Source organism: Benincasa hispida, chromosome 4 (genome assembly GCF_027475165.1).
Source record: "Benincasa hispida cultivar pf3 chromosome 4, pf3_genome.v1.1, whole genome shotgun sequence".
In the NCBI taxonomy this organism is placed as follows: domain Eukaryota; kingdom Viridiplantae; phylum Streptophyta; class Magnoliopsida; order Cucurbitales; family Cucurbitaceae; genus Benincasa; species Benincasa hispida.
The window spans coordinates 67,376,169-67,448,257 of record NC_143481.1 but is presented as its reverse complement, the minus strand read 5'-3'; the positions used below and the strand labels follow the sequence as shown (position 1 = coordinate 67,448,257).

The 72,089-nt window shown below is 32.5% G+C and overlaps 5 protein-coding genes and 1 pseudogene across 5 annotated transcripts; 2 read left to right on the top strand and 4 right to left on the bottom strand.

The window, feature by feature from the left end:
• Nucleotides 1–1,799: 1,799 nt before the first annotated feature.
• Nucleotides 1,800–2,849, bottom strand: LOC150036907 (uncharacterized; annotated as a pseudogene).
• Nucleotides 2,850–12,751: 9,902 nt separating this feature from the next.
• On the top strand, nucleotides 12,752–13,672 carry ROXY2 (Thioredoxin superfamily protein). Its single transcript, XM_090313046.1, has one exon. The coding sequence runs from the start codon at nucleotides 12,853–12,855 to the stop codon at nucleotides 13,225–13,227; it is 375 nt and encodes a 124-aa protein (XP_090169172.1). The 5' UTR covers nucleotides 12,752–12,852; the 3' UTR covers nucleotides 13,228–13,672.
• Nucleotides 13,673–27,154: 13,482 nt separating this feature from the next.
• On the bottom strand, nucleotides 27,155–30,234 carry LOC120074993 (GRAS family protein RAM1-like). The gene is made up of 2 exons (XM_039028122.2): nucleotides 29,349–30,234; nucleotides 27,155–28,357 (listed from the first exon to the last, which is right to left on the bottom strand). The coding sequence occupies exons 1-2, from the start codon at nucleotides 30,231–30,233 to the stop codon at nucleotides 27,245–27,247; spliced, it is 1,998 nt and encodes a 665-aa protein (XP_038884050.2). The 5' UTR covers nucleotide 30,234; the 3' UTR covers nucleotides 27,155–27,244.
• Nucleotides 30,235–38,602: 8,368 nt separating this feature from the next.
• On the bottom strand, nucleotides 38,603–49,797 carry ARP2 (actin related protein 2). The gene is made up of 15 exons (XM_090312576.1): nucleotides 49,429–49,797; nucleotides 49,085–49,195; nucleotides 48,216–48,354; nucleotides 48,032–48,099; nucleotides 47,871–47,949; nucleotides 46,799–46,848; nucleotides 46,247–46,350; nucleotides 46,069–46,137; nucleotides 45,917–45,980; nucleotides 42,052–42,120; nucleotides 40,962–41,045; nucleotides 40,057–40,115; nucleotides 39,620–39,686; nucleotides 39,072–39,155; nucleotides 38,603–38,942 (listed from the first exon to the last, which is right to left on the bottom strand). Exons 1-15 carry the CDS (start codon nucleotides 49,468–49,470, stop codon nucleotides 38,862–38,864), a joined length of 1,170 nt encoding a protein of 389 aa, XP_090168702.1. The 5' UTR covers nucleotides 49,471–49,797; the 3' UTR covers nucleotides 38,603–38,861.
• A 2,364-nt stretch (nucleotides 49,798–52,161) lies between these two features.
• On the top strand, nucleotides 52,162–55,629 carry LOC120075540 (Tetratricopeptide repeat (TPR)-like superfamily protein). The gene is made up of 2 exons (XM_039029025.2): nucleotides 52,162–54,068; nucleotides 55,048–55,629. Exons 1-2 carry the CDS (start codon nucleotides 52,424–52,426, stop codon nucleotides 55,314–55,316), a joined length of 1,914 nt encoding a protein of 637 aa, XP_038884953.1. The 5' UTR covers nucleotides 52,162–52,423; the 3' UTR covers nucleotides 55,317–55,629.
• A 657-nt stretch (nucleotides 55,630–56,286) lies between these two features.
• LOC120075541 (ACT domain-containing protein ACR6-like) lies at nucleotides 56,287–59,226 on the bottom strand. Its single transcript, XM_039029026.2, has 7 exons — nucleotides 58,800–59,226; nucleotides 58,414–58,459; nucleotides 58,175–58,289; nucleotides 58,034–58,101; nucleotides 57,278–57,883; nucleotides 57,075–57,179; nucleotides 56,287–56,984 (listed from the first exon to the last, which is right to left on the bottom strand). Exons 1-7 carry the CDS (start codon nucleotides 58,844–58,846, stop codon nucleotides 56,643–56,645), a joined length of 1,329 nt encoding a protein of 442 aa, XP_038884954.2. The 5' UTR covers nucleotides 58,847–59,226; the 3' UTR covers nucleotides 56,287–56,642.
• Between the last annotated feature and the right edge of the window lie 12,863 nt (nucleotides 59,227–72,089).

Below are 72,089 nucleotides of genomic sequence, written 5' to 3'. Positions count from 1 at the left end.
CTAAATGATCACTTGACACCCGAGCTAATCTAAACGATTGTATAGACGATCGCCTAGCTTTTATTACACGATCGTCAAATCTTAAGACTGACATTACTATTTTCCTCAAAATGTTTTTCTTTCTTAATCTAGAATTTATATGCAGAATGTTTTTATTTCCTATCTGGGAAATCTCAGCATAAGTATTTTGATCAATATTTTTCTTATTTATTGTGGATCTTATTTTGACAAAAAAGAAAATATTTTATGGAATTTTTTTTCCTTATTTGTCTATAGTTTTTAAAAGGCGAATTCTGATCTTCTTTGGGGTTGCCGCATTTGTTCATTGTAAGGAATGTATTTGTTTTTTATGGTCGATTTGTTCGTCAATATGTTATTGATCCTTGCTCACTATTTTCCGTTATGCAACGTCATTGTGTGAATCATTTAAGAAAGTGAGGATTATTCTGTCTTAGGGAGAGCCTAAGACATAGTTGAAGAGAATGGATTCTTGGTCTTAGGAAGAGCCTAAGACTTCATTCATTGAGAAGGATTTCTTCAGACTTAGGGGGAGCCCAAGGTATTATTTATCGAGAAGGGAGTTCTAAAGACTTAGGGGGACCTAAGTTCTCATGTGAAGGGAGTTCACAAAGTTACAAAGAAGATAATCAAGCTGAAAGGAGTCTCACACACTGTTGGAAGTTGAAGTGTTCAACACTACTATTATCACACTTAGGAGAGAATAAGTACAATTGATAGGGAGTCTCACATCTAGAGGGAGCCTATATGACTTGTGAGTTAGGCTCAACGTGAGTCAATGTAGTAGTCGGTGCACTACAAGAATTTTGGGCTTTATGTCAGTTGACAACTGACATTAAAGATAGTGTTATTAAAGCCCTTTAATGTCAGTTGTCTTTAATGTCGATTTTAAACCGACATTGAAAAGAGTGTACAATGTCTGTTTAAAATCGACATTAAAGGGCTTTAATACCACTGTCTTTAATTTCGGTTGCAACCGATGTTAAATCCCTTTAATGTCGTTTGTCAACTGACGTTAAAGCCCTTTAATGTTGGTTTTAAACCGACATTGAAGCCCATAATTCATGTCCGTTTTTTTAATTATTGTCTGTTTTTCTAAAATTCCGTTGTCGAATCCATTTTTAATATCGGTCAAAGAGTTAAAAACGACATTATATGTCTCGTGTTGGGTCAGGAAATGTCCGTCATTGTTTTTTATTAAAAAATTATTCATTGTAATGCGTGCCTGTTATATTCTGCATGGCAAGCCAACAATATTTGTCTTCCACCTATGAATTCACTGAACTCAAACCTGAAATATAACAATAGACAGAACAATATACTCTACCACAAAACTATATACAAAGTTACCTACAATGAAACACAATTCTATAATAATTTATCCACAAACAAGAATTAATATTTCCAATCCATTCTATAAGTACTCATCAAATATGAAATAAACTCACTAACCAACATTTGTATATCGATAACATACTTTTATAGAACTTATAACCACCTCTATAATATTAATAATCATTTCTTTCATTCACAAATATCAATTAGTACTTCCATGAATACTTATACCAAATAACCCATAAACAAAAAAATTATATATAAATCTTCCAATAAATAGATCATGGTTAGATAACAATTCGTCTATCCACAAACCAACAATTAGTATTTCGGATTCATTCTAATCTTGCATATTTTACTCAAAACTCGTCAAGATTCTTTCTAAGCTAGCATTTACATTCTATTGAGACAAAAGAAGAAGAAGAAGAAGTACATCCTTACACAAATCAGCCAATAAAACTTGTCCATTTGGTTCGAATTACGTCAATCTCTCCTTGGGTATATGCATTTTTTGTATTGAACTACAAAAAGAAGAAAAAAAAAAGATAAACTCAACATAAGTTTACATTATTTATTAAATTAAAGCTACTATATAAAAAATAAATAATTTATGTACGGGGCTAGTAATGGGAGTAGTAGGATTATGCACTATTTCGTGTATATATTTGCACATAGTACCCGCATCCTACATAATCTAATTGATGGGGGCACTGCATATAAAGAAGTTGAAAACAATTATTCTTATGTTCGAATGAACATAAATTGTTAAAAAAAAATTAATGCAAATTTACCTTTACATTTTGGAGAAGACCGATGGTGTTGGAGATCGTGCTTGGCTTACCATGTTTTCAATCCACTAAATAGTTTGAAAACATTAGTTAAACATAAGTACTTCAATTAAGAGCTAAGAAAGTTCAATCACTTACATATTTTTAACTCCATGAAAATCCTCTTGAACCTTACTTCGAATAGAGTTCAAAACATAAACACAATTTTATTATAGATTGATTACAATCAATATCCAATGATAACTATAATAAGCAACAATTTTGAAATATTAGTATGCGTATAATGCAAATTAAAAATAACTAAAGAACTTATATTTACTTACCTTGTGCTATATGGAATAAGAACTAATTGGTCCAAATTAGTCAATTCTAGTTGGTTGACTAAATTTTTGGATTGAATATCTTGAGACTTCACATGTGGCAATATTTTTGATTGATCAATTATAAAAAACTTCTTCATAATATCACGACCACATTCATCCCAAAGATACCTAAACAAAGTAAAAGTTATTATTTAAACATGAAACAAAATATACATGAGTGAATCTAGATGAGTAATATTTATGCAATGTATGTCAAAATACACATGTAACCTATTTCAACCATATTACAATATTGGATTAGATCATCGCAGCCTAAATAAACAAATTTGTCTCTTCCAAATATATGCTCGTTCAAATTGATACGAATCATGTCTACATCGTTCATGTTGTGCATGACATGTCTGTTCAAGAGTTTGATGGTACCATTGGTGTCCATATATTTGGAGGAGTGGCCAAAGCTCTTAATTGTTGAATGGTCCTACCATAACCAAAGTTACAAAAATTCAAAGTATGATAGGGCATCTTTGGGATGTTTTAATAAGCCACCTGTTTCTTTTTTTTAGCATGCTACGTCAATAAACTTGATGTTTCTTTACTTTGAAACATTCTTTCACATCTTGGAATTGGGGAGAAATATCACATGAATTTTGCTGGGATATTCTTAGCCTTTTCCTTTAAATTTTTATGAAGCTTCCATCTTGACGTACCACAAATGGGACATATATTTTCATTAGAGAGTTCTTTTTTAAACAAGCAATAATTGTTGCTACATGCATAAATCTTCTCGTACTTCATTCCAAGAGTACCCAACATCTTTTTTACTTCATAAGTAGAAGAAATTGGAATTTCATTAGGACTAGGTAATATGTCATGAATTAATTCCAATAACTCAGTGAAACTCTTATCGCTCCATCCAAATTTAGCTTTCAAATTATATAACTTTACCAATGTAAATGTTTTGGTAAAAGTTTTTACAATTTAGGTACAATGGTTTTTTCGCATCATCTAATAATTCTTTAAATTATCAGATTTTTCATTAAAATAGTTGTATGTAGCCTCAAACATTCCAATTATGTCATCAACATCAACATCATCCTCATCAACTTTGTCTCTTTCACTAGTAGACACATTTTCATTGTTTCTCTTAATCGGTAATGATTCACCGTGAAAAATCCATGTCTGATAACTTTGATCTATACCATTAAAAAATAAGTGATCTCTTATTGTGTTCACATTTAGAATCTTTGAATTCACACACTTCAAACATGGACAACTCATGACATTCGTATATTTGAATATTGTAGACCATTTTTAATAAATATCTCAACCCCTAAACCCTACGCAGCTGACATTCTATTCATTTTCATCCATGATTGTAAAATATACAACTTAATCTACAGAAAAGACAAACAATAACAAGGGGAAATTATGTAATCGTAAGCTTGTAAATTTAGCCATAATCAATAATAAGACCTAAAACATTAACAAATTGGTTCTGATATATACTTGAACCACACCAACAAGACATCAACCAAGTACATGTTTTTGAACTAATTTCATTCAATCATTAACAAATTTCAAGAAGCTTAATCATTGGAACAAAACATAAAATTAATGAAATAACACTTGAACCACACCAATCAAGCTTAATCAACCAAGTAAGACCAAATTAGTTTATATATAATTGAAAGAAAAGGATTTTGATATACACTCAAACCACACCAAGCAAGACTACCAACCAATTATATATCCTTCAACTAGGGTTGGCAAAATTCCCCGCGGGGAATCCCCGATTTGACCGGAGATGGGGTCAAATCGGAAATTTTTTTGGGGCAGGGACGGGGATGGTATCCTCGCCCCGACCCCGACCCCGATTTTATATAGTTATATTTTTAATATTTTATAAATATATAAAATAACTTATTTATATGTACGTTTATAATGTATACTATAGACTTATAGTGTTGTAAGCCTAATATTGAATATATAAATTCTAAATCTAAGCCCAAAAGTCAAACCCCCATGGAATTAGTAGGGGAATCCCCACGGAAAAATGGGGAATGGGGCCCCACGGGGACCCATTTCCCCGACGGAGAATCCCCGCCCCCGCCCAAGCCTTCAAATGGCAGGGATGGGGGCGGAGATGGGGGGAATTTCCCACACGGGGCCAGGGACGGGGGACCCTCCCCCGCCCCGCCTCAGTCCTGTTGCCAACCCTACCTTCAACTAATTTAATTCCAACATTTCAAAATTTCAAGAAGCTTAATCATTGGAACAAAACATAAAATTAATAAAATAACACTTGAACCACACTAATCAAACTTAATCAACCAAGTAAGACCAAATTAGTTTATATATAATAGAAAGAAAAGAATTTTGATAGATACTTAAACTACACCAAGCAAGACTACCAACTAAATATATATTCTTCAACTAATTCAATTCCAACATTTCAAAATTTCAATAAGCTTAATCATTAAAATAAAAATAAAATGAATGAAATAACTTGAAATTACTAAATTGAAAATTCATATGAAAATAAAAATTTACCTTTTCAAGCAAACAACTTAAACAACCCAAAAACTTGAAGAGATCCAAACCAAAGCTCGAAGATTGGAACGTCGGCGAGTATCGGACCTTGCGAACAGAGTTGAGACGACAGATCTGACAGAATTACAACGTCGACGACCAGATCGAAAGACCCACGAGTAGATCAGGCAAATAGATAATTGGATCGGAAAAAACCCACAACTAAATCTATAGATCCACGCTGCGACCCACCTCTACAACCGGAACCAGCTGGACGAACGGCGAGCTGACCCACCGAAAGAACAACCACCGGAAGAACAACGCCCACGCGACAAAGAAAACCAACTGGAGAACACCCGGAGAACAACGCCCAACCACGACGAACAACCAGAAGAACAACGCCCAACCACGACGAACAACCACTAGAAGAACATGTGAAGAACAACGGAGAACACCCACGCAAAGAACACCCACGCGCTAACAAAAACCAACTAAAAAACAATCGAAGAACACCCACGACGATGACCCACCACCGGAAGAAGTCCACGACAACGGAGATCCAAGCAACACCAATGACGACGACATCGGAAGTGATGTACACTGACAAGCTAAGGAGAGAAGAGAGGGTTTGGTAAGAGAGAGTTTGGTAAGAGAGAAGTGAAAGGAGAGAGAAAATTTGATATGAAATGGAGAAGATATTTTTTAATAAAGTTAAAAAAAAATAAAAATAAATGAGAGGCCTTTAATGTCTGTTTTAAACTGACATTGTAGCCCATTTTTTTTTTAAAAAAAAAAAACCGACATTATATATCTGATTTCACTTTTTTCAACCGACATTAAAGTCCAAAATTCTTGTAGTGGTGTATTATAGACAAGTATTACGTTGTAATTGCTTAACTCTTTAATATTAGTGGATTATTTCCATATTTCAAGTGACGAGTCAATCTATTGCTTTTTCAATAACAAACATATATGCACTATTGGTCATGTTTAAATTTACAAATATGCATGCACAATAATAAATACATACTAAAAACCTAGGATTTTGAATGATTTTTTCAATAAAAAATCGATCAAAACAAATAATTTTTATTCTCTCTAAATAAAAATAAGATGCCTAGTTTTATAACAAAACTGAACCAAAGCAGTTTCATACTAAATTTAATACTCATATAAATACAATATTATAAGACTTCAAAGAAAGCAAATTAAGAAGTTCTCATTAAAGCATATGCTCTTGGGCTAGAATTAGGCATTCAACACAACCAATTATGCTAACTTCAAAAGGCGTAGAGTTAGATATATTCCTTGAATTAGTAGACGAGTCAAAATTTCATATTCTAATCAATTATGTATATATCATGCGGATAAGGATAAACTTAAGTATGAAAGTAGATTATTGGATTGAAAACAAATATGATTTCATGTTCTTATTGGGCCACATGGAAGTAAGAAATAAAGAAAGAAAATAATCATAAGAATCAAGCATTAGACATTCCCTTAAAAGAGTCAAAGACGACAAGAAAAGCGCATGGGAAGAGAAAAGCTACAAAAGAAATGGAAAAAAAAACACACACACATGGGTAAGTTTGCAATTTGCTTGTTTGAGATTTAACATTCATAAAAAGGAATCAATGGACTTCACACTTTTTATAAAATAGATGTGTAGATTGAAGTTATTGTGTCGTGAAAGAACTCTTGTTTTGAAAGCAAATTACGATGTGACCTGGGTACTAAATCGCCAATAATCGATTGCTCTCCAACATTAACACAACATCCTATCCCTACCATTCATTCATTGAAGTTGGATTGAAATCAGTAGATAGAAAAGAAGAAAGTAAGATAACGTTTTGTAACATTAATAAAATGATAATTTTTTGGTACAAAAAATAAAGTAATAAAAAGTTAATTCCTTTTACATGCATTCACCCAACCTTGCTTGGTCGATTGGACACAACAACATGTACATGCATGGGAAAAATTTCTACTTTCATCAAAACCACAATTTAGAAACTCACATGAAAGTCTTTGTATATAAACCCCTTTAGCAATGTAAAATCTTCTAACGTGGGACAACATACTACTTTTATCTCAAAATGTTTTTTGCTAATGGGCCAAAAGCCCAAGTCATTCCCAACTCGATGAGCTACTCCTCTCACTATCAATTGATTTTAAGATGAAATATATAGATAATATATAATTAAATTTATCTTCACCCCACTAACTTAAGCTTTTGGGTCAATTGGTGATTTAAAATGGTATCAGAGTACCAAATTCAAGCTTTTTTTGTAATTAAGATACTTCTTGTATCTCTCTTAACTAACAAAATTTCCTCTAGGCTCTCCTTTCTTCGCATTCATTGCAAAGGTTGATCTCTACTTATGCTCTCCATCTATACATATTTCTTTATCAATGCATTCACTTTTGAACCGGGACGTGATGATGGTGCTATAGATATGTCAATTTAGTTGAGATATTTGGTTGTTGCACCTACTCATTCCTAAATCTTTAGTACTTTGTTTAAAAAAATACTATATTAAAGACCCCACATTGAAAAAATCAAACGACTTGACACCCAAAGTCCCATGTTAATTATCTCATACAACTATGTCCCTAATTTACCTTACAACAAAAGAATAGAGATAAAATTTTGGAAAAGCATAGAGAAGAAGACAGAACCTTAAAAAGCAGTCAACGTTGGATAACGTCACCAAATATATATATTTAGAGAAGCAAAGGCTGCCAAAGGGGCCGTCCATTGTCCCACACATTCTCTCCTTTTCTAAATAATTAACACTAAACAAACCACTTAAAAAGGGTTGTTTTTAGTTAATTAACAAATCAAAAGGAGGGGAATGGCAAGATGTTTGCTTCTTTTCTTTTATGCTTTGAAAAGGGTGTGTGTTTGTTTTTGTGTTGCGTCAGAAGCTTCATGTTCTTAAATAAGTAGGAAAAAGGAAATTAGGCCAATGCCTTTAATTTGGGTTACCTAATCTTATTCTAATTAATTTTGGAGGAAACTCTCTTCACATCATCTATATTCAAATCGGTAGTCGTCAAGATAATTTTTCTTTAACAAAACACAAATGGTTGAGGAATCAATAGATACACTAGAATATCTCATCTATGTTGACTACATTCATAACACCATCACCATACCCTATCCCCAAAAGTTGGTAGTCATCAAGATAATTAAGTTGTAAATTCCTTACCTACAACCTAAGCTTGGTGTACTATTATACAACTATGACGTTGAAAATATATCTTTTTTAAAGATCGTATTAAATTAATACTAATGGATCATTAGAGTTAATCGTTAGAAGTTATTGGTGTTTGAGATAATTGATGCAATTGGTCACTAGAGATGGTTGTCGATGAGATTGAGGGGTATTATTATATTTATTATAAGGGAAAGCTTAACTTTAAATCCTCAAAAATTATTTTTCTTATAATTGATTTCAAGTGTTTCTTTCAAATCAACATATTTCATGAACTCATTTTTTCAAAAACTATTTGAATGGTTACAAACACTCAAACTTTTTTTCAAAATGACTTTTATTTTTCAAAATCAAACACTTGCTAAGTTAAACCAAACATAACTTAAATCTAAAAACTTTAAGATAGAGATGATGATGTATACTCAATCAATTAGATATATTTTTAACAAATACAAATGCTATGAAATTGTGACCCATTAAATCTCTTAAGAAACAAAACTAAAAAACACACACACAAGATGCAAAGGAAAACAAAGAGCTTTTTATTTGAAGGAAACAAAATTAATTAGTATGAAAAAGAAAAGGTTTTTTGATGATGAACAAATGAACAAAACAAAAAAACAAACAAACATTGAGGAATGTTAAGGGAAGCATATAATAAATTAATATATAGTAAGAGAGAACATGTTGTGTACATGTCTGAAACATAAGAGAAACATGCGTGCTCCCATTCCACTCACCAATATCACTACTACTTAAACATTAATAATCAAATATTTTTACTTTAAACACCTTTCCCTTTTTACCTCTTATTTTACCAACATGGAATATGGGTTCCATTTTTACTTTTATTTATGGGAGACTGTGGCACTTCTTACCATATAATTTACTTCTACTTTTTACTATACTAGTATTTTAATTATGTTTTTTACTATTTTAGTACAATCATAAATACGTGAGATTGAACCTCCAATCTCATACCAATATTATTGAGTTAAGTTTACTTTGGCAAGTTATATATTGACATGTGTATATCAAGTATGTAATTATGTTCAAACGAAACTGTTTTTCTTTTTTTTTTTTTTAAATTTTTTTCCTTCTAAAAAATTTCACATGTTTTCTTCGACGAGGGATTTGACGTCATATAAACATTATACACAACATGGTTAAAAAAATAACTTATTTAGTTGTGAGATTCACAGTGCAAAAAAGTCATGAAATAAAAGCTTTTTAGTTGGGAGGTTCATAGTATATTTTAAACACTCTTTAAACCGAATAAGGAGTGAAATTAACAACTCTAGTACTTTCTCCAACTCACCTAATTAATCACCACAAGTTTCTTGTCTTCATCACGAGAATTTCTTTCTTTGGAGAGACTAGTGCAAAAATACTCCAAAATTTCTATCCCATTGTCGTTAGAGTGTATATATATGCAAATTTTTTAATCTACCTCCAATGATTTTATTAAAAAAAAAAATAACAATCATAACTATCTCATTGAATAATCTCTCTCTCTTTTTTTTTTTTTTTTTCATTTTCACTGTTGGTGACTACATTCTGTCTACTTAAATAAATCCACTTTGACTCTTCCAATGCTTCCTACTCTGGATATGTTTATCTCTGCTTGTATGCATATTGGTCTTCATTGGTGTAGTACTTGACTACTCTACTCCTTAGGCAACATAAGATATATTATATTAATCTCGAGTCACCATCATGACTTCAACTTCATTTCTTCTAACTCCTTTAATTCTTCTTTTAACTCCAATTAACTATTTAGTTAAGTCATACATAATGACATTCTATAATAATATATTAAGATAAAAAGATCATGTCAGTTATCGTTGAGTTAAACTCAATTTGACATTAATTAATTTTAATTATATTATATTATATTATATATATATATATATATATATGATGTATCTCCAAACATGTGGAAATGAAAAGAAAGCAGATATTTAAGAATTTGGAAAAGGGAAGAAACATAGATTTGTGACATGCACGTTGTTTTGTTTGGTATATCCATATTATTTAATCAACAAAAGGGACTGTAAATGCAATGATAAAGATCAGTGGCAGCCGTTTCATTTCTCTCTCTCTTGCCGGCCAACCACCATCAAAATTTTAGTACTTCCAATTTTATAGATTTCTATACGTAATTTTATTTATTTATTTATTTATTCTCTCTCTCTCTTTTTTTTTTTTTTTTGTTTTTGGTAACTAAAAATTTATTTGACCAAATTTACTCCAATAAAAACATAATAAATCAATGGTAATATGAAAAATGGGTCCTATTTAATCATCTTTCTATGATATTTACTTGTGTTTTGCATTTATATTGATACATGGGTTCATTTCTAAATGTGTGATTAAATCCAAATACATATGAGAAATTACCTCGTATTACTGTTACAACTACTATCATTGTTATTGTTTCAGAGCAAAAATTACATCCTACTTTTACTGTTACCATTATAGAGCGTAATGGAGCGTGCTCAATCCAATTGCATATGGAAAATTACGTTGTATTGTAACCGTTACCGTTATTATTACCATTATTGTTACTGTTTCAAAGCAAAAATTATAAATTTTGAATTATTTACTATTATCGTTACTATTTGACTCTCAGAAGTAACAATAACGGCAACAACAACAATAAATATGATAAAATTCATAATTCTAAATACATGTGATCAAAAGCAATCTAATTACATCTATGATTCAGGTTCATTACAATTGATCTATTAATAAAATTTTGTTATACGATTATACTAATTTTCATTACGATTTGGTAAACATGGCCTTAAATTTTAGATCAGACATGTTTCATCGGGCTAGCTGCTTGAATTCCTATTTATTATTTAATAATAGTGACCTGAGATTCAAAGAATATAGACAATAATTTAATTAATTTTGTACCCCAAAACACGTGAAGCCGTCTGGTTATTTAAGAAATTAAAGCCTATTCCGATTGTACTTGGAGAGTTTTATATATACTTGTAGTTCTCGTTTTCAGATTTATACTTTCCTTATTTTATTCTACTTCTACACAAATTCCTTTATTTATATTCTCACGTTCAAGCTTATAAATTCTTTTTCATTATTAAGTCTCATATGAAATTAAAACTGATGGAAGCATTCAAGAATGTTTATATATTTGGGATCAAAGATTAAGATTAAAGTTAAGAACCTCCCCATTTAAAGATGAGAGATTTTACTTTTGTTAGATATTATAATTAAATTTACCTTCACCTAATTATCATAAGTTTTTTGGTCAATTGGTTATTTAAGATGGTATCAGAGTCGATTAGTTCGTGGTGTCCACACAAGTGAGAGGAAGGGTTAGATATTATAATTAAATTTACCTTTACCCATTAGCTTAAGATTTTAGGTCAGTCGATTATTTAAGAACATTTAATCCTTTTTTTTATTTCTAATTTTGTATCTAATAGAAAATTCATAGAAACAAAATTTAATATTTAGAGTTTTATTAGATTTAAAATATCAACTTATATTTATACAATTTAAACTATATTGGGGAAAGTATTAGACACAAAATAAAAAAAGGACAATCTAGTGGACTTGGGCCACTAGGGATGTTTTAGAATAGAAGGTCTAATCAGATGGCCAGTGATTTATTGGTCTCAGCCTCAACCTCGTCGAGATTGAGACGGACCAATTGGGTTTTGACCCAATTACATTTTCTCCTTATTTGTTAGGAACTCTCCGGGACTTGCTTCCTGTTGGTTTTGATCCATTTGTTAGATTAGATAACTCTCCTCATTCTTACTTTTATCTTGTATCTTTTAGACTGAGACCGAGATGGGCCAATGAATTGCATTTTCTCCCTATTTGTTAGGAATTCTCCAGGACTCGCTTCTTGTCGGTCTTGGGTCCATTTTTGAGATTAGGTAACTCTCCTAGTTTTACTTTCATCTTTATATTTTATTGGTAAAGAATCACCCATAACAATATAAAATATCTTTTTGGGAAAAAAAACTATCACATGACAACTTGTGATTGGATACACTTGGATGAGATGCACAAAAATGAATACAAAGATTCACCCAAATATTTTTCTTTGAAATCTATAGACGAAATAAATACAAAACTATCAAAATTTAGAAATTAAACCAAACCTTTAAACTTATTTCAATGAAAAACCATGAAAGGCTAAATTGTGATCACATGTAAGTATTTGGTTTCATTTGGTATTGTATGAAAATATGAAGAAGAAAAAGAAAAGGCTTCTGTTGTGTTCATTTTGTCGTACTTTCCAAATGCTTTCACTTTTTTTTCTTGATAATACTACAAAAATAAATAAATAAATAAAATGTAATTCCACAATCTTTTCTCTCTCTCATTCAGGTATCGCATGCGCTCGCTGACCACTATCTTTGTTCTACTTTTAGAGGGAGACCAAAGCTGTTGCCTTTTTGGCCCCTTAATTTAATTAAAATCCTCAGATGCTGTCCCTTCAAAATAAAAATTCAATAAATTACCCCACTTTCTCACAAATCCTTTCTAAACTCCCCTCTATAAATAATACACAAACACCCCCCATGTCTTCCATTCACCAACTAATCACTAAACCCCCCCTAAAATTTGTGTTTCTTGTGTGGGAACTTGGAAGAAATTATGCATTATCAAACCACGCCATCTTGGGGGTGTTACGTGTCCACCTCCGCTCTCGAGGATCCGATCGAGAGGATAGAGCGGTTGGCTGCCGAGAATGCCGTCGTCATCTTTAGTGTTAGTACGTGTTGCATGTGCCACGCTATAAAGCGATTGTTTTGTGGAATGGGAGTGAATCCAACAGTCTACGAACTTGATGAGGACCCGAGAGGAGGGGACATGGAGAAGGCTCTCATGAGGCTTTTGGGAAGCTCCTCTCCCGTTCCTGTTGTGTTTATCGGTGGTAAACTCGTCGGTGCCATGGATAGAGTCATGGCCTCTCATATCAATGGAACTCTTGTTCCTCTTCTTAAAGACGTTGGAGCTCTTTGGCTTTGACTTTAATCTCTCTTTAAAAATAAATTATTCGTTGAGGCTAGAGTAACGTGACTGACGATTCTATACTGTTGGAGATAGGAGAGAAATTAAAAAATTATAATTTGACCTACTCCATTGGTTTAGTTGAGACAGTTACACTAATCTATCCCAATTATGAATAATTTTTTTGCTTAATTATTCTGCAAAGCAAGGGAGGGAATACATGTATGACCTTTTCTTTTTCACTAATTTTTTTTACAGAGGAAGAGGAGTGTCGGTGTTTTTTTTTTGGGTTTGGTTGGTCAGTCCCCACTACTTAGGACATACTAATTAATCAACTAATTAATGTTCAGTTTCAGTACAACATTATCCCTTTTGTTTTGTTTAATTAGTGATTATTTGGTTTGATTTTTTTTATTATCAGAAAGATTTATGAAATGTAATAGCTGAACCTCCCTCCTCTGTAGTTGCTTTTGAGACCAAAGTGAATGAACGATATTTTATGGTATAATTTTTCCTTTTAATTTTGAGAAAAATAGTTGAATCTAAATAATGATTACACAAGTCAATCATGATGTCGCCGACAAGAAAAGAAAATAATATAACAACGAGAAGAAGATAAGAGAGAGCGAATACATAGAAATTGATAACCCAGTTCATGATATAATCAGACTTACAACTAGGGGTAAAGCACCCGAATAAAAAGAATTTCACTAATAAAGATAAACCATATACAAAGGAATACTTATCTAATAGTACTCACTATCTAAGCTCACAAAGAGCCTACTCCTGATGAAAAGTTTAGTCCCCTCTAAACTTGAGTCTCTCTCTCTTATTGCGTTTCATGTTTAGGCTCCCCTAAACTTTTATACTTCTTCTTTGGAGGCTTCATTATTCTTTTCATCATATGTTTGAAAATCCTTCCAACATATTTACTTACTCAACAAACACAATGAACATACAAACACTTCAGCAATAGATCACCAGATTACTAACAAGAAGAAGATTTTACAAAAAGGCTAGACAGATCTTCGACCAGAACTCATACACGTAGTCGTACATCCTTTTCTCTCTAAAAGCAAAAAATGTTCTGCATAAACACCACTAATCCAAGCATACAAATCAACTCACTAAATATATGAGCAATATAAGGCAAGAAATCGGCCAGGCAAAAAAATTTTGCTGCAACCAAAAGCAGAAAGCATTCACCAGAAAAATCTGCAACACAAAAAGGAAAGAATAGTGTATAGGCAGAAAAACATTCCTATCGTGAAAAAGCCCAAGATAAAAGTACCAAAAAGAAGGCCAAAAGAAAATAGCGAAAAATATCATTTTGGTCCCTGTTCGAGATTTGTTTAGTTGCTTTTATATTTTTCTAATGCAATGGTTTTTGTAAATGTCTCAAATAAAGTTTAACATCAATTTATAACATCATATTATATTTCTACAGAATATTTTCGTTATCTGAAAATATCCAACTGTAATATTTTGTCTGGTATTTTCCTTTATTTAAGTGTGGTCTTTCTATTTCAAATGGGGTTTATTTAAGTGTGGTCTTTCTATTCCAAATGGGGTTTGTTTCCTTTCTTGGGTTCGACTACTTAAAGAGAATTATGTTGTCCATTTAGGTTAGCCGCATATTTTATTAAGCAAGATGATTTATGTGCGATGGTCGATTTGTTCTACATTATGTTCTTGCTCCTTGATCATTATTCTCCTATGCAAGTTCTTTATGTAGGAATCATTGAAGATCCTTGAGTGGAAAACTGGATCGGACCCAAACCTAAAATTTATATAATAACAATTTTATACCAAAAACATATAGAAATTATGCATCTAATTAAAATACAGCATACTAGAAAAAGTGGGTTTAGAAACCCTTATCTTTGATGAACCTTTGTTCAAGAAAGAAAACCCTCGAACCAAACAGAACACCGTACGATGAAACTTCTATATTCTCTAGGTGAGAATTCAGGAGTTTGTGTGTGCTCTTGCTATTTTGGATGGGGAAAAAGAGAGTTGAGAGAAGATGAGAAGATTGGTAAAATCACATAACGTGTCTGTGTTAGTTGTTCTCAGTGAAAAAACTAGAGGAAGGAGATCAAAACCACAACCCCACTAACATGTATTAAAGAGAAAAGAGCGGGAGGGAGTTACAACTCCCTCTCAAGATTGATTTCTTAAAAAATAAATAAAATTTATTTATTTTTAATAAATCAATTAATATATATTTATATGATAATTACCTTATTATATAATATATATATATATATATATATTAAATTATATGTTATATCAAATATACCATATAATCTATGGTTTCTATATCGTATCAAATAACCTATAGTTTCAATCCTCTCTCACCGATGATTTTTAATATAAATCACATTTATATCAAATTTAATTATATGAATTCAATTCACATAATTACTATTTTAATCATATTCAACTATTTATTTCCTCTCTAATCAACTTTATATTATAATGTATCAAATACATTATAGTAATTATATCATTATTGTAACGACCCGATCCCCTAGGACTTAAGTTAGGCCGTTACTAAATACATTCATGCATGGAACAAAAAACGACACTTGGTTATGGCGAAATAAATGCTAATTAAATAAAGTAAGTTCAAAAGACTTTCATTAAATTCAAATACTAAAACAATAGTAGGGTACCCAAAAATCATAAAGGATAGTAAATGAGTCTGAAAAACGATTCTTAAAGTAAGTTTTAAACATCAAAACTAAAAGTTAAGAGAAACATGAAAAGAACTCTAAATTTCATGATGTGGAAGTGTAAAAATTAGTCTTAGTGGCTCGATCACAAATTCCGCTTGTCCATCGCCAGTGCATCTCTACCCTTACCTGAAACAACAACATGAGCAAGAATGAGTATAAAATACTCAGTAAGTAACCCCACTACTGGGGTCAGGCTGGGCATCTATGTCTTCTAGATACCCACTTCTGGTGAAACATATAAACTACTCTAGTCCTCATGGGACACATATGCACATGAAACAAGAAGGAGACTGAGTCCTATCCTACTGTAGTTAAGTATGCCCACTACCTCTGGTGAATCCCGAAGGAGACACAAACTGGTGAGTCCCGAAGGAAACACAAACTGGTGAATCCCGAAGGAAACACAAAATCTAATGGGCATCTAACTAAACAGTAAGGACATTTGAACAGTCTCAACATCACAATCATCACTGTACGAATTTATGACATACATATAAACCTTAACATCATGGCTCTACAACATACACATATACCTCAACATCATGGTTCTACAACATACATGTATACCTCAACATCATCAGATCAAATACAACCATAGAAGCACATACCATCTCATACTAGCATCCAAGTGTCTATGTGAGTAAATAAATAATTTGGATCTCGTAATAGAACACACTTTAATCATGTTATACTATCAATCGTTCATGTTGTCATTCTGCCATAACCTTCATTTAACATGTTAGCATACATCTAATGCCTAGCCCGTGGGTAGTTCCAGTAGTAAGATTACTTACTTTGATATTAGGTCGAACCAAAAAGCGATTGAATCTTTGTGAAATTCTTGAATCCTTAATCAAGCCTAAACATAAACCAAGCTTTAAAATTAATAGTTAAGGCCAAAATCCAAACACCCAAATATTACAAAATATTTCCAGATAACCTTACCTAAGGTGTGGTCTAATTCAAATTCACCTTTCAAACCTCCAATTTTAAGCCCAAATAATTAGCAAACCAAACTCTTCTTCATCTTGAATGAAATTCTTGAATCAACCTCCTAATCATAATTTGAAATTAGGCTTACATGATTAAAGCTTGAATCAAATACATATTTCACTACCAATGTCTCAAATAAATTATCCATATGTAGCTTCATAAAAAAAAATCACTTCCAAATGACTTTACCAAATTTCTCAACAACCAAAATTAATCCACAAGAGGGTCATCAAAGCATAAAACTTACCAAAACTCGCTAAAAAAAATTCTAACTTTACTGAACAACACCTCAATACCTTCACAAACTTGAATCCAAAGTTGAAACATAATGGGTATCAACCAATTGATGCCAAAAGTAAACGAGTATTCAAGAATCAACCGAAAACAACCCAAACGGCAGAAATCTTACCCAAATCGATAGATCTAGTGACGGCAAAAGCGACGACGCTAGAGCAGTGGTGAATGGAGGTCATGAAGAAGAAACTGGCGCGGCAGCTTTGGGTGGCGCCTAGGGTCTCGGCTGGAGGAAGAAGAAATTTGGGGGGGGGAGGGGGTGCCGGCAAATGCATGAGGAAGAAAGGGAAATGTGGGTTTGACTTTTTATAAAAAAGAACAATAATAATAATAATAATAAACGAAAAAAGAAATAAATATAATTACATTTCATTCCTTTCTGTTTTATACTATTAAATTCCTTTCTTTTTTAAAAGAAAATTAATTCCTGCCATTAATTTCCAATTTGAATAATTTCATGCCAACAATTAAATTTTCGCACTTACACTTGAAGTCCAAAACTCCAAAAATTCCCTCCAACTAATAACAATTACTGAAATTTCAAATAATAAAGTTACTGAAATTACATTATTACTAAAAAAAATGTGCAGGGTGTTACATTCTTCCCTCCTCAAAGAACTTTCGTCCTTGAAAGTTCATTCTTGAACAAAAAAACTCCGAGGGTCTTACATTCTTCCCTCCTCAAAGAATTTTCGTCCTCGAAAGTTCATTCTTGAAAAAGCTCCGGGTACTGGGCCTTCATCTCATCCTCTCGCTCCTAGGTAGCCTCCTTGAACTGGTGATTCTGCCACAGGACTTTCACAAGAGAAATTTCCCTACGGCACAACGTCTTTACCTCTTTGGCAAGAAAATTCTATAGGCTTCTCCTCGTAGCTCAAGTTGTCATTCAACTGCAATGGCTCAAAGTCAACTACATGGGATGGGTCTGTCACATACTTTCTTAGCTTCAAGACATGGAAGATATTATGAATTGAAGACAGTGTTGGGGGCAATGCCAAACAGTAAGCTATGGGGCCAACTCGTTCCAGGACCTCGAAAGGTCCAATGAATCTCGGACTCAATTTTCCCTTCCTTCCAAACCTTAAAACACCCTTTATAGGTGCCAGCTTTAAGAACACTTTATCACCTAGTCTTACATTTTAGGTCCTTACGTCTCACGTCGACGTAGCTTTTCTGTCTACTCTGAGCTATTTGCATACGAGCCTTAATCTTCTATATTGCCCCATTCATGGTTTGCACTAGCTTAAGTCCTAGCAATTTCCTCTCTCCTACCTCATCCCAATACACAGGAGACCTGCAGCTTTTCCCATAGAGGGCTTCAAACGACAACATGCCAATGGTAGCTGGATAACTGTTATTATGCTAATTCCATCAAATGCAAATGAGTGACTCAACTCCCTAAAACTCTAACGCACAAGTACACAACATATTCTCCAATGTCTGGTTCAAACGTTCTTTCTGACCATCAGTCTCTGGGTGAAAAGTTGTATTAAAATCCAATCGAGTATCCAATGCTAACTGGAGACTCTTCCAAAAACAAGATGTAAAATGAGAGTCACTATTTGACATAGTTAAAACTAGTATAAAAAAAAGGTGTGACAACCCCTTCCATATATAACTATGAAACTTAAGATGCTGAAAATCAACAATACTTTAACATGCTCAAGCTGAGAATTATGAAAACTATCGTGAGCTTAAGAAAGACTTATCCACTAAAAACATATATCTGAACTTACCATTATGTCACAGGGAAAACTTCATATGTGTAGTGGAGAAATTGGTCATGCTATATAATGCGTCATCTAAAGATACGTACCAGAACAAATTTGCTCAACTGAATACTGCTTCTACTCTAGAAGTGCCGACTGTGATGTCTCTGTTAGGGTCTACATGTCTGAGAATAACTCTGTCTAATTAAGTCTCACATTCATGAGAAACTCATGATGAGGCTCTATGCTGTCATGAGCTAGAAAACTTGCTTGAGCCATCCTTATATTATTCTTTAGGCCTGAAACAATCACATATCATTACTTAGACCCCGCTGCGAATGAGTCCAGAATTCCCCCCGAAAATGAGGTTTTGAAGTCCTTGGATGCTAAAGCATAAGTCAATTGATAACACATTTTCATAAACTCGTAATAACCGTAATTGATCCTTGAAGTCATTTTTTTTTAACAATAAAACCTTCTTGATTCATAAGTCCTAGCTTGGATTACTCGTACTCCCTAAAGCTAGTTAACTCATTGCCCATGCAAGAGAGTACATACTATCTTGTTATGCTCCAAACCCACTTTTAGTAACTTCTTACTATCAACTCAACTTTATTGCCAAGTATATCCCTTATACTAATGGTTATATTGGAAGATCCAACTTACTTACTTTTGTGCATATACCATTATTGTCTACCTCGAATTGGATTATTTTCTTTTCTCAATCAAATTGATGGTCTTGTTAGTTCATGTTTCCAACACTTGCACACAAAGTCAAAATCCCTTAAATCTTACTAATGCCCTCAATGTTTTACATCTTAACTAATGAAGCCTCAACATACCATATCAATAATTCTCGAACATCTACTGTTACTAGTAACTCCATTTTAACCTATCCCTTCTCAAGCTTCTATTTCGGTAACAGATTCTTGTGTTAAAACAAAGTTCCATACCAATCACTTACATAAGCTATCTTTCCATCTAACACATATTGTCCTAAAGTTTCACATGATAATGAGGTATTCTTCTTTTACACCAAAACAAATACCTTGTCACCCCTCTTATCAAGCCTTCAAACCATACTTAACTAGGAGTTTCGAACACATTAAATTTCTTTCTCTTTCCAAAAGAGTAAACTTTCTTGGATACTTTTCTCTCATTCACACTTATCTCTGATAAAACCACTAAATTCAAGACACCTCTTTTTTTTTTTTCCACTTTCCATGTGGAACATAATTTCTTTACTAAATTATATTTTACTTAATTGTTCCATAAATCTTATCTCTCTCACTAAGAATTCCCATCTTGTAGAATTCCTTTTTGTCAATTTGCATACGTTTAAACTCCAAAAGACTTTTGTTTCTTCAAATCTATCTAACTTGGATCTCCTTAACATAATAAGGCTCTGGGTTTAGTCTAGGTATACTAAAATAATCCTTCAACCTAAACAAATAACACCTTGCTTTAACCCCTTTAAGTCCAAGGTCGTGTCCAACTATTTTAGCTTTCTTTATTGACATCTACCTAGCTAGATATTCCAAAAGAATTCTTATATCATTACACATACTTTACCTAGTTCATCAAGTCGTAGTATTACCTAAATGATTATGACTTATGAATCCTTTCTAAAATTCTTCTCGAAATGTTGGGTTTTTAATATCTCAAAACCCATAGTAAATCTATAGACTCTTCTTCTTTTCCTCCTTATTCATAAAACAACTTTTAACCTTATACTTGAGCATTGGCCTGTGTATTTATACTACCACCGATTGCACTATCCAATACAAAACATAACACTAGTCCTTGATCAATTCTTGTCTTGACAATTTTATTCTTTGGCTTAAACATTTAAATACCTTCATTCCCAAATTGTCATAACTCTACATAGTTTCATCAACCTTTAACATTACTGAACTGAGGTATATATTTGTTCGTTTCTAACATAATTTCCATGAGATTAACTAGTGTCAAGTGACCTCATAATTTACTCTATTTTATTTTTCTCCTTTTGTAGTGTCGTACCTGATAATCCTCTTATAATAACTTCTAACGAGCCACTGATCTAGCATTAGAACATAACTGGTGCATTTAAGCCAAACAAATATTTTAATGCACAACTATCATAAAACTTGTAATTGATAAGACGTACCTGGCGATGACAAGGAATTCGTTCATGGGCCACAGGGACAATCTAGATTTACATAGTAAGTCAGTCTACAGAACCCAAAACATATGCTTTGATACCAACTGTAATGACTCAACCCCCTAGGACTTAAGTTAGGTCGTTACTAAATACATGCATGCATGGAACTCAAAACGACATTTGGTTATGGCGAAATAAATGCTAGTTAAATAAGGTAAGTTCAAAAGACTTTCATTAAATTCAAATACTAAAACAATAGTAGGGTACCCATAAATCATAAAAAATAATAAATGAGTCTGAAAAACGATTCTTAAAGTAAGTTTTAAACATCAAAACTAAAAGTTAAGAGAAACATGAAAATAACTCTAAATTTCATGATGCGGAAGTGTAAAAATCTTACCCAAATCGATAGACCCAGTGACGGCAAAAGCGAACGACGCTTGAGCAGTGGTGGACGGAGGTCATGAAGAAGAAACTAACACGGCGGCTTTGGGCGGTGGCTAGGGTCTCGGCTGGAGGAAGAAGAAATTGAGAGGGGGGAGGGGGTGTCGGCGGATGCATGAGGAAGAAAGGGAAATGTGGGTTTGACTTTTTATAAAAAAAAAAAACAATAATAATAATAATAATAAAACAAAAAAATGAAATAAATATAATTACATTTAATTCCTTTCCATGTTATACTATTAAATTCTTTTCCGTTTCAAAAGAAAATTAATTCCTACCATTAATTTACAATTTGAATAATTTCATGCCAACAATTAAATTCCAGCACTTACACTTGAAGTCCAAAATTCCAAAAATGCCCTCCAACTAATAACAATTACTGAAATTCCAAATAATAAAGCTACTGAAATTACATTATTACTAAAAAAATGTGCGGGGTGTTACATATATAATTAGATTAAAATAATTATATCACATATAATTAATTTTCTCAATTAATTTGACTAATTCAATTAATCCAAAAATTGATTCTATTGATTCCCATTGAGCTACAGAGGAGACTTCATGTACCTGTAGCTTGAAGCTCCAAAGGTCCGTGAAAGGTCCGTGAATAATTAATTAAACTCTTTTAATTAAAGTATTCACCATCTATTAACTGTCGGACACCCAATAAAGACCAATAGTTGCACTCTTTACACTATAGATATATTTATGTGTCCATTGAATATAACCAATCAATAGTACGATGACCCTTCACAAATTGTCCATAAGTACAATTGGACCAAAATTATCGTTTTGTCCTGTAGTTACATTTAACTCCTTAAGTATCATTGATCCCTCTAATGAACAATAAATCATAGTCCAACTATGACCAAACCCCTTTGAGGCCAAAAGAGGGTGTGGTGCCACATTGTTCAAGCCCTGAAATCAGCCCTTAAAAGGAGCAATTTATCTACTTACCCCGACATTGGAGAATGAGTGAATTCGTTCTTGTGTAGCTATGTTCCCAGCTTCCCAATCAGTCGAATCTCCAAAATGGTAGGCTTGTTGAATCGGCAATCTAGCCACCTTCACTCATACAAATCAAAAGACCGCCTTCATAAGCAGGTGTTCACAACTCACTCAGAATTCAAGTCATGTTACCTATGGTCATCCTGGTGAAATGTAAATCTCTATTATGAACGACGTTATATAGTGAGACTACTTATTTCGTGGTCCAGTCTTATACAAACTCCTTTGTATAGAATATTCCCGCTCACATGTCTTCATATGAATGATCAAGATCAGATCATTTGTAGCACTATACAACACATTTGTAACATTTACAAAATGGGTCATACTCGTAGTGTCACCAAGATAATGTATCTAGCTTTATCCATCTATTATAGACCATTTAGGTTATCACTTAAACATGATCCACCCGTATGTCTACATACATGTTTAAGGTACAAGATAACCTTGGATGTTACTTTATTGGTTGGTGGATTAATACAACTAAATGTCAAATAAAACATGGATTAATACAACTAAATGTCAAATAAAACATCACATATTTTATTAGATAAATAAGATGTTTGTACAATACAATTATAAACTATAGGACCCTACGAGATTTAAGACATCAATCCCAACACTTCATCCATTGAAGTGTAACAACACCTTGAAGTGAATCACAGTCTTAGGGGGAGCCTAAGTCATTGTTGCTAGAGAAGGGATTCTCAGTCTTAGGGAGAGCCTAAGACTCAGCTTCAGAGGAGGAGTTCTCCATCTTAGGAGAATCTTAAGATTCATCAGTGAAGGGAATTCGCTAACTTGAGGAAAGATATCATCATGAGATAAGTCTTACTCATCATCAGAAGCTGAGGTGATCAACACTGATATTGTCAAGCTTAGAGGAGCCTAAGTACACTCGAGAGGGAGTCTCACATCTAGGGAGAGCCTAGGTGATTAGTGAGATGAGCTCTACCTGAGTCATCGTAGTGGTCATGTATTACAAATAAGTACGTAATCTACTTAACTCTTTAAAATTAGTGGATTATCTTTCCTTGGTCCACTGTCCTCTAGACATAGGTGGTTCATCACTTAACTGGGATACCAACTTCTGTGTGTCTTTACTTGTTTACTTGTAGTTAGTATTTTTGTTGTTTCAGTGGTTGTCAATGCTCTTCGTTTAACATCTGTATATCGAGTGATGAATCATCCTAGGGCTTTTTCAGTCCCTAGGTTTTGGGCCTAGTTTCTATTTGGCCCTTAGGACTTAAAATATTACATATTTAGTACTTAAGTTTTGAATTTGGTTTCATTTTAGTTCCTAAGATTCAAAATGTTACAATTTGACTCTTGATATTTGAGTTTTTTGTTTTAATTTTATCCCAAGATTTTAAGATTTTTCATTTTTAACATCAAATTTTCACTAAATACTCATTTTTTACCCTTAGTATTAACATATGTTAAAACTAAAATAATTATAATAATTATAATTAATTAAATTTCACTATTTTTCATCATTTTTAGAAATAAATTTAAATTGTCACTTCATAATTATTTAAAATTAATTAAGAGAAATTGATGTCAATGATCGAAAGTGAGTATTTAACGAAAAATTGATGTTAAAAATATATAATCTTAAAACTCAGGGACAAAATTGAAATAAAACTCAAATCTCAATAGTAAATTTGCAACATTTTGAAACATAATTAGAGACTAAATTGAAACGAAACTCAAAACTTAAGGATTAAATATGTAATATTTTGAAACTTATGAATCAAAAGAAACTAGGTCCAAAATTTAGGGACTAAAAATATATTTTTTTCTATGAAAATATGAGCATACAACATAAGTGCAATAACAAATTTTACTTAAATGAATTATTTCATAGACCAAAGTCATGAAGTTAAGCATAATTTAGTAGTTAATTAAAATATTTCTACCCCTTTTAAGAAGTCATAAATTAAAGTTCAAATCTTTATCTATATTGTGTTGTAAGAAAAATGAAATTAAAAAAAAAAAAAAAAAAGTGATTTTTCTTTTTCTTTTTCTTTTCTTTTCTTTTTTTTAAATAGTGCAGTTAAACTTTAAGGTCGAGGCCCGAGGGAGGCACGCAGCCTTTCATTGCCTTGTATTGCACCAAACATGGCATCTCTTTCCATTTTTACCTCAATATATATAACAATACATCATTTCATATTCCATTTCTACTCATTATTATTTGTTTTTAATTACATTTGATTAGGTTGTATGAACTTTTGACTATATTCGTTGTGTATTAATGTTTGATCCTAGGTAAAATGTGATCTATTAAAATTAACTAATATGTTATGGTATACACGAAATTGACAAGTAAAGAATAAGAACAAAAAATCGAGAGATTTATGTGATTCATTAATACTGTGTTAGCGTGTTAGCAAAGGACTGATAGAGCAATTCTATCATTAGAGGAGAATATTAGATAATACAAAATATATAATCCTTCTAAAACCCTACATCCAAAATCATAAATAACATATAATGTGTTATTCTTGAGTTCTACCAAACTCTCTATGCATGATCATTCAAAGTGTCCCATAACATGTTCAAGACATTAATTTCAACACTATGATCTAATAAAAGAATTTAGATTAACAATTGTGTCTATCATATGATTAGGATAAGAAGATCTGCATATCACAAGCAAAATATAATAATTGGACTCTTACATTAATTATTTTTACTGATCTATAAATCAAATAAAATAGTGATACTAATAAATTTTAAATGAGGACATTATTACTGGAATTTCTTTTTGTCTATGCAGTGTGATGTAACATATCATTTTTTTTTCTTCATCTTTTTGCTATTGCTCCCTTTTCAGCTTTAGTTATCCAGAAATACAAAGTGGAATTTAATTTATTGGGATCCTAACAATCTTAGAGGGTTTTCAAGTCAATTTACTTGAAGTGTAACATATCATTTCTTTTCTTCATCTCCTGTTTTTTCTCCTTTTTTTTTTAAAGAGAAAATCTCCTTGTTGATTCTGATCATTTTATATCTTTATATATTCACTTGAAATTATGTGTAATTACCCTTGGATTTTGTGTATTTCTTACTAGCTACTTTTATACCTCCATGTTCAATAATTAATAAATAAAATAAAAAACGTAAATCGATTAAAAAAAGTTATACATCTATTTATGTGGTTCCTTAACAGGGTGTTAGCTACACCAATAGATAGAGGAAGAACATTTTATTATCAAAGAATAATTTAGAATACAGAAAGACGATACATCTAGGATTAAAGAGTTTATATGACACACTTTTCTAAACCCTATGATCAAAATTGTAAATAATATAAATATACCCAAATACAAATTCAACTTAGGTTTCAAGGCAAGACCCATGTACTTGGTCATTTGAAGTGCCAAATAATATATTTAAGACATTCCAACAAATGTCCACCTTGACTTAAATTTTCTCACAAATAACATATGTACTAAATGCAACATAAAACATTGTCAAACGTACACCCCGACTTTTTCCTCATGCCTCAAAACTTTCCATAAAGGAACCATCAACAATTCAAAATAGCAAGTCCACACAATGTTGAAACTTGCCATGTGGAGCTAGCTTGGTAAGCATATCGGCAGTACTAATTTTCATCACCTTAACCCTATGCTCACTTCTCGGGAAATGATATCTTATGCTTATGTGCTTAGTCCCCTCATGATGAACTTGACCCTTGGCTAGACATATTGCACTCAAGCTATCACAAAATACAAGACCTTAATCATGATGTAAACCAAGATCATCAACTAGCCCTCTCAACTATATTCTCCTTTTAGCAATTTATGTCAAGGTCATATACTTTGTTTCAGTAGTAGACAAAGTAACAGTAGGTTGTAAGGTTGCTTTTCAACTAACAACAAAACCACCCACAATGAACATATAATCAACAATTCTCCTATTTATGGTTCGAACAATGTTAGAGAATGTTATCTGAGCAGTATTTGGTGTATTTTGGGCTCACTCCAATTGCATTATAAAGAAACTCAAAAATATTATTTTAAAAAGAAAAAAGTTTATCATAAAGTAAATTGTGGTTGGACAATGGAGTAAAATGAATGCCAATTTATGATGTAACCTAAGTATCTTTTATTGATAAAGGGAAAAACGGCGCCCATGCATTCCAATTAGATAAATGAGGAAGAATCCATATGAATATACTTTAATGGACATTGAATTTGTACTATCAATTTCAAGTTTAAAGATTTGATTAATTATTCCACAATTATCTAGAGGAAGAGGAAAAAAGGAAAAAAGAAAGCACTTCATATATGGTAGGCCCATCTATATCTTAAGCCCATTTACTTATCAACTTTAGACCTTTCTGTACATTTTTCTTTTAAAATTAGCCTCAACTTCTATAATTTATCAAAACTAGCAATTCACTAGTTTATATTCAACCAAAAAAGAAAAAAAACTCATAATATAGCCTGTAATATCACAAGGAACAAATCTATATAATTAATCCAAGAGATCTCCCTTTCCATGACCTATATGGTATAAGATTGTTCTAGTTTTTAACACTATTTTTCTTGTTCTTGTACATTCTTTGTAAGTAATAATTAAACATATATAGATAGATAGAAACTATAACAACAAATTCATGATTAAAATAAACCAAAAAAACAAATCACAATTATTATTATTTAATAAAAAGAATAAAAATATCCTCCTCAGCATCTCCATGCAGAAGCTGCAATAAGAGCTCTATCTTGCCACCCCAACAACAAGCATCCTTTGTCCTCAGTCAACCTATATCCATCACATGAATACAAACCAAGCAATATTTTTGACTGTGTCACTGCATTACTACTCAATGCCACTCCTTTAAAACCCTTTGCTTCCATTAATTTCCTCCATTTCTCGAGCCTCTCATGTCGTTCGATTCGCTCCGGTCCTTCACAAGCAACGATGTTTCTTATCTCCGGTGCAAATATATACTGCTCAACCTTCGCCCGCTGTGCCGAGTCCGGTGGAAATGTTGCATCGAGTGAGTCGAAAATAGCGGAGTAATAGTGTAAAGCTTCGAGGAACCTCCCCAAGAAGTACGGTCCGTTATGGCTTGCTTCTTGTTCAACTAGGGTTACGATATTTGGAGCCTGATCTCGGATCATTCCAAGTAAATTCCCAAGACTCTTCCCGGGGACACGGTGGAGACGGTTCACGGCATTAACTGCTAGAGCCTCACCGACACGACGGTTGAACATGTTTGGCTTTAAGGCTTCAAGTTGTTCTCCAATTGCATGGAATTCAAAAGGGACGTCGAGAGAATGAGCAAGCTCGGTTAAGCAACGGCCGGTTTCTCGTACGGCGTCGATGGCAGGGCCAACACCGGTGATTCGGAGGAACGGGGAGCCTCCGGGGCGAGCTGCTAGGGCTTGCATGAAGGCTGGCCATTGATAGCCTTGGAGAATATCAAGGTCAATGACATGGACACGTTCTTCAGCTTCAAAAGCTTCAAAGATGGCTTGATTAGCGGTGAAATGAGCAAATTTGACATAAGGGCAAGCTTGATAAACGATTTGATAAATCTTGAGGATTTCAAGGGAGTTTTGAGGGAATGGAGGGATTGAAGAAGAGGGTTTTGAGGTAGTGAGAGTTGCAGCAAGACGAGCAGTTAAGGCTTCAGTGAAACAAGAAGCAACTCTTTGCATGGAATCACCAATTGGAGTTACAACTCTGTTGAGATGATGAAGATATCTTCTTGCTAACATGTAATCTTCTTTTGCCACTGCTTCTGCACATGCAAGAAGGAGGTGCACCAGTTGAAGTCCACTATCTTGTTCCTATAAAGTTTTCAAGAATGGAAACCACACACCAACAATTTAAATTAACTGACCTCTTTAAAATCAATCATCAACTTTGGATAACAATTTCGTTTTTTAAATTTGTGTTTGTTTTCTCCTAATTATATCTTATTATAGTTTTCACACTCCTTAAAAAATATTTCACAATAGAAACATATGGTTGGAAGTGGTGTCTTCAAGTTTTTTTCAAAAACTAAAAAACCTAAAGTCCTGTTAAGTAACTATTCGGTTTTTTGTTTTTGAAAATTATGTTTGTTTTCTTATAATTTCTTATTCATGGTTTTCATATTCCCTACCTAGGTACATTTGATGTCTTAGCTAATTTTCAAAATAAAAAATTTGTTTTTGAAAACTACTTACTTTTTTTAGTTTTTAAAATTTGATTTTGATTTTTAAAATATTTTTAAAAAGTCAACAACGAGACATAGAAAGTAATAGACAGAAGAGGGTTTAAAGGCCTAATTTAAATAAATAAAAGAAAAAGGAAAAAAAAAAAAAAACCAAATAGTTAGGCCTAAAATGTTTATCGAATAGGACTAACTTTTCATTCTCCCAAAGATCATTTGTGACAAGTTATAGTTACATCACAAGGCTATACAACCTAGAGTTGCTTGATGCAGTGCCTTATGGTTGAACTTGCTCCACAAAGTCCCAGGAAATAGACAGCTCCGGGAATCAATGATTCTTATTCCACCGAGTTGAAGCTGAGACTTTCTTCGCAAGGATAGATTTGCTAATGATGTTAGATGCTTTAAGTCAGTTATTGGACTTTGAAAACTTTATTACGCTAAAGTATGTAAATCTTTCAAGTTTAATTAGTGTTTAAATGGATAAAATCAAATATGTAAATCTTTCAAGTTTAATTAGTGTTTAAATGGATAAAATCAAAAGTTGTAAGATAAAGTATTTGGTAGAATTGAACTTGATCTTCAAATTAAGAGTAAACAGAAAATGTTTGGTTAATAATTACCTGCTCAGATCCAACAGGAAGAGGTGCCATCAAGCTATGGTTGAGCTGACTTTGCGGCTGCTTCGGCGGTGGCGTCAGTCGTGGTGGAAGGTGTGGCGGATTTCCTTGTTGATCTTGATCATCTTGTTGTTGTTGTGGCAATGAGGCAGTTGTAATATTAGAGCCAATATGATTATAGAATTCCCTCTCAACTGTTGATGATTCTTGGTTTGAGCCACAAATAATATTTGAAGAGTTTGGAAGAGCCAAATCCTCAAAAATAATAGGTGGAAGAGAAGAAGTTGATATATCATAATATTGCAATGATTCTCCAATACCACTTGAAATCTTGGGCATGTTTTGATATGTTTCAAATCCTTCTTCTTGATAATTTTCCAATAATTCTCCAATGGTTGGGATTGAAGAAGAAGAATTTCCCTCTATTGCTTGCATATATTGATTGCTTGGAGAATTAAAGACTTTGTGAAGTGGGCTAAGTCCTTTTCCTTTTTGAACACTACTTGAAGCTCCAACTTGAGAGCAATTCCTTGGTGGAGAACATTGCATCATTATTGATTGCCCATAGTTGTAGTTATAATAGCTGAAATTCAAGTTTTGAGGCGACGGTAAGCTCCGAGCAGGGGACGAGATCATGAAATCGCAATCGAGTTGGTCTGCAAACAACGAATCCCATACCGAGTTGTCAGGCGACTGAATCTCGACATCGCCATCAATTTCGAATTTTGGAGCCGGGAAGTCGAGGCTAGGCGGCATGAGGCCGGTTTGCTCGATTTTTGCTGAAACAGATTCGTTAGAGGAAGTAGGTTGAGGAAGCTGTTGTTTGCTGCTGCTTTGATCGGTAGTACTCTTGTTGGACCCAATGCTTCCACACAGAGAATTCATCATCTTTGATTTCCTTTTTTGCTTCTCTAATGAAATTCTCAAACAACCCAGAAGATAAAAACAACTTTTTCTTTTTCTTTTTTATGAGAAACTTACAAGTTAATTAAAAGAGGGAATTTTGATATAAAAAGAAAGAACTTTTGGAAAGAAGGAAGTTTGGTTGTTTTTATGGGGATGGGATTTTTGTCAGTTAGTAGAGGAATTTAAAATTAGAGTTATTATATGGTCTCGTAATCAAAATTATACCTGCCTAGATTATATTGTTTAGCTGTTTCCTAGAGAAATGTTGTCTTCTTTTTGGGCTAACTGTTTTAACTGCCCCTTAACAGAGTTCAAAAGTCTGTGTGTAGGAGTGGGGAGAGTCCCAAATTTCCATCATCCCCCAAACTTGGGGCCGGCTGATGGGACCAATAATTTTTTTCCACCAATGTTCATAAAAGAAAAAAAAAATACTTAAGTGTATCTCAGATATCACCTATCTTTGTGTATCCCACTAAATTGTCCAATCATAATTTGACATTTAACAAATTCTTCTTATTTCTTTTTTAAAATCTTTTAATGATTTTTTTTAATGTGAATGATGAGAACGTGATGCATAAAAATGGGTGCTATTCGAGATGCATCCAAATATTAGTATTACCCAAAAAAAAAAAATAACTAACTTAGACAAATAATTTTCTCAAAAACATTCAAGGAAGATTCTGACCTTTTTAATGATATGTTTGAGAGTGAATTTAAAATTGTTAAAATCACTTTTGTCATGTTGAAGCTCACTCCAAAATTACACTTTTAATCATCAAATTTTATTTAATATTTAATTTTATACTTTAAAATACTGTGTTGATATCATCAAAATTGGTTTTGAATGATTAATAAAAATATGTTTACGAGTGATTTTGAAAATAAGAAAATCAATTTTAACTATTCCAAAAATACTTGCAATCTTGCCTTAAGCTAACTTCTTAGTCCATAACATATACCTTAATTAGTTCAACATCATAATTTGATGAAAGAGAAGTCAATGAGTGTATATACAAAAAAAAAAAAAAAAAAAAAAAAAAAAAAAATACTTCTTTTGAGAATTAGCATGAACATGTACATATATACCTTAAATGTTCATGTTTAATTTAATCAAAGAAGTGTAACAATGATTAATTTTATACGTTAATTATCATATTGTAATCATGGAATAATCTTAAAAGGCCATTGTACATAAAATACATATTTGATGATATGATTTTATTTATAGGACCAAGGAAATATCTAACAAAAAGAACATGTAAATTTGGTTTTTTCTTTTTAAAGTTTAATGCATTTTCTAACAATTTATACTAACTTGTTATTTATAATTTAATGAGTACTATCATTTAAATTATCGTTAGTCAATGATGAAGGAAAAATCAAAGAGAGTGATTAAACACTTTTTTTCGCTAATGTCAGCAATTTTTTTATGAAAAAAATCTATTGTATGGAAAAAAAAAAACTTACTAATACAAACAATTTTCCTTTTTTTTTCTTTTTTTTTTTGAAAAGGAACAATTTTTCTAATTACTTTTAAAATCACAGCACAATCCTAATAATTTTGAATTAGATAGTGTGGGATTCAATTGAGATATATATTTATAACATTTCCATTTACTTGAATATAAAATCAAACAAAAGTGTTACATTTTGTTTCTACTCTAAGTGTATGGACCTTGACTAATTTTATAGGGCACCTTCTCTCATCCTCTAACATTTAGTTTGTGAGGTTTTAAACAACGTAAATACTCAAAATTCAAAAGAAAAGAAAAGAAAAAATCTTAGGTTCCATTTCAGTTTCATGTGTTGAAAGTTAGGATTTAACTGTTCAAAATTTTACTTTAAACATTTACATTAGAAGTAATTTATTTTGTGAGAATTCAAAATTTTCGTAGAATGGACATCTAAATTACCACCTTTGTTTTGCAATAATATAAGATATCTGGATCTTTGGAGATTTTAAGGCATTCTAAGATACCCTTTCAAAGAGCATCTCGGGAGGATATTCATGTTGAAGATATCATCTTTTTACTCTTTCAACTTTTCTTTTATATCTATCTATATATATATCACTCTCCTTTAATTAAAATAAATACTGTGTAGTTCACACTCTTTGGTCATGTTTTTTCCCTATATTTTTATAAATATATTGAAATTCAAATATATTTTATAAAAAATCCTAAATTAATATATATTATTTCAATGAAAAAAATAACAAAGAAAATAATAAAACAATATAAATTTAAAAAGAAATTCAAATTAATAAAAACAAATATGTATACATTTAAATTATATTAAATTACTTATAAATTAATGAATAATTATAAAGGCATTTTTGAAATATTACGTAAATTTATTACATTTTCTAGAATTCTACCAAACAAACACAATTATCCAAATATTTTCAGATATTGATTATCCATAATTATCTAAGGATATTAAATATCTATAATTCTAGACATTTAAAAATTTCAATTTTCTACATTAAAAAAAAACAAATAAACAACTCCTTAATGTTATTTTTATTGTTTTTAGTTTTTAAATGTGTTAGATCAAAATAAATTTAATTATTCTATCGATTATCCATAATTATTTAAGGATATTAAATATATATAATTTTAAACATCTAAATATTTTAGTCATCCGCATTATAAAAAATAATAAAAATAATAATTTTAAAAAAAAAGAAAAAAAAAACTCCTTAATGTAACTTTTATTGTTTTTTGTTTTTTTTAAATGTGTTAGATCTGAATAAATTTAATTATTCTTTCTATATAATTCCATGAGAATGTACCACATTTTTATTCTAGACCGGAATTTTTGTTTTACATTAGTTAAAAGTTTATTTATCTATTGAATTTTACCATCTCATTTTTTATTTTCATGTAGCTTAACAGATTTTGATTATTGCTTCTGCAATATATTTTGATTTCATTTTTCTATACATTTTCTCAATATTAATTTCGAAGATATATGTTTAGTGCAACAGAACTATATCTTAAAAAGCTTCTCAATGATTATCCTAATATTCTTAACTTGTTTTAGGATGTGTTTGAAATATATTTTCAAGTGTTTAATTTAAAAATTAAGTCATTTTGGAATAAATCTAAGTGTTTGACAACTACTTAAAATAATTTTTAAATGTATTTTAATTAATTTTTATTAAAATTATTTAAATAAAATGATTTTTAAAAAAAAATATCTTTTTTCTGAAATCAATCTAAATGGACCTTAATCTATGAAGTAATGAATCGCTCGTCGAGATAAAAAGGTTCTTAATCAAACCTAATGTGTTTGCCTCCTATTGGGATACTTTATCTTAATATTTAAAGTTATTAAATACTGATATTTTTCATAAGATACAATGAATTAGAAAGTAATTGAGATATCAAAGTATTTTTATATTTGTATTATTGTATCCTTTTGTCAATATATCTATTTTGTATATTATCCGTACAATATATCATAGCCAACGGAAGCACGTATATAGAATACATATAAATATAGCCTTTCATCGAAATTAAAAGTCTGTTTGAATTCACGTCTACTATGGTATAGATTGTGATATTTTACTATTATTTGTAAATTTTTTATTCATTTACTTATATTAGAAAACAACTCTTAAAAATAATGGATTCAAAAATAGAGTTATATCTCATGTTATATGTGTTCGGTACCAAAATCAAAAACTGGACTCCAATTTAAACAATTGTTCAAAATGTGTTTGATAATATATTTTTAAACCTTAAAACTAGTTGTAGGTAGCCATTAAATATTAGGTCTAATAAAAATTACTATCAAATAATTTAGGATATATTTTATGTTAAAATTGTATAATTATTATTAAGTTTTATATAATTTATGTTGTGTTACACTTTTTCTATTTTTGTTGGGCTGAGTTGGATCTCAGGTTGGCTAAGTAAAAATTCTGATGGATCCAACCCAACCCAAATTATATATATTTATATATGTTTAAAATTTGACTACGTTTATGAATCTATGATATTTTTCTTTTAAAATTGTTATGATATTTGTATTTGTTTAAAATTTGTAATAAATATCCTAGATATTTGATTTTAACATTTGAATTGTATGAGATTTTAGTTATTAGCCTGTGTTGTAGATAATTTTATGTTATTTAAATTAATAAAAAAAGGTTATAACTCAACAATCCAACCCAAATTTTAAAGGTCGGGTTGGAGATTTTGTTCGGATTTTTTGGGTTGTCAATCCAATCAACCCGAATTTTTTAATTGGTCCAAAAAAACATCATCAATCTAACTCAAGCTAACCCATATATACCCCAAGGTTAGTTAAGATATTTAGATGCGACTACTCATCCTTCTACCTTTACTATCTTATTAAAAAAGTGGAGTTGCACTATAAAATACTATATTCGATGACGTTTTCATCTTTTTTAATTTAATACTGCGTTTTAAATTTTCAAATTCAAAATCTGGATACATTAAAACATAAATATATTATTTTCAAAATTGTTTTGATCACATATTCGAAAACAGCAGATTACCTATCAAATATGTATTTCTTAAATTCAATAAATTTATATATATATATACATACATACATTAGTCTTAGGAGATACAAAGTTATATATCTAGAGGCATATTCCCTACACACTTATACATCAAGTATTATACTTCCAAATATTTTATTTTTAGTCTTTTAATTTTAAATTGAAGATGACTTTTAGTCCTTATATTGCATGTACAGGTAATTTTGGACACATGCGAGAAAAATCAAGGAGGAAATCAAAGTTTGAGAATAAAGCTAGTAAATTAAGGTTGCCTCATCCCAAGATGGACTAAGACAAGTAGGAAATATGCTAAGAAGAATAATTGAAAAGTATATGAGATTATCGAAGCAACCAACCCAAAAGACCCACCTCAACCTCGAAGGTTTAGGTCGTCAAGGTGCCATCAAGTTTGCCCCCCTTGTGGGCCTGCTCTTTGCAAGCTCATGTTTGGAGCCAAGTGGACCATTTGGCCAAAAAAGCAGACCTCAATCTTCAAGTTAAAAGGTCGAGATCAGCCTACCCCAACCGGTCAGTACGAGATTTCTATTTGTGAAGGGATTGAGGAAATCCTAGATTTAACTCCACTATACATAGAACATGATAACACAATATTAGGCAAGTTCATCTTCTCCTTAAAAGTTTGCTTTTGAAATGGCATACTTTTTTGTTAAATGGAAAAAAAAAAATCACTGCCAAATAATAATAATAATAAAATTAATAAAGATAGTTTCAGAAAGAAGACCAAAATGAAATTTGATACAAAATTCAATAACCATTATGATGAAATAAAGGTCCAGTAAACTTCATCATTCCTAATTTGCTTTAATCCACAAAATCTTAAACTAGTGTGTGTAACCTTTGTCATTATCAAAATAAGACTTTAGTTTTTACAAAATCATTATAATGTAATTATTGAAAAACATAATTATACAGCCCATAATCCATCCAGCATTCCCATAATTCAAAGATTGTAAACTCCACAATAATAGAAGTTTAATATATATATTTTCTCCACTTTCCTACAGCTGCACCATTGCCAACTAATTACTTTATTCATATACACAATCTTAAATATTTAACTCTCACTCCCAACAAATACAAAAACAGTTAATATAGTTAAAACACTATTTTAGTATTCCTACGAATAGCACGAACATGCATTAGAGATGTTCATTTTCTTCATTTAAATAGGAAATTAAAAAAAATTCTCAATAAATTAAAAGATTATAACATTTAATTGTGTAGTATAATCTTTACCGATATATTTAGGGTTTCACGTGACGGTTTTATTTGTCGAAAAAAATAAAAAAGAAAAATGTTGTAATATAGAATTGTAAGAAAGAAAAGAAAAAGGACGAAAAGAAAACATAGGCAAAATCGTCGGGTAATAGCGTGGGTGGCGCCGTCTATTCCTTGGATTTGCCAAAGGAATTCAGTGTTTGTCCTTATTTTTTTGCTCTTTTCATTCTTAGTCGGCCAATTAAATTCTCCTAATTTCATTTAATCATTATATTTCTCTCTCTCACCAAATATATCACTATTTTCAAAGCTAATTCCAACCTTAATTTCAACAATAATCGTCTTCATCCTAAATATATATCTCATAATTAATCTCATTATTCATCATAATTTTTATATCTCGACAAAGTGAACTTACTTTGATATTAATTGACATAATTTTTTTATATATATCTTGATAAAGTGAACTTAGTTTGATAATAATTGACATAACTTTTTTCTTTAAAAATTAGATATTTGATCCTCTACTAAAAGAAAATATTCATATATCTCATAACCCTAAATTCATCTTTTCTTTTTGCTTTAACAACTAATCAATTTATTTTTCCTTCTTTTCCTATCTTTTTCTTCCCACTTGTACATCCTTTACATTTCTTCAAATTTTGTTAAGGTTGGTGGGATTCTACAAATTTAATTTTCAACCCCACAAGTGATTTTAAGCACTTCAATTTACCAAAATTCTTAAACTTTTAAAAGAGATTTAACATGATATATTATTTTTATAATATTATTTCCTCGTCCATTAATATCTATTACGCTTGTTAGGTAGTTTTCACAAATTTTCAACATGTTAAATTTATTGCTACCTACGTCAACTTAAGTTTCTGAGTTTAGCCAACTAGTTAAAATGTTAGAAGTCCGAATATCCACTTTCATGTGTAGTTGAACTAAAACATTTTTTTTAATTTAGTGGTGATTCAACCACATTTACATTTCTAAACGCTGTTTTTTGTTTTAAATTAGGTTAAATATATTGTTGTTGTGACCCTCTACAAGTCCTCATTTTTCAATAACCAAACAAATTTGAAAAAAAAATGGTAAAGTTCAAAGTTGTATGCTTATTCCTAACTTCAGTTTATAAAACAAACAAAAGTGCATATGATATTAGTTTTTAAATTAATTAAAGTAGAAAATAGAAAAATAAAAGAGATATTATAAAAAAATAAACATTTGGTATAGGGGTAGGAAAGTTTCAAGTCAAAGGATATATATAGGGTTAAATAGTTGAGGATGGATGTGAAATAATAGAATCAAAAAGGGTTGGAAAGGGTTTGTCAACACTTATTGAGAAAAACAAATAGGAAAAAAGGATTATTAAAGAGATGAATATATATAATTACAACATTACAAGACTTAGTCTTCATAATCTGTCCTTAAGGAAGAAGATATGATATTAATTCTAATTAAATGGAAAACTTCAAGTTGTATGCTTTGAGCTATTTTTGGAGACAGACAGTAACTTGTTTTATTCTTTGTATTCTTAGTTTTTGTGCAGCTCAAGAATATAACAAGAATATTATACTTATATATATATATATATATATATATATAGAAATATGCATGGAGGATATATTAATATCATATATGTTGAAGCCAAGGTAAATGCTGTATATATTGGAGAATATACAGATGAAAATTTTGGCAAGCCCATTTCCAAAAGGATTGTTCCCAAGCCCACTACAAAAATCATTAACTTCTTGGTTGGTGTTGGGCATAGTTTTATTAAGATGTGAAAGTTCAAGAGAAAAAAATCAACTACAAAATTGTAAAAATGATCAAAGATTGGATATTTCCAGATCAGTGAGTGGTTGTCTATCAATAATGTAAATAAAATTATGTGAGCTTAAATATTGTCCCAACTATGAAGAGATGTTCATTTCTCGATGAATAGTAATTATTAGAGATGTAAACACAATTATATAATGTAGGATGCATTGCCAGAGTGAGTTTAACTCAATAATAATTGGCACAATTTTAAAGTGGGGTGCATTTAAACATATAAATAAATATCGCATCTTATTAATTTGAGACTTGAGACAAAAGTAAAGAAGTATATTTCTTCCAACGGATAGCACTAGGAGTTGACTATCACTGCATTTGATAACCATTTAATTTTTGAAAATTAAATATATTTTTTCTCAATTTTTTACAATATTTTACATCTTTCTTAAAACAATGATGTAGCTAACTCCATGTTTACAACTCCAATTATAATAATTGATGTTCCCCACTATTATGACCTACAATTAACTACAATATTACTATTTCAAATCCATCTTGATTATGGTGTTTATTATTTCCTACTCATCCTCTCTTTCACTTCTTGTTACATTGTTTACTGTTCTCTCCTAAGACTAAAATAATTTGCACCCCAAATACATACTATTACTTACAAAACCATTTAACTCACTAATAACCATTGTCCACTCAATGCCTCAAACGCCTCCTGCATTCTTTAGTTTCAAAACTTGACTTGATTTTTAAAACATTGGTAAAGAGTAGATAACACAACAAGAAATTTATAGGTTAAAGAATTGTTTATAAACTTAATTTTCAAAAACTAAAAACTAAAACAAATGGTTACCGAATAGAGTCTATATGATTTTGATCATCATATTCAAACATACCAGCAATATAAAAATATAAGATTTTCCCATTTTATGCCACATGATCAACCTTGTCTTCATAAGCCAAGTCATAAAATTGTAGACATAGTATATTTCCATCATCCTCCAATGGTTTGAAGAGCGATCATAAAGACAACTAATTGTACAGAGTCACGCCTGGCCACATTTGCTTAGACAAGCAACACCTTCTTCTAGATAATCTTCCCTGCTGATCCAAAATTCAGGTGCATCCTGGATGTGTCAATAAGGAGTTCATTTAGAGTGACCTATTTTCTCAAATGGTTTATGATGTTATTGATATCACGATTCTGGTTTGTAATATCAATGGAAACAGCAACACCAAAGCCATATAATCTATACCTTCATTATTCCTGCTAGGACTGCACCTCCCAGATACACCATGTGCTTTCTTCTTGGTGGATCCTCGATACGCAATCTCAGTTTCTAAGAATCAAAGGACGAAGATATACTAAGAGTTCAGCTACACCTTCCATTTTTTTTTTTTTACATCCGTGAGTGTTCAAATCAGCTTACGCACACTTCGTCTAATCTTACAAAACAACCCGCTTGACCCAACAATATTTGGGAGTCAAGGAAACCCATAGGATATTAATCATAGGTAGGTGGCTACAATGGATAAAAGTTATGACCTCTTAGCCCTTTATCAAGGTCATGACCTCTTAGCCTTTTATCAATGTCATATATACCTTCCAATATTATCCTGCTTTTCCAGTTTAATGTTAAAAACTCAGAAAAGATCAACTCATTTACAACCGTTTATTTGGTAATGACTTGGGCGAAGTCCTAAAACCATCTCAGGTGTATCAAATATTCATTAAGGATCTTGTCAATCAGATTAATTACAGGCATATATAACTAATGGTTAACAGTGTCGGATAAAATGTTACCTTTAAACCATCTCTGTTTCCCTTCAAGACGACTTCGAGATAGCGGTCAAGTATTTCTTTCTCCAAACTGAATATTATTACAATCAGTCAACATGTTATCAAGATCTAAACTTGTGGAAAAAAAGAAGTAAATATATAGTAAATACCAATTACGGGTCGACCCTATCAAAATCAATCATGAATTACGATGGTATCACAAAAATAATAAATAAGCCTACCATCACCTTCTAACAATGAGGAATAAATGGCTCCTCCGAGGCGTAATAAACATAACTATAGCAATGAGAAGTTGTATTATATCAAAAAAAATAGAAAATAAAAATAAAACCTTTTACAAAAGGTTTTAACAAAAATCAAGCCCTTGAAGGAAACAGCTTTATTAAAGGTCTACAGTTCAAGAATAATATAATTACAGACCAAGAAGAGCTAAACATTACCGACTAGGTAATCCTGGATACATTGTGCTCCCACCACTTAAAACGATATGCTGGTAAAGCTGCAAAGCAATAATATTCATATTTAATTTAACATGAAAAGGAAATAAAAGGAAGTACTAAATCGTGAAATTAAGTGATTGCTCAGCCCAACTGGTGGCTGTAACTCGCATGAGATAGCAAATTTAAGCATCTCAAGAGAAGAGGAGAGTAAAGGAAAAGATAATACAAAGATTTATACGCAGTACTTAGAAGGGTAAGTTGTTTTCTGATTGTCAATTCATAGTTATATATGGCTCACCAATTCATCAAAACATCGATGTGCATTTGAACAGTATTGATTTCTCATGCTAGAGTACACTCATTTATTTCCTATCAGGCTATCACTCTCTCCTTTTCCCTGCCCTTGCACATTTCCTCCCAGCTACTTTCCCTGTTGTTTGTATACGTTTTATTATTACACCATGGATCCTTCGTCTTACATCTTACTCCCCCGTCATTTTCAAGTTGAAAAAAGGACCTCAAAATTTCATTTGATACCTCATCCAATGGTGGAGCAAGGACAATAAAAACTTGTCACCTTTTTTGTGCTTCTATTTGTGATCTAAAAAGTATTTAATTTGACCATCTAACACGAACACTAAAAAGTACATGGGCATTGTGCCTAAGAATCCAATAAGAGTCAACAGGCACAAACCACACCTTTCTAAATTCACTCCTCCCAATTGGCACAAAGGTTGAGCCTGGAGAGGCTTTCAGGCTAGGCCAATGCCCGGATATGCTCCTAAAAACACTAGCTGAAACTTATGTTATATTAATTCATTTTATATCTTTAGCAAAAACCCATCAAAAGAGGAACCAAACGGAAGATGTTGTTTCTTGAAAGCATATGGAAGGTCTAATCATACCATCATCCGGTTATCAATATCCATTTCTTGTATGCAACGAAAAACCATATCTGCCATGCCATCCCCTTCAACATCTATCAGTTCCTTCATGAAAAAAAATAATAATAAACAAATAAATTTATTATTTAATCAATATTGCTATAACTACAGTGCAAATAACTCTGCAAAAGAATTTAATAATAAAAATTACTGCATGTAGTAAAGATAATTGCTTCTATGATACCATGTGCCTTCTAGTAAGTTCTTTCTAGTTTCTGTTCATTTAATTGTCTCAAGTAATGTTGTGTGCTTTTGGACAATTTCCAGTTCCAATAAAACTTATAACTTATTAGATAGACACAGTTCGTCCCCATTCAAGACAGTTGGGAAGTTTTTGCCATAGGCCGGGGCAGATTTAGTATGGCCTAGAGGTGCTCGATCCCCCTCTCAACTTTGTGCTCTTTATATATTATATAATACAAAAAACTAGCATAGTATCAAAACACTAGCTAGCCGAATGGTAAATTTGCCTTCCAGCCCCCCTCTAGACCCAGGTTCAAGCCCCACTCATTATACATATTTTTACTAAATAATATAAAACCCACCGTTAACACAATTTCTGGATCCGCCACTGGCTACAGAGGGAGGGGCACAATAAAGTGGAATGGCATGTTTTTCCTTTTGGAGTGTGGACTTCATTTTTTTTTTCCAAAACTTTCCTCCCTTTCCCATGGCAGCCCATTAGAGCTTTTTTGTAATCCAATTAGCTTGCTCTTTCTATACAGTGCTTTATTTTGATCAACTTTTCTCCGTCCTAACCAAAACTGTGACGAATAAATCAAATGACTAATGTCCCATTCTTACATGAAACGTAGGAACTAGTATTCCATATCTGTGCCCAATATTATGTTGAAGTAGGGTAAAAATGAGCCATAAAAAGTAATCAAATGACTAATGTCCCATTCTTACACGAAACGTAGGAACTAGTATTCCATATAGTCTGCGCCCAATATTACGTAAAAGTAAGGTGATAATGAGCCATAAAAATTAATAAATAAAACTCAAAGCAAGGCCAAAGAAAAGAAATATCAGTTAAAAAGCACAGGCTTACTGGAGTAAAGAGCGCTTCAGGAGCTTGAAAACGTTCAGTGCCAACTTTGATCACCCTTCCATCTGGGAGCTGGTCGAAGTAACTCAGAAAAGTGAAATTAAAATAACAAAAAAGTAACATATAACTCTCAGTGAGACCAAAACCAAGTACAAAGATTATCAAATCAACAAACTTAAAAAAAGACTGCAAAATCACGCCAGAAAAAAAAAGAACATGAGAAACAGTGCATGGATAGGAATGAGGATAATTACATGGAGACGGCGTGCCAATTTTTGGGGGAGAAAAAAAGATGATGCAGCCTAAGAAACCTTAAGGAGTAATCCTCCAAGAATCAAGATTGTGAATCTTTTATTAGAATGATAATGTGTTTCATACAAGAGGGGAATGTTCCTATTTTTAGAGTTTTATTACAATTGAAGGTAAATTGGGAATTAACCTAGAACATTGCCTGATTACCCACCCAATTAACCCCTATTCTTCTTACATCATTCTACCCTCTAAAAAGAAAATTCATCCTCAAGTTTGAAAAAGAAAAAAATATGAAGCAAACAAGGAATGAAATAAACTAGTTCGACAGAGTATGACGAAACCAACCTCCTACATTGTGAACAAAAATATTATGATCAAAGGGATAAATTCGAGATAAAAAAAATCTAATATTGCCACCAAAAGATGAACTTCTCCATCGGCTATAAAGTCAAAAACAGATGTTTCCTTCAAGCTCATTCAAAACTGTATTCAAAGGATCAATCACCTTCCAAAGATAACATTCAAGAATCGCGTCTTCCAAAGATAATCATTCAAGAATCGCGTCTTCTTTATCATTCGCTTCAAGTTCTTCGACAATTTGGTGATCCATTTCCAATGCAATCAACGTGTCATTGTTCTTGGTCGATTCTTGCTCAGTGTTCGATGCCACTTTTCCATCTTCTTCATTGGATTTTTCTTCTTTACTTGAGACAATTTCCAAATTGAAATCTTCAAATTCTTCTTTTTCTTATTTTTCTTCTACTTCGTTCGTATGATTTTTGTCCCAATTACCTCTATTAACTATGTGGGTCTCAACAAGATTTTTCCTAATTTTATCTTCAAGATTTTCTATTCGAAAAGTCTCCAACCATGATTTTCTATTCTTGAGCTCTTGCAAATGAATTGATAAATGAACAATATGTTAGTCATTTTTGCTAATGAAAGTTGGATTTCTTTTGTTGTTTTCTTTATTTCCTCCAATGGTACGGGATCAAAATAGTCATTTTGTTGGTCTTGGATATGTTTCAATCTCGTAGTGGGTATTGAACTCATCCATTGATTTTCTTGAATCAACCTTTCTTGATCGTGTTTCATAACCAAAAAATAATTTCGAACCTTGACCGTTCTTCTTGGGCTGTAAAAATTCATTCTTGATGATCGATAATTCTTTAATTCATCTAATTCCCAATCTTTACATTGATTTCTTGAAAAATGGATTTGATTGGACCGTTGAGCCCTTTTTCGAAATTTTCGCCTTCTTATTTATCCCAATTTGACTTGGAAACGACTTTAGAGTCACTAGAATCACTAGAATCAAATTTTCAATGTGGATAATGATAGGTCCTTTGAGAAAATCAAGCATGGGCAAAATTAGTAGGTTGAAATTCTTCTTCTGAACCACTTGAGTCATAATCTCAACATTGTTTTTGGAAGTAAAATTGATTTTCTTATCTATAACAACTGCTGGTTTTTTTCTTGAACATCTTCTTTGATCAACAATAATCCATTCTTGCAAAATCTTGAAAAATCTTTGGTTTCTTCTTTCTTTCTTGGAATTTCAAGGGTTCCCCCTAATTAGATGTGGGTTGTTCAGCAACAAGCACAACCCATGAAGTTCCCTCTTGTGATCGGCGTCACCAAGAGTTTCCTGGACTTCCACTAGCGGCAATCAATGTTGGCCCAGACGAATGCTCTGATATCAAATTGATGTAGCCTAAGAAGCCTCAAAGAGTAATGCTCCAAGAATCAAGATTGTGATTTTTTTATTAGAATGATAATGTGTTTCATACGAGAGGGGAATGTTCCTATTTATATAGTTTTTATTACAAGTGGGATAAAAAGGGAATTAACCTAGAATGTTGCCTAATTACCTAATTAACTCTTATTCTTCTTACATCAAAATAATAATGATGAGACATAGTAGGACTCAGAGCAAATTAGTTAAAATATATTTTTGAAAATATATTTATTTATAATGGACAGGTTGAATGCTCCAACATACTTTTGAGATTACGAGTAAAAGTATGGAAGACACCTATCTAGAATATTAAATCCCTAGATACGGTAGAATAGTCAACCAGTGGAAGTTGAAACATTTGAAGAAGCCATCAACCTTCACTAAATAATAACAAAAGCAAGACATTTCATCCTTCTCTCATGTACTAAAAAGGGGTTGGCCTACCCTTCCGAACAATAAGATGCACTTTGGCACATAGTAAACAAATACGGAATAGACTTTTATGGTGGTGCTTACCGCTAGGGAACAAAGAGTGATGCTTCTAGAATAAGGTAATGGATGAAAATTCTATAGTTTAAATCAGTGAAGGAGAGTTCCTTTAAACACAATGTGGGAAATAGAAGAAACATTCTTTTAGGGGAATATACCTTGGCAGCTGAAAACTCACTAGAAAACCTTTTTTTTTTTTTTTGGTCATCTATCTAAGAATCATACCATACTGGGCTGCTAGGAGTAGACGTCCAAAAGCTGGGACCATCGAGTACCTAAAATTCAGATCGGTGGAACAATAATTTATTGAAATGGTTGGCTTCCTGGAGAGAAACCCAAGTTGCACATGTGCAACAATAGCAAAGGGGTCTGGAACCATTAAGGGAATTCAACTCAAAGTTCCTCTTACCTATCCTGCTGGATAGACAAGTCTCACTACCAACCCTTCATACAGTGGCAATCTAAGAACAAAAGACCCAGTTGGAGTTGTTGGCTTTTAGGCCCATCATCCTCAGAGGCCATTTGTTTCGCGGGCATCTTAGATTTCCACGAGGTGGACATTTAAATTACCATGTTTGTTTTGTAGTATTATAAGATGTTCGGACATCTAAAGATTTCTGGATATCCTTGGATGCCCGGACAAAGGGCATATGAAGAGTTTTGATGTCCTCCTGAAACATGGGTTTTCCAGATTCCCGAGTGAGGGCATCTCCATTTTACATTTTTGTCCTTCCTTTTATTTTATTTTATATATATATATATTAATCTTCATTTACATTAGATAATTAAAATAAATACGGTTAACACTGCATCATATATTTTTAGTTATATCGCAATTCTTATTATTTTTTAGCAATATATTCAAATTTATATTTAAATTGATATTTATTTTATAAAAAAATCTTAAATTATGATACATTATTTTGTTGAGGAAAATAACATACAAAAATAATATAAATTGTATTAATTTTAAAAGAAATTCAAATTGATAAAACAAATATGTTATATAAGTTCAAATTATATCAAATTAATCATAAATTAATAAATAGTCGTAAGGACATTCTTGAAACTTTATGTAAATTTAAGACATTTCCAAGTAGAAATCCTACAAAACAAACATAACTATCAAAATATTCCCAGATATCTGCAAAAATACACCTACAAAACAAACATGGTAATCTAAAGATGCTTGGACATCTATAATTCCAGGCATCTAAGATTTCGGTTATCTACATTCCTCAAAAACAAACGGTCCCTTAAAGTTATGTAGCTATGTTCATGAGGTTTATTACTGTTGTGGCATCCCGACACTTTGATCACGTCAGAGGTGGTTACTTATATGGAGTTGATTGATTTGAATTTTCAGAAGAATTCCCAGAGGTTACTTACAGTGTAGTTCTTGACGAGAATGGTGGTCTCAAGCCCCAGTTGATATTCCCTCTTGTAATCATAACTGCACATATATACATATTTATGTACCATCAAAACAAAGTGAATGAGCACATATCAAAATGCATACAAAGTCAAATTATTTAGTTCACCTTATATAGCATAACTTCTCTTTGATTTCCCTAACAGTCTCAAAATCAGCAGATCTATTCATAGCATACCTTCAAGAAGTTGCATGTGTTAGCCAAAGAAACAATCCATTTAAATGATGAATTAGTTTTTTAGTTCCACCCATATCATGTTGACTGTGCAATGAAAAATAATCCCTACCCTCTCCGTGAAAGTAAATCAACAAGATATGAAGTAATGTGCCGCCCAGCTACATTCATTCTTTTTGTAAGATGAGGAAATGAGTAACCATCAACAACTGGAACCTGGAGAAAAATCAAGCATCAAACTCGATCCACACTCTCCACATAAGCCTCACAATACTCATAAGCTGTTACTTAAAATATCAAAAGTAGTTTCCCATGCAGAGTACTTGTTTGATAGAATAATTAGTAAAACAAAATGAAAATGCATTTTGTTAATTTAATGTATTTTCTTCAATGTCTAACTAATAATCTTTTGCACAACTGAACCTCCTTCCTTCAGTAGGGCTCCCTTTTAGGGCTTGGTTTTTTGTATGTCTTGTATTCTTTCTTTTCTTTTTTTTTCCCCCTCAATGAAAGTTGTTTTTAACTAAAAATAAGGAAAAACCTCACAAAACATGACACTAAAGCAAGATAAACAAATCAACTTTGCTCACTAAGAAGTATATGGAAGAGAAAAGTCTATCCGTGAGCTTTATGAAAAGATTTCAACAATACGTAAATCATTTACCACATGAGTGACACCATCACCAGAGTCGATGACTAACCCAGTCAGTAAACCTGCCAGCGCCAAAAAGTTGAGTAAAGAATTAGAAGAAAAATTAGATGAATTTGAGGGTGTTTATCATAGGTGTGTGCGTTATTCTTCACCATCAGTATCACAATCAAATCTACCTTTTTTTTTAAAAGGAAACGATTCATTGTATTAATAAATAGAAAGGAGCGAAAGCTCTAAGTACAAGAGGGTTATACAAAGAGCAAAGCGAGAATACAAGTGTTTGTAAAAGGATCAGGAGATGCACCCGGACGTCTCAACTAGGTTGACACTCCCTTAGCACCCTCATCATCTCCAATTCTAACCCATAACTGGGAGATATAATAACAAGATTACAAAATGAGGACAAAGCCTAAAGAAACATCAAAAGTGAAAAATTAAAGATAAAGCCAAAACAGTGGCCTGAAACTTATGGAAATATATAAAAAGTTCAATAAGTGCTGCTGAAATCTGGAAGTCTGGAAATGTTTAGTGCTGTCCGATAGGAGGGGTTGAGATAAAGGCCCCCGAATTGAGGTTGAAATCTGAAAGGCTGTAGGCACGGAAATGATCGGAAAGGAGGCACCACGAGGAGGCTTGACGACGGGCAGCTTCAAAGCGGTCTTGGCATCTAGTGGCTTTGTTACGGAAAATCCTTTGATTTCTTTCAAACCAAAGGTCTGCCAATAAGGCTTTTACAGCATTACACCATAACAAATGGATGGATTTGTGGGGAGATGGGGCCGGCAAGGAGCTGAAAAACGTTACTTTTGAAATCATTGCACAAGGTCCAAGAAAGATTGAAAAAACACAGCAGCTTTTTCCAACACCAATTTGAATAAGGGCATGTAAAGAAAAGGTGAAGGGAGTCCTCACTAATCAAATCTACTTTTTAATTCAACAATTATGATCTTCTAAACAAAACATAAGGAAATGTGCACCTAGATTGAAAAGTGAGAAAGATAGAGAAAGAAAATAGGGGAAAAAGATGACAAATTTAGAAAAATAACTAAGCACAATTTTGACCTTCATTCATCTTTATAAGCACCTTGAGCATACAAAGTTAAAACTGCTTGGATTTGAATGAAGACCCCAGAAAAGTTGTACTTCTCAAACATGGTCTCAACCTGTAAGGTTAAATTGACCCAACTCATTACATCGAGCAAATGAAATTGAAAGAACATTGAAAGAAAATCAAATATCACAAACCATTTTTTCACGGTTCTTTGAAGGATTGAGAGGTGGGTCTGTGAGCAAAATTTTACATTCTTTTGGATCTATCTATCGACAGAAAACACAAGAGCAATTTAGCTCAACATTATGATTTGTCCATGGGAAAAATATATAATGCTCGTACTAGGTGGTAAATGGGAATTTAAGTGCAAGAAAATACTTGCCTTAAGTTCGTTGAAAAATGCATGGTCCCACACATGACACATATCATCCCAATTTTGTACGATACCATTATTAACTGGATAAGTTATATCAAGCTGATGGCGCAAATCTGCACAGCTTTCTCCAACAACAATGTCCTGGGAGTAAATCAAAGAAAAGACTTGAGAATGAATAATCAATTAATAGTAACTAACCTCGGGATGACTTTTTCTATGAAAATATGATATCTTGATTGAAAATATCTTCAATTCACTACACTACAATATTCTCACTCATAAAAGATAATCTCTACACAGGAAATGATCATGTCTACCCAAATTTTACGGCACTCTGGATATATAATTAAATTCAAAATCTGTGATTTAATATGGTATCAGAGCAAGTTGGTTCAGAAGGTCATGTGTTCAAACCTCCGCTATGTTATTTCCTCCCCAATTAATAGTGATTTTCACTTGTTGCATCTTCTTCATATTTCAAGCCCACAAGTGAGAGAGGAGTGTTAGTGATATATAATTAAATTTGCCTTTACTCACTAGCTTAAGCTTTTGGGTCAATAGGTGATTTAATAATCAAAACATCGAACTACCTTTCAGAGTAGAAAATGCAATGATAGCTATCAAATGGATTGAAAGTTGAAATTTTCTGACCATAGACAAACCACCTTGCAGAATGAAACCATAAGGGGAATATACTCATCATCAAATGGTCACAAAACATCATGACTAAAGTCCTTGCAGTGTGAGCTAACGATAGAAATGAGAAATCAGTCATGATAGTATGCTAACCGATGAGTACCCCAAATAAACATATCAACTCTTCCTTTTCACACCCAGAAAAGAACTCATTAAACACAGGGAAATCACAAACCTTCAACTCCTGTTCGATGAGTGATTCTTCATAGCGAAGCAGCGGCCTTCCCACCACACAAGGAAAAACAGAAGTGGGAAAGTTCTCCCCGGCAAATCCACATTTTACATACTGCGATTAATCAGCAATCTAATGTTAGGCAACCGAATCAAAACACATTAAAAAAAGTGAGCTCAATTGGGACAGGTGAGGCGAACAACAGAAATCTCGAGCAGAAGCATATGAAATAATGGGTAGATTTACAGAGGAGTATGCAAGATCGAGCAAGTGGGCGATCAAGGGGAAATAAATCAATAGCTCGAAGAAGTGTGATTAAAATAAGAAGAAGAAGAAGAAGAAGATACCCCAGTGCCATTGTCGCAGACGACAACATTCCGATTATCCATGCGGTGGCGATGCGGCTGAGTAGCTGATGGTAGTGGTTGCCACTTTTGTGAGACGGGTTTGGTTGGGTTGCGACGGCTTGAAGTTGAAGTTAAGGAAAGTAGGGAAGCGTCAACGAATAGAGATGCCAACAGATACTAATAGCATACAGAATTACACAGCCTAATACTTCAAATGCGCATCGTCTACAAACACAACCCCAAACTTTGCCAACCGCACAGATCACCCATAAGCCTACACGAGGTTTCTTTACCAATCTCAAAAGGAAACAAAAATTCGTTCTTTTAGAATTGGGAAACTTACTCTTCAAATTCATACGGGGGAATTTCATATTTGCTATAATTGACATAGTGTTATTCTTTGGCATCAAAGGTTCAATTATCATTCTTGTAATTAGTGTACTAAAAAATTATTAACATAAACATGGTTAAACTGACATGTTGACATTTGAGTCTTGCTTTAGGTTTCGCTATAAGTCTTCGATGGTCTTGACGTTTAGCTCAAATTTGGACTCGATATACTCTGAGTTGACCTACTTAAAAAACTCTCGCACCGATGTGGCACTGAGCTTATTACACATTGATGTCTAATTTAATATAAGGAGTGACTAATTTAGTTAAACATAAAAGAAGTAAAGTCGGTCTCTCATTTGAAGATTACTTATTCTACCCTTTTGGAATGGTCAAATATGATTACATGTGACGATAGTGGTGTAAAAGACGTTTTTGGTGCTCGAGGTTGTTGGATCTAGTTTGGTTAGTTCTCGATCGGTATATATTCATCAAGTTGGTTGGTTGGCCAAGCCCCAAGCACTGACATTTCCCTTTAAGGACGTACCTCTACTTCCTTCTAATATCTTGTGGGTTTGGGCCCAGCCTTGGACTTAAACCTTATCTTGAACAACCCTCAACATGACATAAAATCTAAACTCTTGATCAATCATAGATTCAACTTCCCGTCTCCAAAGCTTTGTACTTAAAACATGGTTTTGGTACCTTCAATTGTTTTTTTATTCGATCAATTTTTTTTAAATGCAGTTATAATTCTATGTCTAAAGGTTTTCATTCTAAAAAAATAATAATAATAAATCCAAATGGTATTTAAACATTTCTTCCCTATATATCTTTATCTTTATAAAATTGAATTATTAATTTGGAATCAATATATTCTCAATTCTCATGAAATAAAAGTTGATCGTTCGGTCAGTTTTGATATATTTTATTCTTTAAAAAAATTCTATAATTTTTCAAACCGACATCGATCGACCCCTCTCCTTCTCCGACCGACCAATCTTGATTGACTCGATTTTTTGATCTATCATGCTCACCCTAGTTCAATCATTGTCGTGTGTGAATTTGTTTGGACACTACAAAATAAATAAAGCATGTAACAACTAACATATTACAAGACATTCAAATTCGACCATAAAAAATGGGAAAAAAAATGCACAAAAAACCTATTTTAAAGGTACAAAATGGAAAATTACTCAAATTTTGAAAAAAAAATGTCAAATGATTCTTTTTTGAAGTCATGATTACGTGAAATTACAATATCGCCCTTACTTTCTTACTTTCTTTTTTTGTTTCCTTTTTCCTCTTCCTTTCTCCCTTTATTTTATTCTTTCATTGTAACTTCTTCTTAACCAACTTCTTCTCTTCTGTGCATCTTCTTCTTTTCTGACACTGCGAGTTCACACAAGCAGTTCCTACTCTGATGAACAAGAGCGAGGTCTCGTTCCTACTCTGATGAACAAGAGCGAGAGCGAGACCGATAGAGAGGAGTGATTTTGTGAGTAAGGAAAAGAAGAGCAAAACCGACAAGAGCAAAAACGGCTTGAGCGAGATGGGCGAGAGGGGGAAGAAGACAACCCATTGTTCCATGGATGTTTGCAAACGGATCATTAGCGAAAGGGAGAACAAGACTAAGAGCGATATGCTTTTCCACGTGCGCACGAGTATTTTTTGGTAACTTCACCCGAATTTGACATCAGTAAAAGGTCATTTAGTATTTTTTTTTTTTTTCAAAAAGGGATCATTTGACTTTTTTTTCCCAATTATTGGATCATCCATACAAATTTTCTGATAAAAAAATGAATAAATTCAGCCTATGAAGCATAGATACTTCATGTGAGACAAAGAATCTGTATCAAACACGTATAAGACTGATACTTACAGATATGTATCTAATTCGTGATTTGATATTTCTCAATCTAAAACTAGACAACCTATTAAAAAAAAAAAACTAACTATTCGAGTCCAAAACTAAAAGGAAGAACAAAAAAATAAAAGACCAAACTCTAGATTCATCTAATATTCATCTTCACATTTGAATCTCTACAAAGTTCATCAAAATATAACCCACTTGAATATATTCAACAATTTAATGAAGAAGTTTTTTGTTTATCTTCGTACTTCTTCTAATTTTCTCCTTCTTTTTTGATCAATATGAGTCACTTTTCTATTATATTTTATTGATTATTGTACTTCAACATTTTAGATGATTTTTGTATTGAATTGTATTTTAGTGTTAGTATTGTATTTTGTACTGTTGTCATTAACTTGTATGCTAAATTTATCTATCTTAAATTTTTTTAAGAAAAAAAAAAATGTATTTTCAACATATCAATATTCTATTTTTTTAGAAATTGACATATTGTATCGTGTCTATATCAATTTCTATGCTCCATGAGAGTTGAAGAACTTGTCCACAACAAGTAGAGCATTGTCAAATCCTAAATTCTTGAAATTAGAACTTCTGTTTCATTTCAAGGGCTCCCAAATGCTTTTCAGCCTTTGGGTAAGCCATCGATCCCAATGGATTTCAGACTGAAATTCATCCATTAGCTTGAAAATCATAATTCAGTTTACCTCCATATCTCTCATTCCCACATACTTCATCAATTCGAGAAAGAACTGACTCGGAAACGAAGGCCATTCATTCCCGCGCAGATTTGAAATGAAACCCCACATACCAGAATTAGCTACTCGAGTGAGCAGAGCCATACTTTCAATTTCAAATCACACAAGCCCGGCTGGATCATGGACCCCTTCACTGGAGCAGAATTTGCATCGACTCGGTTTTCGCCAAACGTTAAATCCATCTCTCGTCTCTCAAGTCATCGACCCTCATCTTCTTACCCATCACTCCCTCGCTCTCGGTTTCTTCAATTGGGCTTCTCAGCAACCTGGTTTCGCCCACAATTCCGATTCATACAAGTCGATTCTCAAGTCTCTCTCTCTTTCACGCCAATTTGGGGCCATTCATAGTCTCTTGAAACAGGTAAAAACTCAGAAAATTGGCCTCGATTTATCAGTTTATTGCTCTGTTATTGATTCCTTGATCATTGGCAAGAAGACCCATGATGCTTTTTTGGTTTTTAATGAGGTTACTGATGTTATTGGATCCGAATCATGTAATTCGCTTTTGGCTGCTCTTGCTTCTGATGGGTTTTTTGAGCATGCCCAGAAAGTTTTCGGTGAAATGTCTCTTAAATGCATTCCTTTTAACACTCTTGGCTTTGGTGTGTTTATATGGAGGGTTTGTAGAAATACTGATGTAGTTAAAGTTTTGAACATGATAGATGATGCCAGGACCAACAATTCGGAGATCAATGGTTCTGTTATTGCCACATTGATCATTCATGGGCTCTGTGGGGCGTCTAGACTTGCAGAAGCTTCAAACATTTTGGATGAGCTTAAGAATAGGGGTTGCAAGCCCGACTTTTTGACGTATTGGATTCTTGGAGAAGCGTTTCGGTCATCAGGGAATGTGGTTGACAGGGAGAAAATCCTGAAGAAGAAGAGAAAGTTGGGGGTAGCTCCAAGGCTTAATGAATACAAGGAGTATTTATTTGCTTTAATAGCTGGAAGACGGATATGTGAAGCTAAAGAGTTAGGTGAAGTTATTGTCAAAGGAAATTTTCCTATGGATGAGGAGGTTTCTAATGTGCTGATAGGGTCAGTGGCTTCCATTGATCCTTATTCTGCTATTATTTTCTTCAAGTTCATGGTCGAGAAAGGGAGATTCCCAACTCTCTTGACTTTAAGAAATCTGAGTAGGAATTTATGTAAGCATGGAAAGATTGATGAACTGTTGGAAGTTTACCAAGTTCTGAGTAGAAATAACTACTTCAATGATTTTGATAGATATCATTTAAGAATTTCATTCTTATGCAAGGCTGGAATGGTGAAAGAGGCCTATGGTGTTTTGCAGGAGATGAAGAAAAATGGATTTACCCCTGATGTATCTTTTTACAATTCTGTCCTAGAAACATGTTGTAGAGAAGATTTGCTTCGGCCTGCTAAGAAGCTGTGGGATGAGATGTTTGCTAGTGGCTGTGATGGTAATTTGAAGACGTATAACATCCTCATTCAAAAGTTCTCAAAATCCAATCAAATCGAGGAAGCTTTGGTGCTTTACCATCATATGCTTGGAAAATCGGTTGAACCCGATATTACAATCTACATGTCCCTGCTTCAAGGGCTCTGTCAGCATTCACAACTTGAAGCTGCTTTTGAAGTCTTTAGCAAGTCTGTAGAACAGGATGTAAATCTTGCGGGAACCTTGCTGAGCACTTTTATCTTGTGTCTATGTAAAGCAGGCACGTTATTTTCCCTGGTTACATATCTGATGTTAATTCGTGTGTGTTTCCCATTTGTATATATATGCTTATTGTCTAGAGTCATTTGTTCTCACCTGACATTCCCCTACATCCTCTGCGACTTGACCCTATCATCCTTGCTTGTCTTGAAGAGCATGCCTAACTTTGGAGTTCTTATGATTGAGCCATCAAAAAGGAAGGTATATCTTGTTGGTATAGATAGTAACTTTTAATCACGGGTCCTTTTAGCATATATTGTCCTCACTCACATGTTTTCTAAGAAAATTCTCATGAGGTCACCCAACATAAGATTCCTCCAAGCTAAGTATGTTTAACTTTAGAGTTTTCATGATTGAACCACCGAAAAAAAGCTTGTCCTCACTCACAAGGAAAATTTCTGTCACCTACATAGGATTGCTCCAAACGAAGCATGCTTAACTTTGAAGTTTTCATAATTGAACTACCGAAAAGGAAGATGCACTTTGTTGGTATAGGTAGTAATTATCAATTCTTTTAAACCCTTTCTTAACCTTATTTTCATACCCTCGAGATCCCTTTCATTATGTGATATCGATTCATTCATGTACCCACCTAAACTCGGGTATTATACTTAACAAGTCCCTTGGTCACCGCCATAGCTGACCCTTTATAAACCTCTCTTCTATGGGCTATTTGGGGTTATCTCTTAGATTACACCATTTTTGGCCTTGTTACCTAGACACAAATCATAAACAATCAAAGCTATTGTTGACTCTGTAAGATCCTCGCTTCTATTGGCCAACTCACTCTCTTTGGAATTAATCTCTTTGACTACACCGTTTTCAGCTTTGTACCCAGACACTCATCTTGAATTAGCAGCGTTCGCATCTAGCATCTTCTTATTCTAAGGAGGGTTCTGTAGAACCAGAAAACGGTTATGTACTCAACATTTTAATTTAATGATGGAGCTTTTATTTAACTTGAATTTTAAACAATGCAGGTCATTTCCTTGCTGCATCCAAGTTACTCTGTGGTCTATCAAGCGACATTGCTCACCCAGTCACCCATGTAACTTTACTGAAAGGTTTTGCAGATGCTGGAAAGGTTCCACTGGCTAAGCAACATTTAGAATGGGTTCAAGAGACTTCTCCATCAATGTTGTCTGTTATATCCAGTGAGTTATTAGCATTTCTTCCTTCCTCCCCAAGAGCAGATCAAATTTTACAGATTCTTCAAACAATACAAGAACTATCACGTTTTAGCAATTGATGAAGATATTATGAAGTTCTTCAATAGATGCAATCCTACACGATCAAGTCGGATACTGGTTGTTATATAGCAGCACACAATATCGTGAAAGTTTTGTGTTACAGGGTATAGACATCTTCAACATTGCTTTCTTCCTCTATGGAAGCATGAGAACCAAAAAGTGTAGATTTTTATTTAACCCATGCACCAAACCTAGTGTTTAGCCATCCATTTTTAGCCGAAACTTCATAAGGGTCGTTTATTGCTCAGGAAGGAGCATTGCTAATTATTCGACCTTGAAACTTAGAAATGACAAGTTAATTCGTTCTCTTCTTGCTCTGTTTCTTAGTAAAATATAAAATTGACTTCAGGTTCTTCCTGGCCGGTTCTTAAAAAGTGAGGTATGAAAATTTATACTTTCGACTTGAAAAGGAGTAGATATCAATTGACAATTCATTCCTATACTAAAAATCCCAATCCCAGGAACATAGATTAAGAAGTAATCTTGCAAACCTAGCATAATTTTAAAAGTACACTAAAAAAATAGGCAAATAAATTAACACAAATATGATATCTTTATTTTTACAATTATGCTAATATTGTAAAAGTTAAAAAGTAATATAAACCATTATTATGTTTTCAAAAATCATCTTTTTTAATTTAGCCTCTATTATTTAGAAGTTACATTCTCTCTTAGAAGACTTCTTTAACAATCAATCAAGAAGGAAAGAATTTTAAAAATATATTTTAAAAAGAATACGAAACTAAATTAGAGCAAAACACCCAAGCAAATATATCCAATCTTCTGAAAAATAAAACTATGCATTTAAATTTTCCTCTTCTGATAGGTACTTTATTACAACATTCGTACCTGGGAGTGTCCTTGTGTTGTTGGAGGAAGGTGCAAATGAAAATAATGAATTACCTAACATTGAAGGCACTAGACTCTGTCATCCATTATTCTAAAGTAAGTGAGAAGCACGACTTGACATACATTAAGCAGACCATTTTCTGCATCTACTTCCATCGGTCCGAAGCCAATAATTATAGAGCTTTACAGTTTTCTACAATTTTTGTAGAAACAGCATTTACCACACACTACACTATCCTGTACAAATCATTTTCTTAAAAGACAACATATACATACATCCCAACCAAGCTTGCCTTGGTTGGTTTCTTCTGGGTTTATTACCTACAATTTGAGCTGATGTAAACCCTCAATTATAAGGGTTGAAGGAAGGGTTCCTATATATTTACATTGCCCCTTGAATGAACTTGTCATGTATCTGTGCAGCTTTTTTACTTGCGAAAGAATATAATACACACAAAGGGTAGAGCAGCTGGCTTTCAAGAGTAGGATCTTATCAATTTGAAATTCTGGAAAGTTCTTGCTTTGAAGAAGTACCCCAAGAAGAATCCTGTCGACGTATCCTTTGGAGGCGTTTCAGAGAGAGACGAGTTCTGTTTCACCTGTAGCATGGCATTGCCGATCTGTTTTCGAATGGACTCGACGATCTTAGTATCAATGGTGGTTCCTGTCATGTCAGTGACATAGAAAATGTCTTTTGCTTTTCCACGTTTGGTGGCTATTTCTGCTCTCCTGATACACAAGCTGTTCTCCCTAAATATTCTTGTGATATCTGAGAGAAGCCCAACTCTGTCTTCTGCATGCAGTTCTAGCTTAAGCCCCTGCAAAGGAAGACAGACAACATTATATATTGCAGATACTTCACCTATAAACATTAAGCAAAACAGACTCAATAATGGCCTCTCTTTTACCTCAGACTCCCTTCTTTCAATGGCTGCCTCAAGACAGTGCAATACTCTATCTCTTTCCGCTTCGGAGCTAATCGGCAACCCATCCTTATGTCTTATGTAAAATTCCTGAAAGGAAAAGAATCAGTTTTCTTTAAATCACAACTAAATTCAAAAGCTAGGATGGTTCAACAGATCCAAATTTTAAAAAAGGATCTTAAAATTACCAGATAAGCTTCCATCCTCCCAGTGTTGACCATCCCATGAAAGACAACATATTCCATGTCCGTCAAAGTGCAAATGATATCAAATAGCAGCTTAGGCCGATCTCGAGATCTGGTAGTAATCACAGTATAATCCTTCTCAGTGCAATCCAAGACAGTAACATGGGGTCTCGTGTTCTTATCTTCAACCTCAAGCCTGGTTTTGGCAGCCCTTTCATAATCTCTATCAGCCAGCATGATCTGATGCAGCCTTCTGTCTGTGCTGGTGACCCCAGGAGGAGAAAGGGTCATTTTGGCTTCCTTTAACTCGCCATTTCCTCTAAGAACATTGCACAATAATTCTTTGATTGTTAAGAGCCGCTGCGGATCGTTGATTGCTCGGCCAGTGGCATCATCTGTCACATGTACTACAGCTGCAGCCCTATTATTGTGTGTCCAAACATCAGCATTTACTACATTACAGTGAAGGTCCGCAAGAACAGCACAAACTTCAGACAATAAACCAGGCCTGTCAGTACCAGACAGCTCGATTGAGGTGTGATCTTCGGATGGCATCACACCGACGGACTCCCTCAAGGATGGCACGAAACTCGCATCAACCTCAAGCCTCTGCATGGTATAATTAATGAACTCTTTATAAGAGAATAAAATTAAATCCTTACAAGTTTAAGGATTATAATGAAATATGGAAGTCTATAACGAAAAATAGATAAAATTGATGAAAGGAAAGGTGTTTTTTTTTTTTTTTTTTTTTTTTACCATTTGAATGGCGTTTATCACTTCTTGATCTCTGATTTTGCTTCCCTCATAAGTAATAACATTAAAAACTGGAAAACAAAGTAACCCATAAGTGGTTAAGCTTTTCAGATTCAAAATAACTGAAGAATCAGAACTACTTACCATCCATGAACCAACCTCCATCAGAGGAGATGTAAGCTTTGGTAATTATTAGGTTCATATCCATGAGGACTTGCACAACTTTCAAGAGAATCCCATGTTTGTTCATACTGTCCACCTGATGGGGGTAGAAGAAGGAAGGGATTGAAGCAATATTTAGCTCATGATCGAATAAAAAAGAAAAGGAAAAAAATAATTACAGGGCAGAATTTAAGATCATCAAAATCCTAGAGATAAAGCACCTGGATCACTGTAGCATCCTTACAAGCGCTATTGTCAATCACAACCCTGCAGCAGGGACAGAACAGAATGAATAAAACAAATCAGAAGAAGAAATTACATTCTGAAGAAAAACAGAGAGGTTTAAAGAGGAGAATTATTCCAGGAAGAAACAGCCACAAAAATCATAAATCATGAGTTCATTCCGAGTAAATGAATTGCAAAAGGAAGCAAACCCCACATCTGTTTTCCATTACTGACATTACTCCAAGAAGTCAACAAGACCAAGAAAATTGGAGAAACCTCAACAGATGATATAGAAGACCCAAAAGCAAATTCAAGATTGAAATGAAAACCCGTTCCATCAATAGACAAAAGAGAGAAAACCCATTACGAGAAAGAAGAGTACCTGGGCGGGTTCAGGCGCCTGATAAGTTTGTCATACTCGTTGTCCATGATGAAACCCTTCAACAAGAACAACCCACAAAAACGTACTATACCCAGAAACGATTAAAGAAGAAGAAGAAGAAGAACTCCGTCGAGCAGGAAAGGAGAAGAAGAAGAAGGGAAGAAGGAGGGAGGGTGTTTGGTTTTAGGGTAGGCAGTGAAAGTTTATTAGGTTGCTAGTTTGTTAATTTGTAGGATTTGACTATGTGAGTTTGTTTCCATGGCAATGGAGAAGACGGAGAGTAAAAAGTTTGTGGGTATTATTGATGGCGATAGCCCAAGTTTCGGGGGACCACTGAGGACGTTGCGGATCACGTGTCATCTAAACCCCGGGCCTTTGGTCGGACACTTGCCGCTCATCTTCCCGGCATTTTCAGCCTGACCTACCCCTAAACCCTAAATTTTTGTTTTAATATTATTTTCATTTTTTACTTTCATTCCAATTTTGATATTTTTATTCTTAATATAAATCTTCGAAGGTATGCGATTTCGGATTCTATTTTATGTTTGAAAAATTTTATGAAATAATCTAAATCTTAAAAATTTTTTTTATAGATGATCTATTCCTAAAAACTTATATGACGTTTTGTTCATGTGAAATACCAATTTTATCCCAATATAAAAAATTCTTCAAATTGCGTTACGAAGCATCGTTTACCTCAACTTTTTTGCTTACATCTTCTATCACTATGCGATTTTGGCTCTCATTTTCTCTCTTTTTGGTCTGACTTATCGTCTCTCATCTTCATCCGAGCATTTGGCCTCCTTCTCGCCATTCATTTGTACACATTTTCTACCGTCATCGATCTCTGAAAGGTATGTGACTCTTCTCCTTGAACGCATGTTGATATTCGTTTAGGATTCTCGCAGTCGTTTAGGGTTCTCAAAGGATTTACGCCTACCTTTTATTAAACGATCTCTCAGCTTTTGTTAAATGTTCATGTATTCGTTCTTAAGAGATCGCTTAGATAATCCTAAGCGAGCATTTGGTATTCTTTAAACAATCAATTAGAGAAACGTAAACGATTATTTAGATAAAAATGTGTGATTGTTTAGTGGTGTTTACACGATCATTTAGGTATTTGCAATGTGATCGTTTAGTTATTTGTTACTCGATCATTTAGGTATTTGTAAAGTGATTGTTTAGTTGTTTGTTACCCGATCGTTTTGTTTTATGTTACGTGATCGTTTAGTTATTTGTTATGCAATTGTTTAGTTTTTATTATGTGATCGCTTACTTATTGTGGCAATGTATGCGTTTGTTACAGGTTGCTAAGATGGTCATCCCTGCTGAGAAATATTTTCCTACTACAGTTTCTCGTCACTTTGAAGGAATCGCTTTCTTTCAATGTTTTTATGTGGATCCTCCACTTGCATTCCTCCATTGAACATCGTACAGTTAGCAAGCTTTTTGTTAACTTTTTTACATGGTAATTGAAGTTCTTTTTTATTACACGTATTGACAATTTAATTGACAAGTCATATTTCGAAAAGAAAATTTGACCAGCCTTTATATCCTCGTCATTCAGACAGTCATGAGTTATTATGATGAGGTCGTCATACAATGGGCCCTTTGATGGTCTGGGTATATTTACAAACGGTTGGGTTGGAATGGTGGAATGCATTTGAACCGAAGGCATCACAACTGGTGGGACGAAAGCAGGTGGGGTTGGAACATGAATGTAAGGTGTTGGAAAAGTTTGTGGTCCTGAAGATTGTCCATATTCATGGTTAGTATCGAACTGTGGAGTACATATAGGTTCATTGTTGTGACCAAACCAAGCTTCACTTCGATCTTCCCCAAAGTTACATAGCTCAATATGATCATCCATTGAAAACATGGTGGGAATATTACATGTTGAAATGGTTGTATATCCAAAGTTTTGATTAATTGGAATTGGTTGATTCGTTGGATTGCATTATTGGTACATATTCTCAGTGTACTCCATGACTTTCGTACGGCGTAACTGATACAAATAACGACATCCGAGATGCATCACTATCTTCTCAAAAGAAGTCAAGATCTTCATCGTCGACTATGTCAATTAGAGGAGTTGAGACCAATAGATTGTAGCAATATTTGATGTGTATATCAAACATATCTAGATCAATATTCAGTCATTGGTGCATAATATTCACTAATTCACTAACTGTTATATCATTTATGACCTTCAAACCAATTATGACCTCTAACATAATTGCTTCCCGATTGGTCCCATTCCTCACTAAATTGTACAAAGATGCAAAATAGCGTCATTGATCTGCAATTGAATTAGCAAATTTTAAGATATATCCAATCAAAATTTAAGAAATCACCCAGTAATTGATAAGCAATTGTCCAGCTATTTATAAGTGTTCACTTAAAATTGTATACGTGATCACATATATACTACTAAATGTTCGTTCAGTATTATATACACGATCGTTTATATAATACTAAATGAGCGTTGGGTATGATATAAATGGTCGTTTATATAACACTAAATGATCTTTCATGTAATACTAAACAAGCGTTTATATTGTAATGAACGATCATCTATATATTGCTATACGATCGTTCATTCAATACTAAACAATTTGGGAGATAAGAAATACTGTAGAATATCACTTACATTCTCTCTGTTTCTGGATCTGCCAAACGAATCTTTCTCAATACCCAAAGACACAATAAAATGAACAAAAATGAAAGCAATCAACAATAAGGATGTTGTACTGAAACTTTGAGAGAACAATGAGAGAATGAAAAGCATTTGACAGAAAATGAATAACCAAGAGTGACTTTCCGTTCTTGATATCAATTTTATTTAATGCTATTGGTAGAATATAAGTTGGGAATAAATGTGTTGGTAGAATGTTAGTGTTGCATTGAATGCATATTGAATGAAGAGCTAAAGAAATCATTGAAGGAAGAATAAATGTGGCACGGATTGAAGAGTTCTTTAAATTTGGGGTAAAATTGGTATTTCACATGGTCAAAAGGTCAATCATAGATAAGTTTTTAGGAAGAGGTTTGTTGGGGATGATACCCTAGTCATGTAGTTTGTGAACAGTTTGTACGAATGCTTGCGATGTATAATATTTGATATTTACTTCACTTCTTGACTTTGCATATTGAATGTTTTATTTGTTTTAACACAAACCAATAAACGAAAATCTCTGGTTGTCATTATGTAACTTAAGCATGCATGTGGTGACATACAAGTGGATCATGTCTTAAGTGATAACCAAAATGGTATGTAGTATATGGATATAGGAGGGAAACCTTATCCCGGTAACGCTATGGATGCGGCTCGCTATATGGAAAGTGTTGTGATTTGTCACAGATGGTCTGATTTTGATCATTCGTATAGGGGACATGTGAGCGGGCGCATCCTATACAAAGAGTTTGTATAAGACCTGACCACGAAGTGTTAATGTCGTTAATACTGTTCATGATAGAGACTTCACTTCACTAGTATGATCATAGGTAACATGACCTCAATCCTGAGTGAGTTGGGAACTCTTGCCATTGAGGGTGGTCTTTTGATTTGTATGGGTGCGAGTGGCTAGACCGCCGACTCAAACCTATCACTTTAGGAATTCGTCTGATTTAGGAGTTGGGAACTCAACTACACAAGATGAAATTTACTCCTTCCCCAAAGCAGGGGTAAGTAGATAGATAGCTCCCTTTAAGGGCTGATCCCAGGGCTTGAACGATGTGGTGTCACACACCTTCTCATGGTCCGAGAGGTGTTCACACATAGTAGGACTATGTTGTATTGTTTATTAGAGGGATCAGTGGTACCTAAAGAGTAAGATGTAACTATAGGGGCAAAATGATAAATCGACCCAACTGTACTTACGAGCATCAGTGAAGGGTTATCGTACTCATGATTGGTTATATCCGATGGACACAGAAATATATCTGTGGTAAGAAGAGTTCAGATGTCGGTGTTTAGTGGAATGTCTGACAGTTAACGGATGGTGGATCTCGTGGTTAAAGAGTTTAGTCAGCTATTCACGTACCGTTGGAGCTTCGAGTCATAGGCTCATAAGGTCCCATTGGTAGCTTGGATACAAGTTGAAAATCAGTTTTTGGGTCAGTTTGAAATGTTCAAATTGACAAAAAGGAGTTCGATTATATATGATATAATTGAACTAGTTAATTATATACGATATAATTGACTAAATGTATGAGATACATTAATTTTAGAGGAAATTAGATATAAATATGATTTATATCAAGCACAGGCGAAAACACTATGGTTGATATATGATATCAAATTATAGGTTATGAATATAATATGATTATATTTATTATTTTATTAATTGGCAATTATGGGATAATTGGCCACCGTTTTCTCCGTAACCGTGCGTAAGTGGGAAGTTCAATTTGGTTTTCATAACTGAAGAATAAAATGAAAATGGTTTTCATTTTGCAAACTATGCATAATTGCTAACAGTGTGATTTGCAATCAATCGCATAGTACTTGAGAGCCTATACGATAGTGCATCGCGTTTTCCAAACGATTGCACACTCGCGCGCGCATTCTCTAAACAATCGCTTACCATTTACTAAACGATCGTTTAGCGCCCGAGCCTTACTAAACGATCATATAGACGATCGCTTAGCTTTTCCTGCATGATCTACCTTGCCTAAATGTTAAAATATCTCAACTATGCGATAGTCGTAGCCTTTTCCCACTTGTTTGATCTTTGTACACGATAGCCTTTCCTCCTTACCTCTACCAAATTCGAACAAAGCCCACACTTTGGATTCTCACTCTGAAAATACTAAGGGTGTGGTGGTGTCGTCCTCATTTTCCTGCTGTTCTTGCGAAGCCATTCGTGTAGATGACCAGGGTGTTGCTGGACGATTGCTTGCTGGTCTAGCGAGAACGGGAGTTCGTTCGTTCGTGGAGAGAGTGAGTTTTACTGAGAAGAAAGTCTTCAACTGGTATGTTCTTCGTTCTCTTGTGTTTTTTATCTTGAAGTATGCTGGTAATTTAGTAGTGTTAATGCATATATGTTTGTATGAATGTATATGTGAAAATTCTATTACAATGAATTGGAAAGATCCACTTCCACTCATAGGTACTCTTGTATGAGAGTTCCTTCAAGGTCATCTATAGAAAAGTTTTTTAGATTTGGGTTATTTCATAAAATTTTCCTTTATGTTTTCAGATTACTGAAACCAGTAAATATGTGTTTAGCAAATAACTCGAATTTTGTTTCTAAAAACTGTTTTTAGATTTTGTGATCCAAACATTGTAAATTCTGAAAAAAACATTTTTATGTTTTAATTGTATCCAAAATTTGAATTTTAAAATTTAAAATGCATAATTATATTAATCAATGTTAAAAACATTTAGATATATAGTATATGTCATGTTATAAACTCAATTAAAATTTATTAAAAAAATAAAATATTTATTATGTAATATAGACTCTGAGACAAGAAGCTAACAGAGAAGCAAGGGTCTTGAGGGGTGAGCCCTATGACTATTTCCTCTTAAAGCTCTTTCTCGAGCTTAGTGTATAGGGATAACCCAAGGAAAGGAAGAAGAGCTAAAATAGTAATAATCAAATTCCACCCTGGAAAAGAGCTTAGTTGCTAGACTAAGCAGAAGGGCAATTTTATGCCTTTCAATATCAGGCTTTATGGCCTAAAAGGGGAAGTCAACAAGGTCTTAAAATTTAGATTTTAGTTCCTACGATTTGATAAAACTTCACATATAGTCTGTATAGTTTGTTAAATCCTTTTAAATAATCTCTACCACAGGGACTATTTATGAAGTTTTTATCAAATCATAGAGAGTAAATTCAAATTAATTATAAGACCTAAATTTTAACTTCTTCCAAACTATAGGAACAAAAGTTTCAATTTATCTGTTCAATTATATATTATTATAGAATACTAATTTTACAATTTTTTTAACATAAAACATTTTCATAAATAAATTAATAATAGTTTATTATCAACTAGTATTTAGTGGGTAACTACAACTAGTTTGCAATTATTTAAATTAGAATTCAATTTCTAAATCTACTACTAAACACATCTTTGAAAACATGACATACAACTATGTTTTCATTTAATTCATTCTTTTCAAATTTCTGTTTTCAGATTCTCTACCAAACAGGCCTTAAATTACTTTAGTTTATTTTTCTTACAAAAATTAATCTCAATTTTCGTGGAGAGGTTTGAACCACAACCTCTTATCTCTAACTAACATCTATGTAAATTTAGTTGGTTGTTATTCTCTATTAACATTTTACATTTTTTTTTTTGTAAAAATTATTATTATTATTTGGGTTTATTAAGTGCATATTTGGGAGTAATTTAAAATAGTTAAATTATTTTTATAATTTTAATAGTTGTTTTGAAACATGTTTTTAATCATTCAAAATTAATTTATAAATTGCATTTAAAAGTATAAAATTAAATATTGAATTAATTGTGAGTGATTAAAAGCATTTTTCGAAGTGATTTTGAATAGACAAAAGTGATTTTAACAATTTTAAAATCACTATCAAACATATACTAATTTCAATAAATAGTAAATTCAAAGGATTAAATTTAAGATTTGTTAAAAATATAGGGGCTAAAGATAGGATTTATTGTTAAAGAAGCATAGCTCAATATATGTTAGCGACCATGCAGTCCATGGTTTGAATCTCTTCACCTCCTATTATACTAAGAAAAAGGTAGGATTTATTAAAAGTTTATAGACTAACATTGAATAAGTGATAGTACCATGACTAAAATGGAATGCGAATACATAAATAAATAAATAAATAATTGAAAAAACTAAAATGATGTAGTTGTAATATTTGTGTCTATTTAGTTCTCAACTTTAAATTGCATAATTAATAAATCTTTAAAATTTTGAAGAGATTCCATTTTGAATTTTAATTTTTTTCCTAACAAATCCCTAATATATTCAATACTTTTAAATAGGTTTAAATACTATTTTTGGTTCCATTTAGTGTTTATTCATTTTGATCTATGTATTTTCAAAATGTTCATTTTGATCCATGTACTTTCAAAAAGTTACCATTTTGGTCCTTCCATTCATATTTTTCCTTCATTTTGAAGGGATCAAAATAGTTACATTTTTAAAGTTCATGAACCAAAATGAATAAAAGATGAAAGTACAAGGACCTAAGTAAATATTTTAAAAGTATAGAGATCAAATTGAACCAAAATTGAAAGTATAAGGACCAAAATAAATATTTTAAAAGTATAAGGATCAAAATGAACAAAAGAACCAATGTAGTTTTTAAACTTTTTTTAAATATGAATTGAACTCATCTATTAAATATAAAATAGAATTTAATGACATTTCTTATATCATTAAAAAAATGAATAGTTTAAAATCATTATTTGGTCATAAAGGTAAAATAAATTTTGTCCTTTATATTTTGTCGTAATTATAAGAGATGAAAAAAAAATAATAATAACTATCAGTTAATTTCTTCTTGAAAAATTTTCACAGAAGGAAAAAATGTCAAACTATTTACAGAAATAGTAAATAAAACATTGATAGACACTGATAGACTTCTATCGGCGTCTATCACATAGTATCAATGATTGACTTATATTAATTTCACATTGATAAACTTCTATCTGCCTCTATCAACCTCTATTAAAGAAGATTAAATTTTGCTATTTTGTGTAAATATATTTTTTTATTTTTCTATTTTTGAAAATTCCTCCTTCGTTTTTTTCTTTTTATAAAATACAAGGCAAGAAACAAAAAATACTATCAAATATGCTCCCAAATTTCATCAATAATCACTCATCTCACACGTGCACTAGCACATATTTTAATAATATTGAGGGTCGTTTAAAGCAAGGTCTAAAGTATATGGACGAGTCCAAGCTCAAAGGAATACCGAAAAAAGAGCATGGGAGAGTGTGCTCCAAAAAGGAAATGTCGCACCTTAAGGTTTGAGCCGATCAACCAAGCCGATAAATGTATACAATCAGAAAATAAACAAGGCGACACCAAACTGGCACTTTGTAATAATTAACCTCAAGCACTATAAACATCCCTGACATCTTTTGCCGTCACATGCAGTAGTGGGCATGTGCCAGAGTATAGGCTTATAAATAGTCTCTAAACCAAAGAGGAGGAGTAAGTACTCTCACAAGAGGAGAAACAACCCTAAATCTTTTAGTGTTTAGCTAAATTATTCACTCCTTATACAAGCTTAAGCTTCAGAGCGCAGTAGGCTCTGAAGGAAATCTTAACTTAAAGATCCAGTGAGCGGAAACGGATCATTCCAAATCCCATTGAGAAAGAACACAACAATTACAGTCTAACGGAAATGGTTATGCATAATAAGTAAATTACAAGCATGCTTCTTAAAAGAATATACAAGAGAAAGAGTATGCTTGAAGAATCTTTCTTCAAGTATCCCTCAATTGTTCAGCAACTGGTTCAAAGAAATACCTGAACACAACGAACAGAACAGCCAACAACACGAACTGATGAAACCTCGGTCACAATCAAGTCCAACTCGATCTTCGAACCTCAAACTAAACAGGAACACCACCACAAGTATTACCTTGGTATTCTCAGTGTGAGAATCCAAGAGTTATGGGCTCTGTGTGATTTGGATAGATGAATGAAGGAGGAAGACAAGACGATCGAGTAAGTGGGAGATAGATGAAGTTTATCGTATAGACTAGATACTCGATCATTTAGAAAGATGAAGCCTATCGTATAGATTTTGCTACTCGATCGTGTAGCAACGAGTAAACGAATAACTATCATATAGTAAACTCGATACTCGTACTCAATCGTGTAGGCTGTGAGACACTATTGTTTAGTAAAACATTTTTACTCGATACTCCTTTCTTTTGTCAAACGACACAAATGAATGATCATCCGATTTTTGGAAAATAATTTTTCTTTTAATCTCACAGTTACTAACCATAACTTCCAATAACCTCCCACTCAATAGATTATTAAAGAAAAAGAATTAATTATCATATAATTGATATATTATAAATAAATATGATAACCAACTTATCATATTATATTTAGTAACCTATAGTTTTAATATTTCATCATATGAAACATATAAACCATAGTTCTTTTCTATGATATGATATTTAATATAAATCATATTTATATTAATTCCTCCAATTAATATATCCAATACATCATATCAATTATATCGCATATAATTGAATTAATTTAATTATATCACATATAATTAAACTTCCTCTTGTTAATTTTAACACTTCAAACTAACCCAAAATCTAATTATCAATTTGAACTCATTGAGCTACCAAAGGGACCTTATGGACGAACCTGTAGCTTAACATGAATAACTGACTAAACTCTTTAATCACAAGGTCACCATCCATTAACTGTTGGTCACTCCACTAAAGACCGACAATTGCACTATTCACACTACAAATATATTGTTGTATCCATTGGATATAACCAATCAACAATGTGATGACCCTTCACAAATCACTCATAAGTACAGTTGGGTCATTTTACCGCTTTGCTTCTGTAGTTACATCTAACTCCTTAAATACTACTGATTCCTCTAATGAACAATAAGTCATAGTCCTACTATGACCGAGTTCTCTCTTCCAAAAAAGGGTATGGTCACTATGTTCAAGACCTAGAGTCAGCCCTTAAGGGAGCAATTTATCTACTTACCCCTGCTTCGGGGAAGGAGTGAATTCTGTCTTGTAGCTGAGTTCCCAACTCCTCAATCAGACGAATCCTCAAAATGGTAGGCTTATTGAGTTGGCAATCTGACCACTCTCACCCATACAAATCAAAAGACCACCCTCATGAGTATGAGTTTCCAACCCACTTAGGATTAAGGTTATGTCACATATGGTCATCCTAGTAAAATGTAAGTCTCAATTATCAATGGTGTTATATAAAGAGACTAATCATCTCGTGGTCCAGTCTTATACAAACTCTTTTTATGGGATACCCCACTCACATGTCTCCATATGAATGGTCAGGATCAGACCATTTATAGCACTTTGCAATACTTGTAACATCTACAAAGCGGGTTATATCCGTAGTGTCACCAGGATAAGGTATTCCTCCTTTATTCTTATATTACAGACCATTTAGGTTATTACTTAAGGCATGATCTACTTGTATGTCTCACATATATGCTTAAGTTACATTAAATAACCACGAATCTTAGTTTATTGGATTGAGTAAATGCTTATAAAATAACACTTATTTTATTAATAACAATATGTCCACAAGGAGTTTATAAACTACGAGACTACTAGAAGAATTAGGAAATCTTTTTTTTTTGTTGAATGAAATCTTTTTGTAGGGAAAAAAAAAAAGCAATTGGTACCATCACATTACGTAGATTATAAAAAAGGAAAAAGTGATATTCAAATGGATTGAAAGAAACAAGATTTTGTTTTTGTTTTGATATTAAAGAAGATGAAGATGAAGGTGATGAGCAATATGCATATATTATGGGTATCCTATGTGTGGGTAAGCACCTTATCTTGAAACAAAGGGCAATTGGTCAATAACCCACAAACGTGGACTTTCTTTAACTTCATATATATATATATATATATTATTTGGATAGACTCTTACACACTCACTTCTAGTTCATGGTATTGCATTTTGTTTTTGCACCTCTTAATTATATATGCTCCCTTATCATTTTCCCCCCCCCCTTGGAATTTTCCATACACATCATTCCAATTTCATCAAGTGGCCAACATGCTGTTTCTAATTAATTACCTCTATCTTTTTAATTAAATTCACATCACCCAATTTAATCAACTATAATCTTATAAGGATAATGAGAATTTCATAGAGATTACGCATATTTATGGTTCTCATCAATACACACCAAACATATTATTTTCTCAATCCTCATCAAATGACAAGGTCCTTACAATAATTGAGTGTTATTATTATTATTTTTTCTTTTTTAATAAAATATGTCACTTTACAAATATGGAGTGAGGTTTTAAATTTACATCTTAACTACTAGATTGGTTTTTATTTTGTAGTTATGCAGATGGAAAATAAGTAAATAGAGCTTTTTGAAAAATATCAATTTAGACCATTAAACTTTGGAGTTTATATAAATTAAATTCTAAACTAATTATGGTATTACTTTAAATTTTGAACTTTCATAAGTGTATTAATTTACACTCTTCTCCAAATATCGTCCGATCATTATTGTATGAAACTTATAATTTGAGTTAATAAAACTTTTAAGTCTTTATAAGCCAATTAATTAGATCCATCGTTACGATTACCTTTGAAAATCATACACGTCTTAATTCACAAACGTGTGTAAACTTTCTTCAAATGTTGATTTTATAAAATGAAGGATTAAGTAAATGTATGGACAATTTCAAGAAAATTTTATCTAAGAGTCTTAAATTGATTTATTTATGAAAGTTCAGAGGTTCAAATTGATATAGTTATAAGTTTCACACGAGATTTTTTTAAATGGAATGCAATTGGAGTGTGTATTTTTTTTTTTATTTTCTTTTGAAATCGAAGGATGTAAATTGATACGCTTATAAAAGTTTCAAGGTTTTAAACTTAAATTGAAAAGTTTAAAGTTTAAATTGATACAAGTACTCAACTTTTTATAGATGTTTTCATTTTTTTCCTTTTATTTTTATTGTTTTATGGTAAAGGAAATTCAAAATTAAAAAATTAAAAAAAAAGGAACTAGTTTCGTTAAAAAGAGAAAAGAAAAAGTATATTTTATTCGACTACCATAATATTTATATTTTCAAAGATATTTGTTGAAAGAAGAAATCATATGATGTTATCCATATTTTAACAACTTTGAGAAGGAAGGGAAGAAGACAAGAAATTTTTCTCTTGTAATTAATATATTAAAGATTTAAAATATAGTTTTCATTTTTTCTTTTAAAGAAGAAAATATAGATTTGATTTTTGACATGTATCTTACATTTGAATTGAAAATTAAAAGATTAAAATATTAAATACTCTAGGATTTAAATTCTTGTCTGATGAGAAATGGGACATCAAATTTGAGAAAGTTCACATACTTTTATCTAAATTTTTAAATTTATTTCAAACTATATTAATGGTAAAAGTTCACATATTTTAAAATGATTTTTTAAAGAAAACTTTGTTCATCAAAATAAAATAAAACTTAAGCTTTAAATATCTAAAATGGAAAAACTAAAATTACACTAATTCTCAAATTTCTAAAAAAGAGAATCTATATCAATTAAAAAGGTTGACTTATTAAACTTTTTTGGATTCTGTGGGCAGAGAATCCAAATAAGTAACCAAAAAGAGGAAGTAGTAATCGGGTGTGGACGAGACACACAACATGAGAATGAACCCACGATTCTGATTATGTGACACGTGGCTACAAGATGATGGGAATATCTCCGAAATCCGAGCTGTCTGGTGTTGACGTGTACCAATTAGAAAATTCTAACACCGGTTCGGAATTAAAGCAGCAATGTGGGACCCGACCCGAAAGGGTGTGAGCTGGAAACTGTGACAATGACGTGAAAGAGACCGTTCGAAGCTAATTACACCTTTTTCAAAGATATTTTTAATATTTAACATTCTCAATTTACACCTCTTTTTTTTTAGAATGTAAATATTTTTAAATATTTTTTATATTTAAAGAGGTCTCTTTTATTTTATGTTAAAAATATTTTTAGTCTCTAAAATTTAATAAAAATAAAAATTTAATATCTAGACTTTTATTAATTTAGTCTAGAATTTTACTATGAAACAATTTAATCCTTAATGTAAAAAAATCATCAAAATTTGATGTCAATTTTTACTATTTTATGATATAAACTTTATATTTTATAAAAAATATCGAGTCTCTAATTAGTTTATTGGTTTATTTACACAAGAAATCTCATAAATCTTAATACTATTTCTACAATAACGATTAAATCGTTATAAATTTGAAGTATAAAAACTAAATTGTTACATAGTATAAGGACTAAGGCCTCGTTTGATAAATATTTTGTTTTTGAAAATTAAACCTATAACCACCTTCAATTTTTTTTTTTTGTTATCTACATTTCACTAATGGTTTAAAAATCAAGTCATATTTTGAAAACTAAAAAAAGTAGCCGTTAAAAACTTGCTTTTGTTCTTGAAATTTGACATTCATTCATATTCATCTGATAGTTAAAACATTTACTTCTCTCTTAATTTTTTTTTTGGGGGGTAAGAATTTTTGGTGAATACAAGTATTGGTTGGTAATGATTGGAGTTGTGTTTGAAAG

Coding starts and splice junctions, on each gene's coding strand:
- LOC120074993 (XM_039028122.2), bottom strand. CDS start 30,233: ATGATGAATTCTCTGTGTGGAAGCATTGGGTCCAACAAGAGTACTACC. Junction 28,358..29,348: donor TTCCTGTTGGATCTGAGCAG/GTAATTATTAAC, acceptor AAAACTTTATAG/GAACAAGATAGTGGACTTCA.
- ROXY2 (XM_090313046.1), top strand. CDS start 12,853: ATGCATTATCAAACCACGCCATCTTGGGGGTGTTACGTGTCCACCTCC.
- LOC120075540 (XM_039029025.2), top strand. CDS start 52,424: ATGAAACCCCACATACCAGAATTAGCTACTCGAGTGAGCAGAGCCATA. Junction 54,069..55,047: donor CTTGTGTCTATGTAAAGCAG/GCACGTTATTTT, acceptor TAAACAATGCAG/GTCATTTCCTTGCTGCATCC.
- LOC120075541 (XM_039029026.2), bottom strand. CDS start 58,846: ATGGACAACGAGTATGACAAACTTATCAGGCGCCTGAACCCGCCCAG. Junction 58,460..58,799: donor AGGCGCCTGAACCCGCCCAG/GTACTCTTCTTT, acceptor TCCCTGCTGCAG/GGTTGTGATTGACAATAGCG. Junction 58,102..58,174: donor TGGAGGTTGGTTCATGGATG/GTAAGTAGTTCT, acceptor TTTGTTTTCCAG/TTTTTAATGTTATTACTTAT.
- ARP2 (XM_090312576.1), bottom strand. CDS start 49,470: ATGGATAATCGGAATGTTGTCGTCTGCGACAATGGCACTGGG. Junction 46,849..47,870: donor TTTAACTTTGTATGCTCAAG/GTGCTTATAAAG, acceptor TGGCGCTGGCAG/GTTTACTGACTGGGTTAGTC. Junction 41,046..42,051: donor CTGAAGCGCTCTTTACTCCA/GTAAGCCTGTGC, acceptor TTTTTCATGAAG/GAACTGATAGATGTTGAAGG.